The sequence below is a fragment of the Halichoeres trimaculatus genome, unplaced genomic scaffold (assembly GCF_033239565.1).
Source record: "Halichoeres trimaculatus isolate MK-OKI-2021-1 unplaced genomic scaffold, fHalTri1.1 fHalTri1_scaffold_16, whole genome shotgun sequence".
Classification (NCBI taxonomy): Eukaryota; Metazoa; Chordata; class Actinopteri; order Labriformes; family Labridae; genus Halichoeres; species Halichoeres trimaculatus.
The window spans coordinates 29,034,869-29,106,957 of record NW_027437194.1 but is presented as its reverse complement, the minus strand read 5'-3'; positions in this window follow the sequence as shown (position 1 = coordinate 29,106,957).

Below are 72,089 nucleotides of genomic sequence, written 5' to 3'. Positions count from 1 at the left end.
ACGTCCTTTTGTATTGGACCCGAGTCAGACCTGGACGGTTCTGCAGCTCAGGAGGAAGAAAATCCACCTGGACACAGATCATCTCAGGACGCTTCAGTGTGGTGAGTCAAAGCGGTACTGTAACATGTATAGTTTATATGTGGAAATATAGGCAGACTTCACCAATAAACTATTTCTATAACAGGGCTCCATCCTGCTCCTTCACTTTTCTCTGTCCGTTTTATCCATCATGATGAAAGTGTAGTCTAAAGATCACCTCTACCGTCAGTTCCTCACTATGTTATTACCGCAGCATTATTGTGGTCCAGGTTCACAGTGCATGTCAGAACAAGCATGCAAATATCACAGTTTCACAAGTATTACCACGTCTGCTAAAACTACAGTGTTTTAACTGCTAATTCACCATGTAAAGCCGAGCTGCTCAGCAGAGCAGAGTCCCTGCATCCAGCACTCAGTCAGTCAGCTCTTGATGGGTGTATCCCTCGGTGGTGGTTGTGTGACTAACTGACATCACAGAGGAGGAGCTGCTTTATCAGATTACTCCAATAAAAAGAAAGGATCCGCGTGTTGTCACGACGGTCGAGATCTCGAAGCCAAATGTCAATGACCTATTTTCAGAGGCATCAAATCTTGTTCTAGGATATTAGAAAAAATACAACATACAACAACGGATCCTGGGCCCTCCCTGCCCCGGGGGGCCCCGGGGAACAGGGGTGCCTATTGCTGCCAATAGGGCGGCTCACCCTCCAGAGGGGAGCTTTCTCCTCTCTGGTCTTACTTTGCCCCACAGCCCTCACTCCCCCGCTCATCTAGAGCATCCACACACTTAGGACCTTGAGGTGCACGTTCGTCAGGTGCGGTGGTAGAGGTCCTTAGGGACCACTTCTGCTACACCCTGATAAGACTTGCGCCTCAGTTTTACTTACACTTAGACATCCCTACATGATGCCAACTACTCTACACAACACACACAGAGACCCTTGGGGTGGGCCAAGTGGTATATGGTAGGCAGGGCACTTTGAGCTAACCACCTGAAGGGCACTGCCCCATGAGCTACGAGGCCGTCCACTCCCCAATTTTAACTTTTCTTTTTAACTGCATTAGGATCACAAACATCCACACACTACAGAGCGGGGGAGGTAGGGCAGGGGGCTCTTCTCACACCCCTGTTTCTACCATGCCCCCTGGGGCATGGGGTAAAAAGGGGATCCGCTGCCTTGGGTTCTGGGCGAGTGGCACAGCAGGGGTCCTGCAGCGCCCCGGGGGATGCCCATGGCTTTATATCTACTTATTTACTTATTTATTTATTTATTTAATCCTCTTTTTAAAATTATTTATATATGTATGAATATATATATGTATGTGTATGTGTGTGTGTATATATATATGTTTATGTATGTATATATATGTATATATATATATATATATATATATATATATATATATATATATATATATATATATATATATATGTATATGTGTATGTGTATATATGTGTATGTGTATGTATGTGTGTATGTATATGTATGTGTATATTAATATATATATATATATATATATATATATATATATATATATATATATATATATATATATATATATATATATATATATATATAATAATTTTTTTTTTTTTTTGGTGAGTGAGGAGGAAAAGGGGGGGTATTTCCCACCTGAGTGGCTGGAGGTTCTGAGTGTGTAATGATATGGTGCTGCCGTGTTGTGATATTGTTGTGTGGTCGTCTTGTGGTGCTGTGGTGTTGTTGTGCTGTTGTGTGAACGTATGGGTATGGATGGACGGAATGTTTATGTGCAGGTGTCAGGGTCCACGGTGGAGGGCTGGTGAGCTGTGATAAAGATGAGAGGGGGATAGGGGTGGGTTGGGACAGTAGGCTGTGTACGGGGGATACTGGGTTTCTGGGGAGAGGACTTCTGTGGTCTCTGGTGTCTGACCGGGTGCGCTGGGGGCCGGCACCGACTCGTGATAGGTGGTGGCCTGGGCTGGGTCCGTCCTCCCGGGTGCCTGGCCGAACCCCCCATCCTCGGGGGTGAGTGGCCCTTGGGCACAGGTGACCCCTGGTCTTACCCCCTGCACTCGATCGGGGGCCCTGCGTCTAGCGGGGCCTGCAGACCTCAGTCCCTGGCCCCTGGGGTCCTCCCTCTGCAGTGTCGGGGGCCTGCCTCTAGCCTTCCCGGGACGCTCCCCCCTTGCCTCCTCCTGGATTGGCGTGCTGCTGTCTCCATGGTGGTCTGTCTGGGACCTGTGCTCTGTTGTGGCTGCGGGACGCCCGGGGATGAGGGCTATCTCAGTGCATGTCTGGCCTCTGGTAGCAGCGGGGCCACATCTGCATGATCACTCCTTGGCATGATCACCTGACCCAAATCAAACCCAATTTTCTATACTGCCACCTGTAGCCCTATATGTGTAGGTGAGTATATGCGTCTGTGTATAGATCTATATACGTATATGTACCTCTTTGCAATTGTCATTGTTGTGCTCACTGCTACTCATGATTTCTCCAGTTCATCTCTCCAGGTTCTTCTTGTGATTATGACTTCAAAGACCCCAGGATACTGTCTCCTTTCAGGCTCAGTAGCTGGTTATTTGTTTCTCCTGTCTGTAGTCATCTGTTCAGTTGTTGTGGTTGTTCTCTACTGTTGTTTTGTTGTCTCTCTCTCCCCCCCTGTCTAGTCTCTTCTCTACAATCTTTTCCTTTTTCACTGTTTCTTTCCTGATATCACCTTGTTCTGGTTAAGCAGTAATCTTCAAACTTGGCAATATACGGGAGGGAAACTGTATGGATACATGTATGCGTATGTATATATATGTGCATACATACGTATGTGTGTGTGTATGTATATGTATGTATGTGTATTTATGTATAAAATATATATATATATATAATTTAAAAAAAAAAAAAAAAACACTAATAAAGAGTACCATTTTAACACTCAAGGGCAGCTCTATACATTAACGGCTCCCTTTGGAAAAGCAAATGTGTTCTGCACAATACGGCAGCCAGACCATAATTCTGTTGTCGTGACGCTGAACAGGACAAGGGGAAGAAAAAAAGAAAAAAAAAAAAAAAGAAAAAATACAACATCTCATTTTTTGAAAATTCAGGGGGTGAAAGGTCTTGTTTTCAAATGTATTATATTCAGGGCTTGACATAAACACCGGCCAACTGGCCAAATGCTGGTGGATTTCGGCAGTGCCTGGTAACACCACCGCTCCCACTGGCCACTTTGGCGGGTTGAATTTTATCTCAAACATGGAGCAGAGAGACAAGCAAAAAGATGACTGATGATAAAAGCTCTGAGGAAATTAATTTACCTCTCTTCATTGTCGTCCACATGAAAAAAAGAAAAGATTTTCTGATTACAGTCGTTAATAAATATTTAAGCAGACAGTGTCTCTTGCTGAGTTTTTATCAGTTCAATTAATCCCCTTTACCATTTTATTATAAGCAATAACAAACTACTATTTTAATTACTATGTCTTAACAGACTGCATATTTTTATATGAAAGGAGCACAGTGTTACACACAACTTTTTCAGAGCTGAATACCTGATTAAGGACCTGTGGATTTTAACATTGATGTAGTCTTGTTTTGAGTGCATAGGGGTCATTTACATTTAAAGAGGTTGTAAATCTTTTTTAAGTAAACTTTAGCATGTCATCATTGGCTTTAGTCATACTGAACATAATTATCCAACAACAAATTGTGGCCAGTGAAAATACTGAGTGGCTAGTAATTCAGGGATACCACTAGCCACAGTGGCTAGTGAGCAAAAGAGTTAATGTCAAGCCCTGATTATTTTATATGTAAGTATTAAATCAGGGATCAGCATATGTCCCCTTCAAATTGAACAGAAATGCTCCACACAAACACCTCAATAGTAACAAATATCACAATGAAATTAGATTTCATTCATTTCTGATAATACAAAAGAACACTAATTACAGTGGAGGCACAAATAATTATGTCTTATTGTTTTACTTTTACACAATTAGTGAACAATAGGACACTGTAATAACTCCTGTTTGTTCTTTGAAAGTGATCTGTCTCTGTGATTTAATCTTGCTGTTGTTGTTGTTGTTATTTGTGTGTGTGTGTGTGTGTGTGTGTGTGTGTGTGTGTGTGTGTGTGTGTGTGTGTGTGTGTGAGTGGTTGCCTCTTGACTGGAAGTTCAGGGGTTCGATTCCACCTCCTGCAGTCACATGTCAAGGTGTCCTTGAGCAAGACACTGTACCCCAAATTGCTCCCACTGTTTGTCTGTGGTGTGTGGATGGATGCGAACATAGAAGATAAAACTGATGGTTTCCAATAGGAAATCTCCTACCATCAGTGTGTGACTGTGGTGTGTATGGATGAAGTAGACTAGCAGCGTAAAGCGCTTTGAGTGGACTAGAAAAGCGCTATATAAGTACTGGCGCATTTACAGTGGTGCAGTGGTTTAAATCTTACCAAAACATTCACAAGCCAACTTGCTCTGTGGCAGGGTTTACTCCTAACTGGTTGCTTACCCAGAAAACAGCCTGTCTCAGAGCGGATTGGGAGTAGGGATGGGTACTGAATTAGGTACTTTTATAGGTACCAACCCAAATCTGTCAAATGTACTGAGTACCAATTCATGTTAAGTGAAAAGGTATCATGTTTTGATGCCCAAGTGGATCCTTGTCACTGTGAGAGAGTGGGAGAGCAGGTGATTTTCCTACTGGTCGTGAACACAGCAGTACAAGTTTTTATGTTGAGAAATAAATCAATTAATTGAAAAAAACTTGAAGATTTTACTATCAAAAAAATAATGATATTTATTACCACATTAACACACACAAAAGTTCCCAAAATTGGTACAGCTTAGTACTGATACCGATTGCCAGGTACCAGGCATCAGGAGTGTATCGTTTCAGATGTGAAAGGTACCCATCCCTAGTTTGGAGTTATCGATGAAGTTGGCTCCACAACCACAAACCTACTTCTAAGTATGATAAACATATTTGAAACATGCCTTGTTAACACTTGAACTGATGCCTCATTTAGAATGACTTCAATCAACTAAAGTTAAACTGTCAGACTGAACCAAGAACACGACCCATATGTAAGACTCACACACGTACATCAGAGTTAAAGGTCTTTTAGTTTTTGTAATGCGTGTTTCCTTAATAGAGGTGTGGGACGTGCGCGTCTGAACGCAGAGTCAAAGTCTTAAGGTGGGTACACACTACAGGATAATGCGGCTGATTTTTGTCCTAGTCTACAATCATAGCCAGCAAAGACGCCATTGTCTGATGTTCGGAAATGACATGGTGTCTGATTTCCTGTGGTGGGGTGCGTGCTCAGTGATTTTATCTGATCTGATCTGCTCTGAAGGCCTCTGAAGGAGAGATCGTAGATAATGAACATGTTTAACATTTGTGACTAAAATCCTGTAGTGTGCGGGGCACTCTGAGAGGAGCCGAGCAGGTACAGAGTGTAATGTCACGTGTACCGGAGCAAAGCCAATCAAGACAATAGCTGACTCAGCTAACTGACTGAAGAGAAATTAAGAAATCTATTTGTAATACTTGTGACGACTTTACTCACCTCCAACTTGTGCTGTCTCCACAACTACCTCTCTTGTTCAGGTAGAAATTTCCTGTGTGGACCAGAGTGAATCTGTCTCTTCTGAATGAAGTGTTTACATTAAGAGTAAGCCATGTAAATATGTGTGACATGCTCTGTTCATGCACTATCCTGGTGGGACAGATGGACTGAGTCGTAGTACAGGTAAAATGAAGCATTCTTTGAGGTAAATGTAGCAGTCAGTCGTGTCCGGTGTGTATAAATACACTGATTTTCACAGCGCTCGCCCTCAGTTTTGATCTGACATTAACCTCTTTATTGATCACTCTGATCCCAGTAAATAAACACTCTGTAGGGTGAAGCACCAGCTAAACAACAATAGTATAATCCCCTCTCTGATGTGCCTGCTCACATCCAGTCCCTGAGGTCCCACAAACAAACACAGCAACAAGCTTCTCTGACTGTAAAATTACTCTGTGGGTGGCTGCAGACCTGATGATCCATTCCGGGTCCTGGGTAACTTGTAGACAGAGTAATTCAGTTACCAATTTGAATACTTTTGTGGAACCTAACGAGTGACTATAATAAATTATTTTTTTAAAGTAATTTTCCCAACACTGCATACGTTTTATAAAACTACTTCTCTCTCTTTTTTTCTTTTTTCAGTGTCCACTCATTTGGTTTAAGTCTGATGTGCTTAGTAATTTGATTTCAAATCATCACCTTGGCCTGGAGAGGAGAAAGCTTGGTTGGAGGGAGCTGTGGGACATGGAGGCAAATAACATCAGCTTCATCATCAGAGCAGTCTATGATGTGCTACCATCTCCAAAAAATCTCCACGAGTGGTATGGGGAGGACCCAGTCTGTTCACTCTGCCCAACACCAGCGACTCTCAAGCACATCTTAAGTGGGTGTAAGACCAGCCTCACGCAAGGTCGCTACACCTGGAGGCACAACCAGGTCCTCAAGTGTCTGGCAGCAGCCCTAGAGTGTAAGAGGAGTGCCACCAACTCCTTGTCCCTAAGAACTAGCACTTCCACCATGGCACCAACATTCATCAAAGAGGGACTGATAAAGCCCAACCATCCTCGTACCAAACCAGAAGCCGGACAGCTAGCCATGGCCAGGGATTGGAAGATGCTGGTGGATATTGGCCAGCAACTAATCTTTCCACCTGAGATTGCAGCCACCACCCTCAGGCCAGACGTAGTACTCTGGTCCCCTTCACTGAAGTTGGTTTACATCACAGAGCTCACAGTCCCATGGGAGAATTCAGTTGAAGAGGCTTATGAGCGCAGGAAACTCCGCTTCACAGAACTGGCAGCTGACGCTCAAGAACGGAGGTGGAATGCCGAAGTCTATCCGGTGGAAGTGGGGTGCAGAGGTTTTGTGGCATCTTCCACCATCAGGCTGTTGAAAGATCTTGGCATTCATGGACAGACTCTGCGACAGTCAATCAGATCAATCTCTGAAGCAGTGGAAAAAAGCAGCCAGTGGATCTGGATCAAGAAGAAGGACCCTTGCTGGGCTCATAGAACATGAGATCTGCCCCCCACCAAAATCCCCTCTCCACTTGAGAACACAGTGCTGCACCTTCCAAATAACCGAGGGGTTCTCGTGATTGAGCTTGGGACATAAGCTCAGGCATGATCAACCTGTAGCTGGCCGCCTTTGATGAAGGTGTCTGGTGTTTAAAGGGCCGAAACACCTAAGGATTCATTGGTACACTACTGATGATGTGTCCTTGGCCCATTCACGAGAATTTCCAGGTGTCCTGTACTTACGTCTCCCATGTCAGAGTTGCAATTCCCACACCACCAGTAACATCAAGGCAAACCTTGTGTGAATAACACCCTTTGGCACAATGGACATTATAACACCTCGTCCCGTGTTTCATGATTCTTTGTATAACTCCAACTCAAAACAAGCTAAGCTAAATTTCCAGACTTTTCAACTGAATATTCTCTGTAACCAAACTTCAAAAAATTGCTCCTTCAGATTTTAAGACAGTGTTTTCTGCAAAGCCATTTTTGCTGTGTCAGCGTTTAGTAACCGTGTGTGAGGAGGGAACACAGTGGATATGAGACCCTGCTCAATATGAGGACACAGACTGCTTGTCTGCACTCCACGGCACAGGTTGGCTGTCTATGCTCTATGCATCATGGTAGATGTGAAACTGTGCTACACAGGATGCGCCAGTGTCTGTCCTCCACATGGGGCAGATTTTCTGTCTGTGTGCTGCATGACACACATCTTTTCTCCACACTACAGATGGGCTTCCTGAGTTCCACAGCATGTGCCTAACAATGTTTTTGCTTTGCGAGAATGTTTGTAGAGAACGTTATCCAGGATCATTCCGGGAACTTCAAGCAAAATTCCTGCTCGGAATGTGCTGAAGAACATTGGAGCATAATTTTCTTAAAATGTAGTCACTTAACATTTTAACAGGCTTGTTATCAAAAATGTTAAGAAGGATACCACTAATCATTTTAGAATGCTTTGAGAGAAATTCCCACTGAAAACATTACAGCAACATTCTTGGCCTCATTTAGAAATGTTGGTAGCACTTTAGATTACAGCCCACGTCTTACAGTGTAGTTTCCCGTCTCTTACAGTGTAGTTTCCTCAACTGTAGGGGTAACTCTCACACATGTACCTTGACATTTTGCGGTACCTATCGGGTAGTTACGCTCTCGTCTTACAGTGTAGTTTCCCGTGTCTTACCATGAACTTATCAAAACAGTGTAATTTTCCTGGGCATATGCTTTTGCTGTTAATGTGCCACTTCCTCTTAACAATCAGAATGGTGAATAAAGTAGACCAATGATGAACTTAAACACTGTAATGTATTGATGAGTATGTGTTTCACACAATAATGATAAGACTTGCAGATGTAAAAAAAAAAACTTTATTTTTCTAAACACACAGAGACCCCACATAGTAATTCACCTTTTAAGTAACCCGGCCATTAAGTTAACACTTGCATCTGCTTACTGTCTAACTGCCCAGTACTTCCACTGCGACAACCCACTACTTTACCTGTAACTACTGGTCAACAACTGGAACCGGGCTGGATTATAAAGTGCACACTTGTTGGCTTTACTTACTGTGTAACTACCCTCTACTTTACCTGTAACTACTGGTCAACAACTGGAACCGGGCTGGATTATAAAGTGCACACTTGTTGGCTTTACTTACTGTGTAACTACCCACTACTTTACCTGTAACTACTGGTCAACAACTGGAACCGGGCTGGATTATAAAGTGCACACTTGTTGGCTTTACTTACTGTGTAACTACCCACTACTTTACTGTAACTTGGTTGCTGTACTTAATGTTTAACTACCCTCTACTAGTGTGCACTTTATAATCTAGTCCAGTTCCAGGTGTGAACCAGTAGTTACAGGTAAAGTGCTGGGTTGTTGCAGTGGAACTGTTGAAGCTACTGACATCTGTGTTTCTATGATGAATAATGCTTGGACACTTTATCCACACAGATACTCCGGTCAGAGAGTAAAGGAAGATACACAGTTCACAGTTCAGTCTTTTATGTATCCTTTTAGAAACAGCATTACAGCAACGGCCGGATGCATGGAGATTGAATGAATGAAGAGGATGAATACTGTGTGTGACATCAATGTCCAACAGCCACGTATCAGTAGTGCATCTCAACAGGGTTGGCAGTGTATGGTATCTGAAACAATAAATAACAGAAGGTGAATCAAATACAGTGTCTACCAGACGTAAATGATGCGCCCACTAGCTATTTAGCATTAGCAGTGCAACGTAAGGGAAATAAGAGCCAAAATTCCTGCCACATAAACAAACATAAACTAAATGTTCATTCCTCACTCAACACTCCTTAAAGATAACTTGTAAGCTATTGAAGTACTTACTTCCTCAAGAATGCATCACTGATAACTTATAAGATGTTTTGAAGATGCTTTTAAACAATCGCGGAATCTCCGTTCGGGCTATACAACTTTTAGGACCCCAGGCTGCCCGCATAAAGGCATGAACGCAAATACGCAAAATCCTAAGGACCCCGGTCTGCCCTCTAAGTTGCCTGAATAAAATTATATACAAAATGCTTACAACACATTAACGAAGAACATAGGCAATTTATAACAGAAAATACTGGATAGTTAGCCAGTAAGCAAAGACAAGTGTGATCTTAATGGATCAGTAACTTAAAAGGAGAATTACAATGTGGGGTCTCTGTGTGTATAAAAAAATAAAGATATTTTATACGTCTGCATATCATTATTATGTGAAACCCATACTCATCAATACATTACAGCTTTTAACTTTATCATTGGTCTACATAATCTTTATCCATGCTGATTCTTAAGAGGAAGTGATACATCAAGGTTTGCATAGTTAGAGCATATGCCCAGGAAAATTACACTGTTTTGATAAGTTCATGGTAAGACACGGGAAACTAAACTGTAAGACTCCAGGACTTACACTGTAAGACGCGAGCATAACTACCCGATAGATACCGCAAAATGTCATGGTACATGTGTGAGAGTTACACCTACAGTTGAGGAAACTACACTGTAAGACTCCAGGACTTACACTGTAAGACGAGAGCGTAACTACCCCATAGATAACGCAAAATGTCAAGGTACATGTGTGAGAGTTACTCCTACAGTTGAGGAAACTACACTGTAAGACGCGGGCTGTAATCTAAAGTGCTACCGAAATGTTTTTAGAACAAAAAATTCTAGTTGGGGAGGTGTATTTACATTTGTTCCCTCTGAGGTTGAAACACAGTGTTGGAGCCATTTACTCTTCTAAGAATAACTGACGTGTGCTCTTAAGATACAGATGGAGCAGGTGAAATAGAAATAAGAAACCTTTATACATGTAAGACAAAGATGGAATGTACAGCTTTGAGTACAAAGATGATGTTGGTACAAAACAAGGTCACAGTGACAGGAAATGGAAAGTCGCCTTCATGTCGAGGATGACGATTCAATCAGAGCTGAGTGAAAGGATAAAGAGAGGCAGGAAGTTATAAATGATTGAAGGGTGCAGACACACACACATACACACACACACATACACACACACACACACACACACACACACACACACACACACACACACACACACACACACACACACACACACACACACACACACACACCACACACACACACACACACACACACACACACACACAAAGGCACACACTCATGCATGTGGCCTGATGCCAGAAGACAAAGGCTCTGAGCTCCATCTGGTAAAGTGAAAGCTGATCTGGTTTCACTGAGAGTCCAGTGCTACAGGCCTGCTGGGGCCGAAAGCAGACTTTCCATTCACACTCCATTGACCTACATCAGCGGGAGCACTTACACTTTCCAGACTCTGACCCTCTCCAGCCGACTTCTAAATTCAGACTTACTCCAGTACTTGATCCAGTTGCAGTGTTGCTGGATTTCTTTAAAGGAATTTTCTTCTTGATTATCCTGCTATTGCTTAAATCATTGCTTTATAAAAGCTTATCTTCAGTTAATTTGTTTATGAAGCTGGATGAATGAAATGGTCATCTTTAAATTGTTTCAACACTTCTGACACACTGAAAGGTTTAAGAGCAGTTACAGTAGCCGATGTTTCAGCAATGGATCAGGTTGAAAATGTGTGGCTACGTGTTTATAAGAGATGGAAAAACACTGTTTTCTTACTTTTGCCACTTTTATCTAAGGTAGGAACCAAGAGCTCTGAATGAAGAGCTCCAAGACCAAAGCCATCCTTGTCCCTCACCAGACTAAATCATCACCCATAACCAGCATCTCCAGCTCCAACATCCTTCTGTCATCATCAGTCACCAGTCTCAGAGTAAAAATGGACCCCAAGCCCTCATTTGAAACACACATGAACCATCTCTGCAAGACCTTATCCTACCACTTCAGCAACATCTCCAAACTCTGACCCATCTAACCCTCCCAGATGCTGAAAAACTGGTCCATGCCTTTATCTTCTCAAGGCTAGATTACTACAACACACTTCTCATGGGGACCTCCAGCAAGAGCCTGCAGAGGTCCCAATACATCCAATACATAAATACTCCACTGGCCGCCCGTCTCCACTAGGACTGAGGACAAGGTTTCCCTCCTCACACACCAATGCATCCATGGACATCCCCCTTTCTACCTTCAAGAATCCACAGACCACAACATGTTTCCTTCGCTTCACCCACTCAAACCTCCTCCATACACCACCTACCACTTGAGGACTTTGGGTGGCACCTTGAGAGTAGCACAATCTACTGTTTTAAAAAGGGTCTTAAGACATTTCTTTTTTAGCAACGCTTCTTTTTAGCCACTTTTAATGCTTTTTTAAGATTGTCATGTGAAACTTTTTCAAATTGTACATTTTTTAATTCTATTATTATTGTTTCATTGCTCCCTTTTATCTTTTTATTCTTCTTTTGTTTTAACAAGCTGTAGCACTTTGACATCATCTGATGAAAAGGGCTATATAATAATAATAATAATAATGAGGATAATAATAATAATAATAATAATAATGATGATAATAATAATAATAATAATAATGATAATAATAACAACAACAACAACAATAGTAATAATAATAATAATAATAATAATAATAATTATTATTATTATTATTATTATTATTATTATTATTATTATTATTATTATTATTATTATTATTATTATTATTATTATTATTATTATTTCTATCATCTATAATAGTTCATAACAAATAGAAAAAATAGCATCTTAGTATTTCCTTCCATTGACTGATCTGCACAAAGACCCAAACGCATAACTCAAGGAAAAATCAAGGTCTCTCAATTAAGAACAGCTCTCAAAGTAAAAACACAAAATCACAGTAATGCTGGAGCAACTTGAGTGAAAAGGTTACAAAAAATCACAGCAAGGCTGTAAAAACTAGTGAGAACAGAAGACATGGACAAGGAGTTTTCTGGCAAGTCATGACACGACGATCTGGCACAGGACTAAGACACAGACACACTTCTATATGTAGCAGATGATAAAGTTGCAGCTTGTGAATTTCACCAAAACACTTCTGGCCCTATTTTGCAGTTTTTTTTTTCCTAGTTATGGTTTCTCTCCTACCTGTAGAGAGTCAGTGTGTGACGTCGGTGTGCGCTTATTACATGCCCTGATCAGAGCCGACTGAGGCATGATCAGAAGTGGGTAATATTCAGCAATACTCTGCTGATTAACGTTTCTAAAATGTGTTATTTGAGATTGAGACGTCTTTGAACTGCAGTGTTAGATTTAATATATTGTTCAATTTGTTCTGCATCAGTTTTGTAACTTTATAAAGTCTCTAGCCTAAGTTTTAACACATTTTGTTCTGAAAATAAGAGCTAATGCTGTCGGGCTGCAGCAGCATTCAAGCTAGGTCTCCTGTTTTGATGCATGAGTGTATTTTTTTTTTAATCAGGGAAGCATGTGCTGTATGTTGCTGTTTTAATGAGTTTAACGTTGAGGCCGCTGAGCTTTATAATGTGTTTTTTGCATGTATTCTCAAATGTTAGCTTTATTGCATATGAGTTTAAATAATAATAATAATAATAATAATAATAATAATAATAATAATAATAATAATAATAATAATTATTATTATTATTATTATTATTATTATTATTATTATTATTATTATTATTATTATTATTATTATTGTGAAGTGTAGGAAACTTACTGAGAAAAAAAAGAGTCTGAATGAAAGCATTTGAAGATGCTGGATGTTTTTTCGTCTTATTTTATGACAGGTGGTCCAATAATAACAATAACAACAATAATAAAAATACATTTTATTTAGTGCCTTTTCAAAAACTCAAGGCCACATTAAATGGAATAAAAATAATAATAGCACAATGAAAATTAATCAAAAATGACTTGTAAAAGTAACATCAAGCTAAAATGGATCAGTGAAATTGGAGAATGCAGCGTGGAACAGATGGGTTTTGATAAATGAATAAATGTGTTAAGCACTGTAGCTTAATATCTCTTGTGGCAACCCTGGCAAAGGCAACCAGCACCAGAATAATAAAATGATTGCAATAAAATGTCAGTTTCTTTTTTGTCTTCTGTTGAAATCATTCAGGAAAGAAATGAACTTTACTGGACAGCTACACAGCCGCCCCACCAACAGATATTTAATGTAATCACCCATCCATGCAGTGCTGCACCAACTGAGCCAGAAGCAGACCAGATCAGACCGCTGTGCCAGCTCATTTCAACCCCCTGCCAAGTTTACCTGCCCTGAAACACTGACAACAGTCCGGCATTAGAGGAGAGTGATTCTTATTCCTCGCTGAAAAATGCCCCTAACCCTGGTCCAAAAGACATTTTTCAAACCCGGTTGTTAACTTGGGGCTCTCATTATTCTTCAGATAACAAGCTGCACAGATGAGAGCTTGCCTTTCACTGTTCACAGGATCAAAATCAAAATAAGCAGCATTATAACTCTGCAGAGCTTTCATCCAAACAGCTCGTCCTGTGTCTGATTTGTAAAGAAGCTGTCTGACATGATTATGATGATGTTTTAAAATGTGCTTTTTCATTATAGCATTAATATTTAAACTGGTCGTCTTCATGCTGCCATCCCACAGAGGTTGGTTAAAATGTGCTGATTGCTTATTTATGAAGATGATTTATTTTGGATTCAATCATTGACGTTTTGGAACGGATTGAATTTCAGGAATTCTCTTCTATGCCCTGTTCAGTCCATCAAGCTGTATGACTGACAGACAGCTGGAGTCACAGACCTGCTCTTCCCTCTCCATTGATCAGTCTCTCTTCATTCATGTTGGGCTGTAAAACCTCAAACCTGTTGACTCCTGGTCTGACTCTGCTCATTATGCCCATTTGTTGCTGTAGTCAAGCAAAATACCAACTGATTTTAACACAGATTGTTTTATTTTGAAAGTCTCTTGGTGTTTTAAGGTAGGTTCTGTGCACAACTTCCTGTCCTGCCCAGTCTTCCCTATAATGGTTTGATGCATCACATCTCCAGCATCTGGCAAAAACAGGATGGCTGTGTGTTAGCAGTGACCTGCTGGACTATCCACGCAGCGGGACCATAACGGAGTGGATCCAGAGTAAGTTGATAAACTGATTTGATCCAGTGCAGGAGCAGGGACACATCTGGTGTTTTTCAGCCTGAGGATGGATACATTTATCAGTGAATGGATGATAGATGGATAAGTGAATAGACAAATAGGTTCATACACTGCAAAATCTTGAGTGTTAACACAACTCCCAAAGTGTTGAATTTAACACTTTACCTGAGTTTATATAATTCTCACAGACTCAGGGTTAGATTTACACTTTGGAAAGTGTTAATATTTTAATCCTCTCATAGTGTTGAAATTCTAACACCCACCGTGTTATTTTATCACACTAAAAGGTGTATTTTTCACACTAAGCTGTGTTGTTCTGTTACACTAGGGGGTGTTAATTTCTAGCATTTACAGTGTTAATACATCACCCATTCAGTGTACTTATGACACTAAGTTGTGTTATTCTCTTACACCTAAGAAGTAATTTTGTGTTATTCATAGTGGTATTTTATCTCCAAGTCCATGCCATGCAGCACACAGACAGACAATCTGTGCCATGCAGCACACAGACAGCCAGTACATGATGCGTAGAGCATAGACAACCAACCTGTGCCATGGAGTGCAGACAAGCAGTCTGAAGCATTGAGCACACGCAGCTTGAGCCCTCATGTTGAGCAGGGTCTCATATCCACTGTGTTCCCTCCTCACACACGGTTACTAAATGCTGAAACAGCAAAAATGGCTTTGCTAAAAACTATTGTCTTAAAATGTAAAGGAGCAGTTTTTTAAGTTTGGCTACATAGAATGTGTATTTGAAAAAGTCTGGAAATGTAGCTTAGCTTGTTTTGAGTTGGATTTCTACAAGGTGATGATTTGAAATGAATCAAATTACTAAACACATCAGACTTAAACCAATGATGTTAGCCCAACATAAAACAGTTATTTGAAGAAACTGTTTGTGTGTGACCAATTGAAACAGTTTTATTAAGTTGGACCAACAGTTTGTTTTTCCAGTGCAGTGTAGTTTAAGTCAATACTTTTAGCATTGAAGTAGAACCCACTTAAACCTTTTATTTAGTTCATCATGACTCAAATCATTTGAGTGAAATCACTTGCCTCAATTTTAAAACAAAGCAGTTCTTTGCAAAAACTTCAGTTTCATTTCGTTTGAATTAAAACTTATAAACGGCCCACTCATCATTTTTACTGGAACTCTACTGAGAAGGTTTGCTAACAAACAACTTCTGGGTTAACAGAGCAGATCAAGGAACAGGTTATTGTAAAAACACATGATTATTGTAACCATGAGTGAGGAGTGTTTAAAGTAACACTGTGTGGTGTTATTTTTCATCAACACTGCAAAGTAACTCCCACAGTAGTATGGTTTAACACCAGCATAGAGTTAGATACCTCAGAACAACACCAAAAAATTTAACACTTGAAGTACTTGAAGAAGAACACTGGAAGTTTAACACCAGAGGGTTTGCTGTGTAGACACATGGGAATTAGGACAGATGGATGGATGGATGGATGGATGGATGGATGGATGGATGGATGGATGGATGGATAGATGGATGGATGGATGGATGGATGGATGGATGGATGGATTGATAGGTTCATTAAGAGACATGGAAAGAAGAGTAATGAACAGATACATGGATGGACAAATCCAGTAAATGTTCAGATCCAAAGGTTTCTTCCATTTCAGTTTCATTTTTCCAGTAAACAACCTTTATGGGTACTCTGTAAACAAACATGAACAAAAACCTTTTATGCCTTTTTTCCTTTTATGTGAATATTTGAATAAAAACCATGAAGTAAGTAATAGGGCCAATACACTAAACAGTTATTTTGATATTCAGTTTTGTTATTTATGGATTCTATTTCGATGTCCTGCTGCTGCTGCTGGCAGAGCCCATTAGTACCACGGCCCGGGCACCGTGAAATGTGTTGATAGCTGATTTCTGGCAATATCCCGCCAGGGCCAGCAGGGCTGAGCTATCCCATTCCAAATTCTACAAACAAATATGAGTTTTTGGATCATTAATTCATTTAGGGGGTGCCCTACTGCTCCAGCTCATGTCAGTATTTCCACACACACCCACCTGTCACGCTGAGCACACACCAACAGCTCTGCATGGATGCTTCAAATAGACACGGCTTTGTGTCTCCCTGCAGCGCTGTCTCACACAGGGATTAATATCACCAAGGCCCATGGCCAAAACACTGTCATTAGTGCCCAGAGAATAAACAAAACTGGAAATGACTTTCTGTATTCCAAGATTATTCATGCTTCTTCAGCAAAAAAATAAAGAGATGCTTGCAGGAAAATCCAAAATAACATTAGAGACACCATCATCAGATAGATAGAAGAAAGCTTGTGTGTCATCACTGAGAAACTGAAGTCTTTCTGCTCCTTCATCACATTTTTACTGTTTCATATAAACTTTGTCCTGGTTTGGTTCAACAATCTGCAGGTATCTGTGTTTAAGATCAGGCAGATGGTTTTTATTATGTTTGGTTTGTCACCATCAAGCTGCTCGTTTGAAAAGAAAACTGGAGTCAGGCAGAAATAGGACACAGTCGCAAAAAGCTGCAAGGCACTCACCAAGTCGAAGCCTCACAAATTAATTTTCAAACTTTGCATGGAGAACACGCCAGAACACATTACACTCAGCTGATTTACCATGCCACAGCAAGACTCTGTCCTTTTCAGTCCAAGATTCAATCTGTCCGGGCAGATGCAGCTTCTCTGTTTATTCTGGACGGAACGCCACAGTTCAGCCTGTGGCCGTGAGGGTGACAGGGAGGATCAATATGTTTGAGGAGAAATTAGTGATAAGGTAAAACAAATCCTAGAAATAATCTCACTAGATTTCCTCCCACAACAACTTAGATTGAGCCAATAATTTACTTGTAGTTTAAGTCCTTAAACATGATCCTATCAGAAATAAATAATGACAGAGACAGTAATCTGGCAGGGTAGGTGTTAACCAGCTGTCCTTGTTATATTCTAAGATCTAAGATACATGGCTGACTGCAGAGGATTATAAATATCTGTCATGTGACTTTTTCAGTATGGGGTAAATTTTTTTAACCATTAAAATAATTTCAGTAAATACAATTAACTACAGAAGTGTACTGCATTCACTTGAAGAAAAAAAAAATCAGGTTTTTCAGAGTAATTTATTTTTCGGTTTGTTTTTTGTGGTAACTAATTTTGTTTTTCTGATTAATATTTTTTTATTGGTTTGTTTTTTGTTATAATTATTATATTGGTTTGTTTTTTGTTATAATTATTTCTGTTTTTTATGAGTAATTTTTTTCTGTTTTCAGATTACTTTTTTCCTTTTTTTCGGAGTAATTTTTTTCCCTGAAGTATCGAGCTACTTCGAAATCCCGCGGGAACCTCCAACCTGCTGTTTAATTTTTCCTCCTGTTTTTAAGAGTAACTTTTTTTTTTCCTGAAGTATCGAGCTGCATCGAAATCCTGTGAGAACCTCTCAGCACATATATGCACATATGCACATATATGCTCCTCTTCTGTGATGTCAGTTAGTCACACAACCGCCACAGAGGGATACACCCACCAAGAGCCGACTGACTGAGTGCTGGATGCAGGGACTCTGCTCTGCTGAGCAGCTCGGCTTTACATGGTGGATTAGCAGTTAAAACACTGTAGTTTTAGCAGACATGGTAATATTTGTGAGACTGTGATATTTGCATGCTTGTTCTGACATGCACTGTGAACCTGGTGAAGCGTCCTGAGATGATCTGTGTCCAGGTGGATTTTCTTCCTCCTGAGCTGCAGAACCGTCCGGGTCTGACTCGGGGTCCAATACAAAAGGAGGTATCCTACACTCTGCAATTTTATTAGTGCTATTAATGCCTTACGGTGAAGTTTTGGCAAACAGCAAACTCGCTCGGTCTGCACCATCCAATATGGCGATTTTGTAAATACTGCCATGCTGCAAAAACCGCCCCCTGGCTCTACCCCCTCCACCCCTCTGATAGAACTGACCAATCAGAGCACAAAGGGCTGTGATGTTGCGAGGTTACTGGAGGTCATTCTGGAAACAGAGCGTTTCAACGAGATCTTCAGAATGGCCTAAAATGAGGATATTGAGAACGCTATTGTGGGACAATGAAGGAACTAAATGACTTGTAGTGAGGGCAGAAATGCTTTACAGGCATCCTAGTCTGACATAGTGAAAAGGAGAAACAAGCATGATATGTCCCCTTTAACATTAATTTCATATGCATTACCTCTGTAATGGATCTGTTCAAGAGCACCCTGTGAGGGCTCCTGCTAAATAGCAGTTTAGCACTGCATGAGAGGTGCAAAAATGAATCACTTCAAAAGGTATTATAAGTCACATTTTGAATCCAAAAAAAAAAAAAAATCTTTCCTCCTGTGTGGAGCTCTTTCCTAAAGTATAATACCATGAATGAAAAAGAGAGACCTCACATCCTGCTCAAAGCTTGTATGAGGAATTTGTAACTGGTAATAAAATAGACTGGATTTTGTACTGAGTCCTCCCTAAGCCAATCAAAGACTATCAAAAGCAAAAAAGAAAAAAAATTAAGAGGCTTTTTCCTTATGATGATGATCAGTGTCCAAAACCACTGAAACCAATAATGTATAAACTTTTAAAGTAAAAGACTGGAGTTAAACAACATATGGACTGATGATGTCAGACATGGCTGAACACCAGGACCTGTATTAACATCCATCATTACACAAACAGGACCATATGGCATAATGCATCCTTATGGAATAGCCCATTTGGCTGTAACATCAGAGCTATTGCTCTTTCTCCAACTCTGTCCCTGTCTCCATGAATTTCTCCTGCCATGCACAAACTGACAGACGTGGTGGTGGATCTCTCCCAAACTTAGCTCTGTAGTTTTGCTGAGTCAGAGGATCAGATTTTGTTTCACTAAATAATGACACACTTCGAGCCTTTTCTAGAGGAGTAGCCATTTTTCAGGGTTCATTTAACAGTTCTCTTTATCAACAGGATACCTGAAATACACAAAGTCAACATGATTAAACACTTTGAGACCTGCTGAGTAAGAACAATTTGAATGGAGCCAATCATAGACTGTACAATCCATGAAAGTAGTCTTGGTGATGTCACCTTTGCTCTTTTTACTGCGTGTGTAAGTGGTGTCTGGTCTTCTGCAGCTGGCCTCACACTGATACTGGATGACCTGCAGTTCAAACATAGCAAAGCAGGTTATCTATGTATCTGGAGCTCTTTGAGTTATGGATGACCACTAAAGTCTTCTGTGACTGACTCTTGGTGAAAACATCCTGTAGTCACAGACTTCTTATTTTCCGAGGAACTTTTTTATCCAATCCTAAATATTAATCAAATTCTGACAGAAATTTGTTGCACTCACATTTTGACTTATTTTTTTCCCCTGCCAAAATCATCAATCAGGTGATGCTCCACACCACTCCTGGTAATGTACATATGCACATAATGGTTCCCATCATCCCTAATGTTACACTTCATGTTATATGTTTGTTTGAAGTGGTGTGTATGAAGGCCATAACTTCAGCTTCTGTCAACAATTCTTTATTTTCATTCTTCACACTTTTTTAGCCCCCCAGCGCCCAGGTATTTGGCTGGCTCTTCAGAAGCTTCCTCCACTGTTGCAAAGCTGCTGAGTTATCATCACTGAATAAACCTGCATTTCTCTCTGTGAAACAACAAATGATGAAACCCAAAAAGTTGAGAGGGGTCCAGATGCAGACCTCTGCTCTCATGGGTCATTTACATATCAACGGTTTTAGGGTGAAACGCCAAAGTATTGTTGTGTCTCAAGTCTCAAACCAATGAAGCTCCAAGCTGGCAGTCTCATCCTGGGAGTATGAGAGTACTTCAGCTGCATCACTAGCCTCGGTTACATGAGGAGTTTTTAGTCTTTCCGAATGGAATCTCTCTGTCTTTTTCAAAAACAATAGTATACATGGAAAGGAATATTCCAATCTCAGGTCTACATGTGTCACTATGAGTCACTGGGGCATGTGCAAACAAAAATCTCTAGTTGCGTCTTACGTCATATCTGAGCGTGTGCTGAAAGAACGTACCCTGACAACTTTCCATTTGAATGGATACATGATACCTCAATTGGGGGGATATTCCAGCCCTGTGAAACCAATTGAATGTCCATTCGGATTGGCACTCTTCTTTCGGAATGAGGTGTATACAAAGGTTAAATTCTTTCAGTTTGAGCAAATAAACAGAGTGCAAGCGAAATCCTGTAGAAGTAATATTTGTTTATCAACAACAGCGGATGTGTGCGCATTTCAACTGCAGGAGCACAGCTGAGTATAATGCTTTGTCAACCGATGTGAGGGAGTTAACCACCGAAAAACACATTTTTTAACTAAATATCATCACTTTGATGATAGTAAATGGCTCCCAGTTTTGTGAAATAGCAGTGAGTGGAAGGAAGAGATCTGCAAGTGGACAGTTATTAGGTGGACAGATGTTTTTAGAAGAGAAATCCAGCGTGTACCCAAAGAAGAATTTAAACACACAAATGTCACTCGATGCTGATGACTGCATTATCTGTGGACACTTACCAGACTGTGACAGACCAGGATGTAAACATGTGTCAATAAATCAGAAACCCTCCCAGACCAAAAAGAGCACACAGACTGCTGAGTCTGAGACCTGGTTCATGATAAAAGAACCAAAAAACTGTGTTCAGAGAACTGCACCCTGTCCCCAAACCAACCTTTTCAGTAAATAAGCAAAGTCAAATCTGGGTTTTGAATATGGTCAAAATGTTTGTTTGTGGTCAAACCTGTTTAACTGAGGTTGGGTAAAGACGAAACATTTAATCACACACCCGCGGACGTCGCTGGTGTTTTAGCGTAAAGTGTGACCCTGTTAACTGGTGACTCTCAGCCGTTAATCACTGATACCTTCAGCTGAGAGTCACCAGTTAGCACGGTCGCTATTAACCCCAAAACACCGGTTGCTCTGTAACCGTCTAAACTTGATTGACGTTGCCTCCGTTGTATAGTATCATTTCTGACAACTGGACACAGAACAACTGTACATTTTGATGCTGCTAATAGGTTGAATTTGTGTTCAAAAATGCTGACTTGTCTGAATGAATGGAGCTAAACGCTGCTTGCACATCTTTTGACTGATAATCCCTCTATTCCTGTTTATTTAAACAGTACAAAGTAAGATAAATGGGAACCAGCAATAAGAAACGGCTTCATTTGTTTTACTTAACTTGTGAGGTCTGGTAAACCTTGGTGTATGAAAGAACATGTCTCAGGATTGTGATGTTATCAAATAGTTTGCTTGAATCTTATTCGCTTTTATATTTAAATTAAACTTTTTATCCTCCTGTATTTTTTCAATGAACTCACTCAAAATTGGGAGTTGAAGCTTAAAAAAAAAAATTCCCAACCTGGTTCTCAAATATCTGATATCTTTGATTGTGTTTTCACAGTACTGTGCAGGAGTCCTTTTCTAACTAATCCATTTTTATTAAATATTTATGCCGTCCTTATCCCTGTCTTTGTGTGGGTATCTGTGAAAAATGAGACAAAGAGCTTCAGCCAAGACAGAACAGGGCATCTCATCTGTTCTTGATGTTGTCTCTTTATCATGACAAAGAAAGTCTCATGATCACCTTGAGACTCCAGTGATGAATCTATCCGACTCACCTTGATCCATTTTTCCAGCAATAATAAGCAGTGGCACCTCTTAGAATAACACGACTGATAAGCATAACCTGAAGCACAGCCACATGTTCTAATCCTGAAGGGTAAGAGGTTTGAAGTACAGGTTATGATGGGGCCTTTGACACTTCCACAAATCAGCCTCTTACCTCTCAGGAGTGTTTGTGAGGATGATGATGATGAGAGTTGTTGAATCCCTAATTCACATGGATCAAGTGGGTTTAATTTCAGGCTGTCTCAGCTCACGTATTAAATGTCAAGAGATGTTTCAATTAGCTTCATGTGCCTGCAGAGTTGGTCCTGGTCCAGAGGTTCTCACAGTGCCAGGTCTCTGAGGGCCTACCCAGTGGCACTGGAAACAGAAGAGATTGCATGCTGTGATGTGATCATTTAATTCCTTATGGGTCATCATTTTTTTTCTTTCAATAGCCCCAGTCTTACGTGAATGGTGAAAAAAATACCAAGACAACTTGTAATGTGCTGCTACCATCCTATCATTGTTACTGCATAGCCCCTTGGCTGACAGTAAATGTTTCACAAACATGTGAGCCCTGGACTATCTTTCCCTGTTCCAGCCTTTATTTTCAAGATATCACAACTTTGGTTTCAATTATTTCATGGACACTTGGGTGATACAAGGTTTCTCTTCAAACCAAGAAAGAAAAACAAATCATGAAAGAGAGCTGATCCTTTCACTATTTCTGTTGTAGATAGAATTTCTTGTCCCCAAACACCTCAAAACTACAATCTACAGACTGACCCATGCCCTGCTAAATGTGCACAAAAGATTTAAGCTCTTTGGGAAAAAAAAAAAAGATTCATGTTGGCCAAACCACAGCAGATAATTGAGTTGCCAATGCTGCCCAACTGTCCGGTCCTGCCTGAGAGTCTGGCAGCCCCCTTTGGCATCTGTGTCTGAATCAAGAATTCCCCCAGCATCTTGTGGTGAGGATTATCTCAACGAGAAAGCTCTTTTTGTTTTAGAAAATGCTAAATCTTAATAGAAAAGACTGCATTATCAGTCTTTTTGGGTGTCCTGGCTCTGAACTGAGGACTCATTAAATTTTTACATTACATTCACTAAACATGAGGATAAGCAGGAAATTATACCTTCCCCCTTTGGCATTAATTCTTACATTAGGATAAATTAGCTTATTTAGAGGGGCTTTGTGTGCCATAGAAGGTGCAGGTCATTTACACTGACGTCATGCCAAGGCTTGTGTTATGGGACAGCCGATCCTTCACATGTTGGAGACAACATTGGATCGCTGTCATTCAGGGCTTTTAAGGTTGACGTCTTATCCCTTAAGTGGTCAATTTCTTTGCAGCACAGCACAACATCTAGGTAACTATATAGACCTCTTTAAAGCTGTCATCATCAAAAATGTGTACATTTAGTTTCAACAGCAGTGGTATTTATCTGGTTAACTTTGGTTTAATTGCTGAATTTTGTTTCCACATGTCTTGTTGCTGCTCCTTGTTGGATTCTGGAAATGATATTTAAACTGTGGACACAGGGCTACAGAGTTCAGACAGTATCAAAACCAGGCCGAGACATCATGATTTAGGTCACATCTATGTAGGGCTGAGTATCAAACTAAAACAAATTTTTTATACCCATTCCAACGCTGATACCTTCACTTCAACACCAGTTCCTGAATGGTACTTTTCAGATGCCATTATAATAGCAACAAAAAGAAAATTACATTACACATTACAGCATAAATCTTGAGTTTTATATTTAAACTTTATTGTTTTTTCACCCCAAGCATTTCTTACTTTAAAAACAAACAAACAAACAAATCAATCAACGAATTTACAGTTGATGTCGTCAAAAATACGCACGTACGTTTTGGCAGCAGAAGCTGCATTTAGTTACATTCATTCAGCTGGTTATCGTTCTTTACGCACAAAATTTAAACTGTAAGTAGCAATGAAATGTCTGGTTGTTGTGCGGTCAGAGGCAAAGAGACAACTTCTATCAATGTCTGAGGGCTCTAATTTCTTGGCGCAGCGCAGGGGGCGCAAGCCTGGCGCAAGCCTGGCGCAGCCTGCGCAGTGCTAATTTTGTGTGGCGCACCGCCGTGCGCTGCCAATTTGACAATTTGGTAGACTGTCTGCGCAGAGATGGGTGTGACTGCTTGCCAGGGGGAGGTGTCAGCAGATTCATGTTGGCGCAGTGACAATTTTGTGCCAAAAAAGTGCGCTGAAAGCTCGCTAGCTCCAACCTGGTCTATCCTCGGCGCAAGGTGGAGCGCAGCCCCCGCAGCTGTAATTTGGTGACAGGCACACATGTGCGCACATGTCAACAAAGCCTCAGAGGCAGGTTTCCAGAGTGTCAGGCACATTTTAATGCAGTAAACAATCACAGTAATCACTATTTAATGTAACCGTCTGAACCAGCATATACATTTGTATCTATATTAAAAGGGAGGCGTGGACGCGCAGCTCTGTGGTCCTCTGCGCCTGGACTGCGCCTCTCTTGGCACTGCAGGAAACTTGCAAAGTACGTCAAAGTACGGTCACGCCCTGTGCGCACGGCGAAGGCCAGCGCAGGGAAGGTGCGCCTGCGCCTGCGCCTGGTCTACGAAATTAGAGCTCTGAGTGTTAAAGAGCAACTGATATTTTGGAGTAAAGAATGACAGTGCTAACTGGTGACTCTCAATGGAACATGTCAGTGACTGTCAGCTGAGATCCACCAATTAACAGGGTCACACTACACACTGAAACACCAGCGACTTGTTATTCAATGTGTCTTCTTTATACAACCTCAGGTACCCAGGTTTGCCCACAAAGAAATAAAACAACAGTTCAGGGTTAGGTTATATAGAGGTGGAAAGAGTACTCAAAATGTGTACTCAAGTACAAGTACTGTTACATTGCCTGAATTGTACTCAATTACAAGTAAAAGTACTGGTGTTAAAGTAATACTTAAGTAAAAGTACAAAGTACTCTTCTCAAAATCTACTCAGAGTATGAATTACTTTTTATCGAGTATTGTTTTATTGCGTGTGTTTCATGTCCTCTCTAGGGTAAACGTTGGATTTCTCTACTAAAAACATCTGTCCACTGAACGTCTGTCTACTCGTTGATTCACTCACTGATTTCTCACCAACCTGTGCATCATTTACCATCCGTCAAGTTGGTTTTATCTAGGTAAAAAAAAAGTTTTTGGTGGTTAACACTCTCACGTTGCATAATCAACCACTGTACTCCACAGCACTTCTGTCGCTAAGATGCACACGCAGCTGTAACTGTTTACAAACAGTAAATGTGTCTGTTGCCAGTGCAAAAGAACGGCTGCAAACAACTTCATTACTTTATATCAACTTTCTTCTGTCGATTCTTGTTGTTAAGGCAAAAACTGTGAACCCTCCTCCTTTACCTGGGTTTGGGATGGGGAAAAGTGACCCAAAAGAGACAAACACAAGCATGACTCATTTGTATGCAGCAGTAACCAGCTCTGACTGCAGCTTGGAGGGACTGTCTGTGAGTGTTTTAGATGGGGGAGGGGCTCAGTGCTGGAGATAAGCACATGCTTTCAATGCTTTCACGCCAGTCTCCAAACTCCTGTAGAGTCACAATGCCATGCTCCTTGTGCCAAAATATGCATGCACTCTTACCTACACATCATTGTTCACAGTCAGTAGATCTCAAACCCAACCTGAGGAAAACCTGTTTCAAATGTTCCACTGTGTGAAATGTCCTCTACTAATAACTGAAGAAATGAATATGATGTTGTGATGTTTCTAATGAGATGCTCTTATCTTTGATGTGAGTGATACTCTGTTGTTGGATGAGCTGGATATTGCAAAACAAATTTCAGAATAACTGGACATTAAAGTATAATTTTAAATGTGCTGCCCTACACAACATGCAGTCATAAAGTTCAAATAGGATGTAATTTAATAGTTACAACACATCCTCCTTTATTCATGGTTAACCTTAAAAAAGGTTTGTACAGCCAAAGTAACAAATTATTTTCCAATCAAAGGGGGCTTTTTTTTGTTGTGTGATTATCTATACCAGTAAAAACCCTGGGCGCTAAACTGTAGGACGCTTTGTTGACAATGGTGAAATGTAATTATTTTCTTTTTTAAGTTTGGAGACAAACATCATTTTTGAAACGCAATAAATGGTAAACTTTAAAAACTAATATAGAAATGCCAACTGTACCTCTCTCCTATCAGCTCCTCTGGCGCATCCTTAAATTACTGTGTCAAATTGGAACCTTGTGACCTTTAGCTTTCCTCCGTCTGCCTCATCCTTCAGTAAATCCATCAGAGCCCTGCTGATGCTTCACTTTCTTTTTGTTTGGGGGGACAGGCAGCGGTAAATTGAGGCAGAGGAAGGGGTAAATGGCTCATGCCAGGATGTGCAGTCAGTCTCCTGTCCCCTCTTGTGTGTCTTAAAAGATGTACCAGCTGGATCTGAAGGGCTTTAGTCATCACGGCTGAAGTCTGGAGCAGCCACAGGCTCATAGCTTTCCACTGCAGGGGTCCGGTTGGATTGGTAGCTCAATAAAAGGCAACCTGTTGATGGCTTTGCTCTGTGGCTTACCCCCCTCTGGATCTGTCCCTGAAAGCTAATTTTTGAGCTCTTTGGGGAAAAATGGATTGACTACTGGGCTGTAGACGCACTGAAACAAGCAGTCAAAGATGAGCCATGATAAAGCTTATTCCAAAATCAGTGAATAATCACTTCCTTTTTATTTTCCATCAACATGATACAGCCTGAGGCTGACTGAACATAACACACGTCAAAGCAACACTTTGGTTCTTAATGCAGATACAGAGACTACTCCATACTACAGTGACGGCCAGTAACCAGTCAGGCTTGCTGTGCAAGCTGGTTAATTTGTGCATCATTCATCCAGTTGATATTGAATCATGAATAGGAAAAAAAAAAAAAAGACTAAAAAAAGACTTTTTCTTTTTTACCTTTTGGAATGAAAACAAATACATCAAAATCTTTCCGTTATTCAATATTCTGTTTGATAATTTAGATCAAATAAAGAGAAGTTAAATTATGGGTCACAGACTAATTTTGATTTCATGATTTTATTTCTCTGATCATTGTGACCAAGAAGTTGTAGCTTCTCTGTCAAGACAGCGTAGATGAGGCTGGCTTGATGATAGCTGCACTAGCGATGATGGACAACTTGGTTTGATTCAAAGGAGCGACTCTGAAGGGTGACGAAATGACAAGTGAAAAAGTAAGCAGGAACTTTCAGGTATGTTCGTTTTCTGCTAAAATAGGCCACCTGTTTCTCAGTAAGTTGTAATACATGGGGTATGTATAAGAAATGAACACATCCAAGGCCAGAGTAGGGGTGCTGAGGGTGCTGCAGCGCCCCCTGGCAGCTGTGGGTGGACTGTTTGTTTTGTCAACATTTCGATCACACTGTCCTGCCACAACAGTTCTGTGCCTTATGTTGAGTTTTCTTCCTTCAGTTTATAACTTGATTGCTGCTTTTGACTCAGTAGCAGTGTGTAACAGCTGCAGTTTTAACTCTCTGGTTCGTTCAACAGGGAATAAGTTCTATTCAGAAAGTACCGGAGTGCACCTTTGACGTATGCACATGGCACACATGAAGCTCCTTTCTAACATTTTGTAACTACTTTGAAGTTTATTCATACATTTTTCAACAGTAAAACACGATGGAACACTTCATGGACAGTTTGATCAAGGCATGCCTCTCAGCATGATGATGATGATGATAATGATGATGAATACTAAATAATAATCTGTGGTGGCTCTCCTGTCAAAACATTCAAATAGTGACTGATAGAGTATGTACACAAAGAATATTATAGTTTGAGCAGTCCATGTTTGGACAACACCTTAAAATTATCTGTTATATGCAGATTTTACAGGAGTGTTGGCCACACTTGCCAATGCTCCTGTTTTGGCCAGGAGATTCCCGTTTTTCATCATCCTTTCCCGATTTTCTCCCGGTGTCATATTTCTCCCGGATTTCTACCGATTTTTACCAATACCTCATCTTGCCTTATTATCATTATTTTCTGCTGCCCGTTTCATTCGACTCCTATTGTTTCCACTCGGACTTCATTGGAGTTACACACCAGTGATGTAATTTCCCTATTATTGGTTTGCACGCGCACACAGCTATGTTTACAGCTGCCGCGCCCACATACCCCGCCAAGTACTCGTGTAAATTCCAAATGAGTGGAAAAAAGAATTCCTGTTTATTCCAGGACAGCGCGAAGGGGACGGGATATGCATAGATTGGTGGTTAATCTATGCAATGTATGCCTTTTTTGTTTGTATTTTTATTTATTAGGCATACATTGCAAAGATTAACCACCAATCTATGCAATGTTTGCCTTTTTTTAGTTTTATCTATTTATTTAATTAAGACATTTTTTTATTTACCATCTTTTGCATGGGTACTGTGGACAGCTATCAAATTTGCTATGTGACTTTACCTTGTTACTGTGGACTGTTATTTTCTTTGTCCAATAAATGAACTCTGTGAAATTCAAGTATCATTGTTCTTGTTTTGTTTGTATATGACCCCCCCCTGAAAATCTTCAGAATTCTGAGGTCTCAAGGTTGGCAAGTATGGCGTTGGCTGCGCCAAACGGCAAACACACTGTGCACGTGTTCTAAATGGACCGGAAGAAGACCAGACTCCAGCACCCTCAGCACCCCTACTTCCCATGGCCTAATGTTCATTTCCTTTCTGAAATATGCCGCATGTATAACAACTTAACAAGAAACATGTGTATTTTAGAAGAAAATGAACCTACATGAGAGATCCTGCTGATTTTTTTTTTTTTTTTTGGTTTTCATGTCATCATCCTTTAGGGTCACTCCTTTGGCTCCTGAATTAAACATCCCTGTCCATCATTGCGTGTGCATCTACCATGAAACCGACTTCATCTATGCTATCTTGACAGAGAAGCTACAACTTCTGGGTCACAATAATTGGAGAAATGAAATAATAAAATCAAAATCAGCCCTTAGCCCGTAATTTAACTTCCCTTTATTTGATCGACACTCACCAGCCTCTTTATTAGGCACAATTGTCCAACTGCTCGTTAACTCGAATATCTAATCAGCCACTCACATGGCAGCAGCTCAATGCATTTAGGCAAGTAGACATGGTCAAGAGGATCAGCTGCAGTTCAAACCAAGCATCAGAATGAGGAAGAAAGGTGATTCAAGGGACTTTGAACATAGCATAGTTGTTGGTGCCAGACGGGCTGGTCTGAATATTTCAGAAACTGCTGATCTACTGGGATTTTAACCCACAACCATCTCTAGGGTTTACAGAGAATGGTCCCAAAAAGAGAAAGTATCCAGTGAGCAGCAGTTCTGTGGGACAAAATGCCTTGTTGATGCCAGAGGTCAGAGGAGAATGGACAGACTGGTTGGAGCTGATAGAAAGGCAACAGTAACTCAAATAACCACTGGTTACAACCGAGGTCTGCAGAAGAGCATCTCTGAACACACAACACGTCCAACCTTGAGGCAGATGGTCTACAGCAGCAGAAGACCACACCGGGTGACCCTCCTGTCAGCTAAGAACAGGAAACTGAGGCTACAATTCACACAGCAACACCAAAACTGGACAATAGAAGATTGGAAAAACGTTGCCTGGTCTGATGAGTCTGGATTTCTGCTCCACATTCAGATGGTAGGGTCAGAATTTGGCGTCAACAACATGAAAGCATGGATCCATCCTGCCTTGTATCAACGGTTCAGGCTGCTGCTGCTGGTGTAATGGTGTGGGGGATATTTTCTTGGCTCACTTTGGGCCCCTTAGTACCAACTGAGCATGGTTTAAAGTCCACAGCCTACCTGAGTATTGTTGCTGACCATGTCCATCCCTTTATGAGCACAGTGTACCCATCTTCTGATGGCTACTTCCAGCAGGATAACGCTCCATGTCATAAAGCTGGAATCATCTCAGACTGCTTTCTTCAACATGACAATGAGTTCCCTGTACTCAAATGTCCTCCACAGTCCCCAGATCTCAATCCAATAGAGCACCTTTGGGATGTGGTGGAACGGGAGATTCTCATCAAGGATGTTCATCCACAAATCTGCAGCAACTGTTTGATGCTATCATGTCAATATGGACCAAACTCTCTGAGGAATTTTTCCAGTACTTTGTTGAATCTATGCCACCAAGGATTAAGGCAGTTCTGAAGGCAAAAGGGAGTCCAACCCAGAACTAGCAAGGAGTCCCTAATAAAGTGGCTGGTGAGTGTGTACCTGTAGTCTGTATTTACCACAAACTTTAAGTCTGAACACAAAACAATGTGCCATAGAGACTTTGTAAAACTGTGACACCCAGACCACTTTGGCGCTAAGTTCTGAATAGAAAGTGGACCCAAATGCAAACCACAGGATGCCCAGTAATGACCATGGCCCCCCTGAAAATGTGGTTCTCTGTTTATAATGATAGCACATGTTTTCAATACTTTCAAGGCAGTGATTAATGCTACAAATACAAATGTATATCCAGCCCTGCAGAAGTCACTGCTAAGCCTAGATCTGCTCCTGATGAGGAAGATCCTGACAAACAGATGTAGATCAGTGCTCAGAGTTACAGTTTGAGGCAGCTGGAAAGCAGAAGTGCAGAAAACAAGCATTTAATTTAAGAACCCTCTAATGTAAACTGGTAGGACTGTGATCATGGAAAGGTTTCCAGCTTAGAAATGCTGGTTTCATGTAGTTAAAGCAGAGGAAGAATGGAGGTCCTTTCCTGGCTTCACATTTATTCAGCCATCTGCGGGTTATCTCACATACTGCATTCACAGTCTTCTCTCACGCCCATGTGCTCTTGGAGATTGAAGCCAATTTGTCGTTTTCAGCTGGCATGAATTGTGCCGTCTTTATGGTGCCATTCAGTGGATCCTTTGGGAAAACTCTACAGATGGAATCATTTTAAGTACCGGGGTTTAAAACACTTACAGTATGAGAACTCACCAGGAACGAAGATTGAAGGGTGAGGCTGTCTGCTTCTTTATTGTCACAGCTCATTTTTCCTCTAGCTTTCCGGGCTGTCCTTAATTAAGTTTTTTTTTTCCTCTGTTCTGGTGCATCCGTCTCTCTGTCTCTCTCTGTCCTTTATTTTTCTATCTTTCTGGCGCCATTCTCTATTCATTGTTCATCCTCTCTGTCTGTCCGCCCTGTCAATTTTTCACCCTCCTTATTAGTAAAGGTTAAATGAGAGTGGCCTTTACTTTCACTCTTCTGGGAAAATTTTGAGAGATTTTAATTCCAGCTCAGATCAGTATGCTTCTTGTTCACTCCCCGTCTCCACTCTCACTCTTTCAGTATCACAAGAAATCTGATATAAATGGAAGAGGAGGCTGCTGCATTAAAAAATGGCCCTCAAAGAGACCCTACACCTCCAGTGTTTTACTGCTCCTTTGACTGCAGTATCCTTAAATAAGGTTGTTAGAGTTAAAGCAAAAACAAAACGTGATTTATCTACAAATGTTGAACTTTTGGAAACATCTCTGTCTCTCAGTTCTTATAGAGGTTTTTACATTTCAATGACACTGCCATCCTCAGCCTGTTATACTGGGACACAGATCCCTCACTCCACTCGATGGAGGTTCATGCATTTGTTCAGTGGTGTGATGACCACTTTCAGATCATCAATACTAAAAAGGAGGAGGAGATGGAGCTGGATGCCATACTCCTCTATTGATACACAGTGAGAAAATCAAGCAGGTTACATATAACAGGTATTTGGGTTTTTACCTAGATGACCTCTTTAGTTGGACTGACCACGTTGACTATGTGTGTTCTCGTTTATATCACAGGCTGTACTTCTTACACAGGCTAAGACTGTTTGGTGTCAGTCACAACATAATGTTGTAATTGTATCAGGCAGCCCTGTAGAGCATTATCAGGTACAGGATGTAGGTGTGGTTTGGTAGTCTCTCTGTGCAGTCAAAATCTAAACTTCAGAGTCTGGTGCAGTCAGCCATTTAGGTGAGGTAAAGGATGGTAAACTCTTCTCCAGACCATCTATGAGCAGACTGTACTCAGACATGCACAGTGAACTCTGCTGGACCTGTTACACATCCTTTACTCTGAGTATGAGCTCATGTCTTCTGCCAAGAGGTACATAGAGGTACAAGAGGTACCCAACTGTAAATTGAACCATTTTAGAATCTATTTTTTACCTACCTCTATTAAGTTATTTTGATGGTTCTCTGTTTTTTTTTCTGTCAATGAGAAAGCCATGATTGTTTTTTGTTTTTTTTAATATCTGGATTAGAAAATAAATAAAAATAAAGTTTACCATCACCATTCACAATACCCGCTGGAGATCCCAGCCCTGGCTGAAATTCTTGAGATCTGTCTTCCCTGTTCCTTCCACAGGAGCAGGAAACAAGAGGTGAGGGACCCAAATGCAACCGAAAAGATGTCTTTATTAAAATAAACTCAAAATCCACAGTTTAAAGTATGTACAAAACAAAACAATTAAAAAAATGGAAAACTCACTGGGGAGGCGTGGATAAAAACAAGAGACAGGCGACATCAGGGCCCTGTTCTACGAAGCAAGTTCAGTCTAGCGAGATAGCCTTGGAGCTACCTCGCTGAACTGAGCGGTCTTGCTACACGGTTTCACGACGCTGGTTATCAAACTTATAAGTGGATCCAGCTAGGCAATGAGCGCGTGCACGCATACAGGGCGGGGCCCGCTGCATCTGACCAATCATGAACATGGAGCACTCTGGAGCGTCAGAGCAGGCCGGAGAGAGAAGGAGCGCATACTTCACACAGGAGGAGCAGGAGGTGATCATGAGGAAGTATGACGAGCTGAAACATGTAATTAACATTAAAAACAACACCGTCGCCGCTGCTAAAGCACGGAAGGAGTGCTGGCAGAAAATTGCTGACAGTCTAAATGCGTAAGTATAGTGCAAAAAAAAATCTTTTGTGCCATTATCATCCTGAAATAGCACTGTTCACCATGCACTTTTACTGTAACATGCACCATACCTAATTTATTTCTTAGATGAATTTATTCATTTGTTCATTCCTATCGTGTTTACATTTTTTGTGTGATATGTAGCCCACATGAGCCCTACATGAATTCCTGTCACGATTTTAAGACAGGCAATAAAATATTGTCATGGAACAGAAGTGCTGGCATTGAAGATCTTATTATGGCAAAGAGAGTTCTTCATTCCCTTTAACTGCCTGTAGAAAGTGTTATGTACTGTGTGTGACGCGCCACACACCGTAGCTTTGCTGAGGTTCTCAGCGTCACCAACAGTATCTAGATATGTACCCAACATAAAAGCGAAGGGCGATACGCACACTCTGCGGGACCGTTAATGAACAGCTTGTACGAGTGTCGCGAGCAAGGCAGTTGTATACCAACCCCTCCCTGGGAAACCGGCACCTTTCATAAAGGTGGTCATCCGAAAAAGAGAGTGGGTCGGTGCAGTCCCTCAAAAAACTCTTGCATGCCGGAGTTCTCCTCTGACGATGCGAGCTCCGGACGGACAAGCCATTTTTTTTGTGAGGGCCCATTGGTCAGTGGGCGGGGTTTTTATAGTCTGCGAGTTCAATCTGGAACCTAACCTGCCCCAGAGCAGGGCCCTGTTCTACGAAGCAGGATTACTGCCTAGCGAGGTAGCTTTGAGGATAGGTTCCGGATTCCCTGTTCTACGACACGGGATCACTCCTCAGCGAGGCGAGTCTCCATGGCAACGTACACTGAACGGCTAACCTGCTCCAGGGCAGGTTAGGTTCCAGATTGAACTCGAGGACTATTAAAACCCAGCCCACTGACCAATGAGCCCTCACGAAAAAATGGCTTGTCCGTTCTTAGAGGATCCCATGGACATCGGAGCCCGACCCACTCTCTTTTTGGGATGACCACCTTTATGAAAGTTACCGGTTTTCCAGGGAGGGGTTGGTAGTACATGACACTTTCTAACGGTAGTTAAAGGGAATGAAGAACTCTCATTGCCTAATAAGATCTTCAATGCCAACACTTCTGTTCCATGACAATATTTTATCGCCCGTATTAAAATTGTGACAGGAATTCATGTAGGGCTCATGTGGGCTACATGTCTCACAAAAAATGTAAACACGATAGGAATGAAAAAATGAATAAATTCACGTAAGAACTAAATCAGATATGTTGCATGTTCCAGTAAAAGTGCATGGTGAACAGTGCTATTTCAGGATGAGAATGGCACAAAATATTTTATTTGCACTACACCACTACACTTACGCATTTAGACTGTCAGCAATTTTCTGCCAGCACTCCTTCCGTGCTTTAGCAGCGGCGACGGTGCTGCTTTTAACGTTAATTACATGTTTCACCTCATCATACTTCCTCATGATCACCTCCTGCTCCTCCTGAGTGAAGTATGCGCTCCTTCTCTCTCCACCTGCTCTGACACTCCAGACTGCTCCAAGTTCGCGATTGGTCAGATGCAGCGGGCTCCGCCTTATATCTGTGCACGCGCTCATTGCCGAGCTGGATCCACTTATGAGGTTGATAACCAGCGTTGTAAAACCGTGTAGCGAGATTGCCGGCTACCGCGCTCAGTTCAGCGAGGTAGCTCCAAGGCTATCTCGCTAGACTGAACTTGCTTCGTAGAACAGGGCCCAGGTTAGCCGTTCAGCGTATGTTGCCATGGAGACTCGCCTCGCTGAGGAGTGATCCCGTGTCGTAGAACAGGGAATCTGGAACCTATCCTCAAAGCTACCTCGCTAGGCAGTAATCCTGCTTTGTAGAACAGGGACCTGGCAGGATACCCACACATTGAACTGGCAGAGAAACTCAAGCAACACAGAGACTATACAGACAAGGGAGCAATCAAACACAGGTGTGGAACCAGACACAGGTGAAACACATGAGGGGCAATCAGACAGGTGGGAAACACAAGGCCAGGAGGGAAAACTAAACCAATAGCACAGGAACACTACAAACAGTGACAAGATGAATCCTAAACACAGCAACACTAAGCACAAACACAAGACTCACATATGACAAGAAACAAATCAAAACTACAAGGAACAAGAACTATGGACAAAAACAGGGAACACAGAACAAGAAAAACTCAAACATTAGACACTCAAGACAAGAATCACTAAGAATATCCAAGAAACCCAGGTTACACAAGAAAATACAAAACACAGAAATACACAAAACACAGACCCAAAGCAAACCATCACACCCTGCTGCTGTGCCTTTAGGTCCTGCTTATCAAGACCCAGAACTGAATCTGTGACGAGGTACAACCCTGGTGGAGGCCAAATACACCTGGAGCATGTCTGACTCTGTGCCAACAGGAAACAGGGATCAGACGGCTTAAATAACTGAAATCAAAGTAATACTGATCAAAGTCTAAGTGTTTTTTTTTTTTTCCTGAGAATTGTGGTTCTGACTATTCAGAGCTGTAAAAATGTACACAGTGTTGTCAAGGACAGCGCCTTCACCTGAAGCAGCACCTACAGCTCTCTGAGCACCAGATCAGTGGAGAGGAGGAGGAGGTCATGGACACAAGTGTCACGAAGAGTTTTTCACTTCACCAGTCTTTGTGTCCCTCACTTCTTTTGATTCCTTGTGTCTTACGTCCTCTTGATGAAGAATCGAAAGAGAAACACAAGCGCAGAGAGGAGGCACATTAGTCTAATGAGAAACTCCTTTGATCCACGGAGTCAGTCTAAAACCAGGGCTGATGAGTTAGAGCTCCACAGCTCAGGTAACCCTCTTGATGACCACCTTTTCTTTTCTTTTCTTTTCTTTCACATACACTTAAAAAAGGAACATTGGTGTTTGTTCAATCAGCATAAATAAAACATGTAGCTTCTACTAGATTATTTCATGTTCAGTGGTTAAACATGATTAAATCATGTTGTTTCAGCATGATGTGCAAAATTGTTAAAACAACAAGATCACTTTATGTTAACTCAACCCAATTGGTTTAGGTAGGAATCCCATCTGCAACACCTCTCCAGAGCAGGAGGTGGCAGTAATGTGCAATAGGCCCTACACTCAAAAAACAGCACTTGGTGGGTCTTTGACTTGACTTAAATAAAATGAGTTAATGTAACACAATAAGATTACATTTCTCATGCGAACATGATTTAATTGAGTAGATGTAACATTTAAGGTGTGTGCCTTTCAAATCAGATTGAAGCATCTGAGTTCACAACATGATTTATTTAAAGTGGTTTGTTAAATCACATCATTAATGCAGCAGATATAAATAACTCCTGCGGTCAGATGCTTTGTTTAAACTGGAGAGTGTGTACGCTTCATAAAGACCAATGTAAGCTCTGAATCATCTGTACACTCAAAAAAGGAACATTGGTGTTTGTTCAATCAGCACAAATAAAACATGTAGCTTCTACTAGATTATTTCATGTTCAGTGGTTAAACATGATCAAAACATGTTGTTTCAGCATGATGTGCAAAATTGTTAAAATAACAAGATCACTTTAAGTTAACTCAACCTAATTGGTTTAGGTAGGAATCCCATCTGCAACACCTCTCCAGAGCAGGAGGTGGCAGTAATGTGCAATAGGCCCTATTCATCAGAGAGCAGAGCCAGAGGATAACCTGCACTGTAAAAAGTCAGTCAATCAGTTGAAGTGATGTGATTTTTTTAATCAATCCATCTCAATATTTAAGTTAAGGTTTCCAATGTATTTTTGTGGATCATATCAACTTGAAATTCTGTATTGCTACAACTAATAATAGAAGTAGTTGGACCAACTAAAATTATTTAACATTGGTTTAGTTGTGATCTCTTAAGAAATTTGAGTAAAATCTACTATGTGTATTTGAGTTACAACAACGAATGTTATTAATTTGAAATAACTTAAAGATAACATGTACATTAAGATTAAATAAATTATCTAGATCTAGATAAAAATGTTGCATGCAACTGTTAAAATTAATAAAATTGGGTTAATTCAACAAAACATTTTTTTCAGTGTAGCAATAGCAGCATTACCCATAGTCCACTGTTTTAATGTTAATTTTCAAACACTGGGGGATCTGCAATGTAATGTTATTGTCGCGTGTTGCAATTCAATAAAAAAAGTAAATACAATGTTCTGTATAATGTTATTTCAGTTGGGGGGGGGGGTCAAATGAAAAAATTGATAAGTTATAATAGATTTCATCTTAATTTGGATGAATTAAAATAAATTCAATTGAATTAAAGTAATTATTTTGTTCTAGTTATGATTAATTGAATCTAGTAAAACTTACTCAATTTAATTAAGTTAGATGAATGTAAACCAATTTCACTAAATTTATGTATAGAATTTATGTTGGCTTTTACAAATAAAAATGAGTTGGACTAACTTGATTAAATTACATTTAACTAATGTTTATAATTTGAGTTTGGGCTAAATAAATATATTGGATGGAAAACCTGCCCACAATTTAATTGAGTTAGCCCAATGAGTTATTTTTTTGAATGTAGTGGTGTTACTTTGGTCATTTATTTGAGTGTATTATCTTAAACGTAAACAGGCTCTTTCATCCCTGTTTCTCATCTTCTCTGGGTGCATTAAAGAAAGACGATGAGGGAATGATGTCCCAGTTGCAAAGGTGCATTTCTTTTCTTCACTGACATGATGAGAAGCATTCACTGAACTGCCCATTGCCCTTGGTGTCAGAACTAACACATTCATATCACACTGTAGACTTTCTGACCCAAAGGATCTTGGGGGTTTTATCAGAAGGCTATGTGTTTTGGTTAGCAAACGGTGGGCTGGTCAAAGTCGCCTCTTCATCAGCTGAGCCGTGCAGACCCTGGCACAAAATTACATCCTTAACTCAAGATGCCAGCACCAGAAGAGCAGGTCAAGACATCATATTTGCACAGAGTCAAGCTGAACCAATTAGAAAATCCATCCAAGCACCTGCTTCAGATTCTGTAATTATGGGATTTCAGCGCTGCCCAAACTGTGAGCACAGACAGGCAGAAGAAACCAGCCAGTCCACAGCACAGTCACAGTACAGAGTGTAGAGTTGATGTACATCTCTGTGGTGTTTTGCTCATTCATTAAAGTGTTTGGGTTAGTAGTGGGCTGTTTTCACCACAGGGTTTTTTTTGGCTCTTTGTTGCAGGAAATGCACAGGTGTTAAAAAAAGTTTCTTTTTTACAAGTATCCAATCAACAACATCTGACTCAGTGATCTGGAATCCTTGTGTCATTCCCTAGGTTAGTATTTAATTGTGAATCGAAAAACAATTCATTTTTCACTTTTTCCCTTTTTGAAAGAAATCAGATTATGAAAAATCTGTTTGTTTTTTCAATATTTCATTTGTTAAAGATGCTATGAGGAGGATCTGTTTTAACTGGACTGCCTCGCCACCTTCTGGCCCAGAGCCTCCTCACACTGTCATAAATGACTTTTAGTGAGGCGTGTGTTGGTTTTGGAATTAAATGGAGATCGGATCGAAATTGTTCAAAACAACTTTTTACTGAATACAACGCGCTGAGGTAAGGTATTCATCAGTACAGTTACGTAGTGCTACAGTGTGAAACATGACATTCAGCTAATGTCATAGTACCTAGCTATATGTTGCGCTATCGGCAGCCCGGTGCTCCAACATATCTTTAGGCTAACTTAACAACAAGTAAACGCTGTCAGTTTGTTTGTAGTTTAGTAGCTGTTTATATTTAGCTCAGCTTGCAGCCCGGTGCTCTAAGACATGTCTGTAATGTGTAACGTTAGTGAATCCTGGTTATGTCCTGCCAGTCATCTACCAATCAGAGCTAACGTAACCTCACTCTTCATTTTATTGATAGACTCTCAAGTTTGAACAGACCACTGCAGAATAACTGCTGACTGTGGGTTGGAGTCAACATTAGCACAAACAGTTTAGCTCCTGAGTTATAGAAAAACAGAGAAAGCAGAGAAAAATACTCTCTACTAAATCTCATCAGCTGGCGTGCTGTAAATCAATCCGGTCCTAGTCTAAAACAAGGATATCTTTGAGCCAAAAATCATATTTAGCTACCACAGGGATACTATAAATCCTTCGAAAAAAGACACAATGCTTCCTCTTTTAATTAAGGCTTTATTTCACTTTTATGGTACATATGAACCAATTTCAGTAAGATCACTTACGGAACCAAGGTTCAGGAGCTTTGACAGCTGGAGGGGGCTTGTGGTAGGGTCAAGCAGGTACTTTAGATGGTTTGGGCTTTTGACAAAGATGCCTCTTGAACACTTTCTTTCGAAAGGTGTTTCTGGCACATCTAATAGGAGGAGACTCGAAAAACTGCCACCTCCATGACCTGACCCTTAGTAAGCAGAAGTAAATGGATGGTGGTATGACTCCAACCCTTAAAGTGGCATCACTTGAGTCAAAACGCCCCCCTCTGGAGGCAGGAAGGGCTTTGTACAACTTGTTTCACATTTGACCTGGTGATATAAAAACACCCTCTGATGTAAGAAACACCCTGATCTTTCAGAAATATGAGCAGGATGAATCATCTGAATGGATGTGCTACTACCCGGGGTAAAAGCTTATTTATATTTGGAGGAGTCTCCACATTGTTGTGTTGTTCCACTGTTTTTACTCACATGTAACAATGAGCCATGATTCACGATCAGTAGAGGGCTCGTTCAGTAATGCTTTTTCTCTTTGCTGGGACAATTTATTAATTCTATTTAATGCCCTCACAATAAATACATAAATTAAAAAATTAAAAAATTATTATGATAATAATCGAAAAATAATATACCAAAAACCTACAAAGCACAATCAGTAACATTTGGCAGCATATCCTGCTTTGACGTGTGAGTTCCACTGTGTTAATCCAACACCCAGAGAAAGCGGCACATGAAACACAATGAACACTCTCCAAGAAATGAGTTTGTATCTGAAGGAAGTGTGACTGGGCGACTATGTGATATAAATCACAAAAGCTTCACTTAATTTGCTGTAACTGCCCCTTTAAAGCCATGAATATCAGGTCAGACGAAAGCCCCCCCTGGGTTATGATCCATTTAAGGAGCATTATATGATCTGATTGATGTCACTGCATAACGACTGAGAGCCACAAACCAAAGCTTAAACAGCCCAGTTATTACCTCTCTTCATTCTCAGACTTTGTTGTAGTAAGAAAATCTTTGTTTGGTGGAAACTGTAGATATACAGTATGATGTCATGAACAGCTGGATCACACACACACACACACACACACACACACACACAAACACACACACACACACACACACACACACACACACACACACACACACACACACACACACACACACACACACACACACACAGTGATGATCTATGTGAGACCCCTTCAGCCTATTATTACAGCACATATTAAAAGGCTCAGGCCATTTGACTTTCTGCCCATTAGCCGCTAACACTCTTCTGGCCATGCTCCAAAAAGATAAACCACAGTGTGAGGAGTCTGTGAGCCTTTCCTTTATCTATCTCCAGTTTAGAAAAAAAAAAAAAGAAAGAAAGAAAGAAAAAAAAAGATACACCAATGTCATGTGATCTGGGTTTTCTCACCAATAACAATATTAAAAAAAAAGATTTGAGTGGGTTTTTTCAAACTGTTTTTCTAAAGTAAACAAATATTTACAGCTTATCTAAAAAAAATAAAAAAAAATTTTTCTCATTTCATTTCATTACAGTTCAATTTAAGGGAGTATGCACAACATTAATTAAGGCTGTTTTGTGAATAAACTAGTTATCCAAGTTATGTAGTCCTTGAAAAAGTATTCACCGACTATGTAATTTTAAGATATAGATTTATTTCAATGGTTTTTTTTAACATTTTTCAAACTTAATGGGCAACATATCTGCTATGATAACATTATACGTATACAGAGCTTGACATTAACAAGATGAAACTTTTACTGTCCGATTATTCAGATATTTGTCTTCCATCATCTGCTCATCCATCAGCTCAGAATCACATTACGCTTAAAAAGGAGCATATCGTTAAAAACATCATGTAAGATTGAAAAGTCCATCTATCTACTAACAGGAGACAATACCACTTATAGTACTAAGGGCCTGATCTACTAAGATCCTGAATGAGGAGCGCTAAATTGCATGTACCGCTAAAAAATTGCACGTTATTAGTGGGAGTGTTGCAGGTGATCCAATAAAGCCAGGCAATCACTGTGCGATATTTTAAATCATTAGACTCAACTCTGTTTCAAACTGCATGACAAGATGGCTAAATTCAAAAGTTCCCAGCCCATTAATCATATTCTCACACTATATGAACCAAAGCTCTGATGTCAATTCACTGCTCACACTATACGTCCACGCGTCAGATTCTGCATCCTTCTTCTTCTATGGTGTTTGGGACCTGGACTCTTGGATCCAGCTCTGCAACGTCAAAAGGAGGAGAAAAACAATCCAGAAGCGGAAGACGCACACCAAAGATGCTCAACAAAAACAAACGTAATGCCTGGGTAATTTGTGCCACTCTGTGTGAAGAGCCAACAAAAAAGTAAATAAATAAAGACGACATGTGTAAACAAGGAATTGTCTGGGTAGACATGGACAATACAGTCTCTCAATTCTTCAGGAACAGGAGGTTCTCCTGAGAACAGGAGGCAGGCAGCGACAGCTAAATTGAACTTTAGACCAACTTCTTCCAACTTCAGACATCACTTCAGAGATCACACATACTCAATGCAAAAAGTTGAGGAGAGACGGCTCGTGGTACTGCTTTCTACTGTGTGATACCTTCATGAGGAGCGATCAGGATTACAAACATGTTTGATTTTCTTGCAATCAGCAGATTTGTGATCACGTGTCAATCTCTACTCATTACCCCACATCATAGTCCTGCAGGGGTCCAATTTTCAAGATCCGCCCCGCCCCGACCCGGGCACGTACAAACCCGCACCCGAACCGCAAACCTGTGCATCAGCCCCATTAGTACCACAACCTGATCCGACCCATTGAAACACGACCCGCAGCCCGACCCCAAACCTTATTTAAAGTAATCATTTTGGGTCATACTGTCTGAAAATTGAACGGTATATCGCCATAGTTCAGATGCCAGTGAGTAAACAACACCTGAGTGAAGCAACTCTTCCAATAAAAGCCTGACTTCAGCTCCATCAACAACCCTCTGTGATCTTCTCACATACAACTGTAAAATCACTGTTTTTTACGTTTAATGCGTTTAAACTTTTAATCTCTTAAAGGACCTTTACATGTGTAATAGTAGACTTACTTTCTGTCCAGACTTAAGCGACGCTCAGCAGGTACGAGCCGTGATCATGTCACAACCATGGATGTATTATAAGAACTGGATAGCGTGGCTATATGGTCACAGCCTTACAACCAGCTTACAACTTACGTTTTTATTTTATTGTATGTATTATTATTATATATTAATTTTGATGTGTCAAACTAAAACCCGCGACCCGACCTGCATGTAATTTTTTCCACCCAGATCCGAACCCGGGAAAAAAAAGTTTTTAAAAACCACCTGCAAATCAGCTGTTTTTGCGGGTACCCGTCGGGTACCTGACCCAATGCAGGACTCTGCCCCACATATACTACACAAGGCATGACACACGAGTGAGGTGTAATTGAGCCCAAGTAGCAAATTGGCTCAAAATGAGCTGACAATGGCACAGTGTACTCCCAGTTTAAGACTGCTTGCTCAGTTGATAACAGGAGAAAACAGCCCAGTTTAAACAAGGATTTATCCATCAGAAAAGGACCAACCATCTGAATGGATCTCACCTTTCTGCTCTGAATTCATATCAACATGAAGCCCCAACACTATAATAAGTGGCTTTCAGTGACTTCTGGGACATCCAATAGGGACTTTCCTTTCTGAGGAGTTGGCATGTTGAAACTAGCAATGTTTCACACAGATTTAATGATGTATCAAAAGGAAAACTGCCTCATTCTTTCAGGTTTAACAAGAATAAACATGAGATGAATGATTAAAAAACTGTTAATGGTGGATTAATGGAATATATGCCAATATGAGATGTTAAAAACCACAACAACAATGTACACCAAACCGAACTGAAAGCCATGACCACAAAACCACGATAAGAGCCAAACTGTGGATTTTGCAAACTGGTCCATCCCTGTACCAAAGCCTAAACTTTATTTTCAACTTTTAAGATGAGATATAAAAGACTTAATCATCTTGTTAGTGTAGTCTACAGCAAAAAGTTATGTGTAATAGAAAAGGATGTGAAAGAATCTAACTTTAGAAAAATGCCTTTTTATTAATTATACCTTCTCCTTCCTGAAGAGAGCACATAACTTACTCAGCTTTTTACTGAACACAGAGAAGAAACAGAGCAGGTTTATCCATGAATGCAGCCTCCAGGCACCACACTTAGTTTAAAATGCCTATCCCTAAATGACTTAAATTACCAAATTTTACCTCTGCTTGCTCCTATTAAACTAACATAACCTAAATTAGTTTTCCACAGGATACATGAGAAACTGAAGTGCTGAAAAGCGAAAGAGACTGTGGTCAGATTTGATTCTGATTCAATTTCTCACAAAGATCAAAAGACAAATAGTTTGAGGAAGATAAACCAACTCACATACTAAACATATATGTGATAATGTTTGTGGTTGAATGATGGTTTTCATGCATATTTACATCCTGGTATCAATCAGTAAGAACACCATGTTTCCTCAGGGCCCATAAAGAAATGGACTTTAGTCCTTTACTGATATAACTCTGATGAAACTCTGGGTCCACTCCTCATGGTGCTTGTGTGTATCCATACATTAGAGATGAGTTTGTTGCCCCGTCCCCCCCGCCACTCCTCATACCACCAATATTATATTATATTATATTATATTATTATATTATATTATATTATATTATATTATATTATATTATATTATATTATATTATATTATAATATAGTTTTTGTTGTTCATGGTTATTATTATTAGGATTACTATTATATTATTATTATCACTATAATTATTATTATTATTATTATTATTATTATTATTATTTTTTTTTTTTTTTATTTTATTTTTTTTTAATTCATTTATTTATTTATTTATTTATTTTTTCTTCTCTCTCTTCTTCTTAACTATTGTTATTATTATCCATGTCACAGTAACAATGCAACTTTTTCTAATCATTCAATTAATATTTTCCTCTGTAATAACAAAAAAAAAAAGAGATGAGTTTGTTGTGTGTTATTGTGGTTACCTACACATTGTGGCTGTCATTTCTCTGACTGTGAAGTTTGGACTCTTTATTGAGCTCTGCGTCGTTGATGACAGCATACACAAAGTTGTGACTGTACACAAGTGGGAAGTATTTGAGACCCAGGATCCAGAAGCTGATATGCAGTTCCACCACAGAGACCAGTGCATTTGGGAAAAAATGACCTTTAAATAGCCACCAACTGCAGTGACCACTATGCGCCAGGGGGTTAATTGAAGCAGCTTTGTGATTTAATGTTCCTGCTGGACCTCATGGGAATTGGGTGCATGCATATATCTTTTTTATGAGACTTATCTGATCACGTTACTGTGCACACGCTTATTTAACACGGCACTGTGCAAAGGCACTTTAAGCCTGATGAAGAGCAAGTGTGTGCTTCAAACGTCACTGCCCTGGTGAAAACCTGTGAACCGCCTTCTTTTCTTTTCTATCTGTCAGTAAAACCTTTATTCTGAACTCATCTTTGGGAAACAGTAACAACTTCATTTCAGTGCCCCTGTGGTTTTATGATTTCAAGAGTGCTGAAAGAGCTGACATCAAAAATGTTCCTGCTGAACCTTCCCACAGCCAAGACAAGCAGCAGCTTCTCTATTCTGTTTCAGATAGCAAAATGGGGTGCCACACGGGTTTATCCTGACTCTGCTTCATGATTCAACCACTCCTCATCCATGTCAACATGATGAGGGGAAAAAGTGACAGTGACATCTAGATTATTTCCTCACTCTGCATTTGTGGGCTCCAGTTGAAAACAATGCCATTAAAAAGATTTCACAGATGGCTTTTAATAGATGCAGTTCTGACACAAGTTTATACTTCATGGAGTTTAATAAACTGGCATTTAACAAACAGGCATGGATTGATTTACATGTCAAAAGTACATTTCATTTACAAAGCTTTTTATTTGTTGTGTAGTTAAGTCACAGGCAGGTCAGGGGTCTGTGCGATGAAACGGGACTAACACCCAGGATCTCTTTATGTTACTTGGATTGATTTAACGAGACACTCTCAGTCCTGATAAGTAGTATGAAGCTAGATATCAACTCAGTAAGTGAAATGAAGGAATACATAGCCTATGTAGACATGTTTTTATGAACAGTATTATACAAATGTGCTTTTACTAACTTTGATGTACTTATGTGCTCACTGTGTCGGTATGCATCGCAAAAAACTTGAGGGGGGCTGGGGGCTCCTGGGGTTTTATGGAGCACCCAGAGTAGGGAGTGACCACAAGTGAAGTTAATGTTGTCTATGTTGTCTCAACTGTCTAACTCTAATAACGCAAGTCAGTAATTACTTTACTAAAACTACTTTACTAAACGTAGATTCTACCCTTCATTCCTTTTCAAGAAAATGATCTGTGACCCTGTCGTACCAACCAGGTGTTTTTTCCAGGGATTTTACCAGTGTTCTCTCAAAGCTCGTCGTTTGAAGAAAGGTAAATTCGCTGGGGATCAACAAAGCCTCCGGGCTCAGTCCAGAACAACTGAGAAGATGCTCCGGTGGAGGGTTATACTTCAAGATTGCTGACTGGCTCATTTCACTGTCAATCAAAAAGGGATTCGGACTCAGACAGATCATCCAATCATCATGCAGAAGCCGAGTGTCCAGGCCAGCCCACTGCCTCATAGACCCCCAGAGACGCTGAGCGTCCGATGGGCGGGACAAAGCCCAGCGTTTATCCAATGACTGTCCAGTTTCCACAGTGGAACAACCCACTCTATGCTTCCCCGCTGAAGTCAGAGCTCAGCGTCCGACTGTGTTAAAGCGCTCAGACACTGCGGGGACAAATGAGAAGGAGGTGGAGCCAGTTACCTGTGATAGGTAGCTGATTCTGAACAAAAGATGAAGGAATTCTAGCTCAGATTTTTTAGGGAAGGCTGTGCTTCCCTTGTAGTCTTAGAGCAATCGCCACTGCTGTAAATGCATATTTTTGATCTTTTGTGAATAAATTTATGTTCAACTGAGAACCAGAACGCCTCCTCATCCTTCCTCATCAACTGTGCGGAAAGAGGTGAGAGGAGATAACTGCAAAAACTGAAATCTTATCAAGTGTTTTTGTCTTATTTTCAGTAGAAAAGTCCTTTTTAGACCCAATATGAGCCAAATTCACATGACCAATCCAGAAAAATGTCTTGTTTAAAGTTATTTAAAGACAAAAACTAAGTCTGAATTGCTCGTAACCAGTAAAAAAATCTGCCAATGGAACAGGAGAAAAGTTACGTGTATTAAGACATTGTTCTAGTCTCAAGGAAATTTTCAAGCAATTTTTTCTTGTTCCATTGGCAGATTTGTTTTTACTGGTTACAGCGATTTCAACCTCATTTTTGTACTCTGATAACTTGAAACAAGACATTTTTCTGGACTGATAAGTTGAAAGTGGCTCATATCGAGTATAAGAAGACAATTTTTACTTAAAAAAAGACAAAAACACTTGATAAGATTTCAGTTTTTTGCAGTGAATGGAGTCAGATTAATCATTTTAAGGTATTTTGGTCAGATAGACCTTATTTCCAACAGAACTCAGAAATCCACCCTTGGTTGAAGTGTTCTCACATTAAAGGGGTGGAGTTTTCAGCCTCTGACCAATCACAAACATGGAGAAACAGAAGAAACCCTGCAAAGCTGTCCCTGCCCCATGGAGGAGCAGACAGTTATTCTTTAGAAATACGAAGATCTTATACACATCATCCAGGACAAAAAGCAACACTGTACCTGCATTCGATTCCAGTATGCAGTATTAAATCACTGAAAAGTACAAATGGGCAGCGCTCTGATCACTCAGTATCACTTCATTGTGCACAGACGTTTGAGGCAGAGCTCTTCCTCAGTGTCCTTCCTTTGTTTGACTGCTCTGCAGCAGGATGGATCCACCAGTTGCTTGATGGTACCAACCACTGACTCAAAGGGACTAATTGCCTATAAGCCTTAAAAATGAACTGTTTTCAGTCATTTGAATCAACAAACAATCAATACACTTTTGTCTATGTTCAGTCTGTAGAAGGGCAGTGATCAAGATTGTAGTCATGGGCAACAGAATTCCCATCGTGTTTGGAAAAAATGGACACGCTGTCCTGGAAAATGACTAAAACGTTCTCAGGTTGTGAGTAATGTGTCTTTATGCTGAGTTTTAGGTTGTTCTTAAATTAGATTTTTGCCTGGATACATTTTTTTTTTCACAACTTACATCGTTTTTCTCATCGGCTTCATCAATTTCTGAGACAAAGGATCAAACTAGGGCACAGACAAAGTAGGGTAAGACAGAAGGGTGGAGATAGAAGAGAAATGACACACAGAAGAGGAAAAACACAACAAAGGCAAGGATGCAAGGGTGTAGAAATTAAAAAAAGCTACAAGATTAAATGTCAAAAAAGAATGCATCGCTGCAAAGGAGATAAGGAATGCTACAACCTTTCCATTTTTTGTACTCTCTGGTGTCTGGGCTCAGGGAGAGATAACGACACAATTGAGAGGGAGAGCCAGGGTTGAAACTGGGACTCACATTTGAACGTTTGTCTCCAAATCAGACCGAGGTGTAGCCTAGTTTTCCGACCTGCTGTGTCAAAAGAAAGACTCTGAGAGTTCCAAAGAGGAACGCACAGGCACACAGGGAAGAAGGAGAGGGCAGGAGTTCACACAAGATGAGCTGAGAAGAGTTCATGTGAGATGAAAAGCACAGACAAGGTGTTCTATGAGAGAGGGGTGAGAAGAGACAGGTGCACCATTCATAGAAGGATAAATGAAGCAGAAAGCAATTCAGCAGCCGAGTGGTGGTAGATCATCAGCCAGTCAGCGTGTCAGGCAGGGCTATGGAGGAGAGATAAGGACACATGGCGGCAGAGGGTCGGTCATGACAGATAGAAAAGGAAGGAAAGGCACCAAGAGGTAAAGCTGCCAGGAGCCACAACTCATTGTCTATAAATACTCTGCTTTGGGTCACTTCATGCTGCATGGCCATGGCTGAGTCCCAGAGGAACTACTGGCTGCTGTTGCTTGGAATTCATAATTTCTGTCCAATAGAGAAAAGTCTTTGGCAATAAATAAATAAAAAGGGGCTAGGGTTCCTAAAAAAAAAATAAAATTATGATAATAAATAAATAAATAAATAAATAAAAATACATAAGCTTGATAACTGAATTTCCCTTTGGGATAAATAAAGTATTTTTCATTTCGTAACCTGTATGAAATTATTTCCCAAGAGTCCTTTAGTCAAAATGTCATTCTTATCGACATAGAAGATTATTTTATACAGGTTTTTTTCTTTACTTGAAAATAACATTCTGAAGAGGAGAAGGGCATTTGAGGATCTGGTTTTACAGAGATAAGAGCATATATATATTTTAATTATTTATTTATTTTTTTGTGCAAATTCAACATTGATCATCTTTAAGGTCCTTAACATCTTTTAACATCTTTTAAAATCATTCTTACAGCTAAAATATATTGATGTACACTCCTCAGGCAAATGGTTGATTTCCTTATCTTCATTGGTTCATCAATAACTCAGATGCAATGCCAGGTTCAATTCAAATTTTGGGATCATTCTTATTTCTTTTCTTTTTTAAATTTCTACATTTTTCAATTGATTCTTTTTTTTATTATTATTTGTATTTAATTATTTATCATTTTTTTGAGGAGAGAGTGATAGAGCATGGGCTAAAGGCTAAATAAAGGGTTAATATGTTTTTGATAATGTCCAAGCCACAGTCAGCAGTTATTCTGCAGTGGTCTGTTCAAACTTGAGAGTCTATCAATAAAATGAAGAGTGAGGTTACGTTAGCTCTGATTGGTAGATGACTGGCAGGACAGAACCAGGATTCACTAACGTTACACATTACAGAAGTGTCTCAGAGCACCAGACTGTGAGGAACACTAGAGAGAGTCTGCTCACCTTCCGGACGCCAAACTGACTTAAAACTGAGTTTACATAGTTTGGTTGTTGTCCCGCTTCCAATGACGATACTACATGACTACAAATGAATACATCACTTTGTCGCTTTGCATCCTGGGAGAAGTTGGCATTATTTGCTTCGGAAACAAATGCACACCTTTACAAGGACAACAGATATTGAAATACATTGGTTCTAGCCAGAGGTGTCACTGCAATCAATGCCAACAGAGAGTCCTCACAGCGCCTTTCAGAAGGTTTATTGTTCCATTGCAGTAACTGTTTTAGCAAAGCCACAAATTAGTGTTTTATCTCATCACCCAGCATTCTGCAAAAAAAAAAATGTATTTAATGAAAAAAAAAAAAAAAAAAAAAAAAAAAAAAAGATCTGTACTACATCCATGGGCTTTCACATCTAACACACAGTTGATAATGCTGTCAATGCAGTCTTATCCTGGAAGAGGGGTGATCAGTTTCATCCACTCCTGTCAGCACCATGAAAGGAACACAAAATGTATAAGAAAAAATCATGAATGCCATTGTTTCCTTTGAGAGTCAGTATGGCAGGACCACTGTTTGTTTGCTAGTCAAGCTGGCAGGCCAAGCTCCAGAAGGGAAATGAGGAGCAGAATTACCAAACTGGAGCCTGAAAGTGTGGCTGCTGAGTCATTGGCAGCTAATAAGATTGAGACTTTGTTGAACTGTCCCCTCATGGGTGATCAGATTGGAAAGTCATCTCAGGAAGCCAACACGGGGGCCAAGAACTGTCCGGATGACTTTGTGTGAATGACAAAAATAGAAAAAATTGGCTTTTAGTATTAGACAATAAATATACAAACATCAATACTGAATAAAAAACTGTTGTCTCTCAACTTTGGTTTGGTTTTAATTAAACTACTCCGCTATTTGTGATCTATTTGCAGCCTGGAATGTTGTATTAAGCAGCCATGTATTCAAAACAAATACATATAAAGCATATACAAAGAGAACATTGAGAAAATGAAAATAATAAAGAATATTTGTTAAAGGTTGGATCTGCAGGAATTTTGTCACTTGCTAGTAAACACAACATTCAAACTGGGCTCCTCCTCCTGGGATCAGTGCCAGCAGCAGCACACACCCACTGCTTCCATCTGAAGCTATGTGAACACACTCACTAGCCTAGCAACCACCTGTAGCATCGTGTTCCTACTTGGGAGAGACTTGAGGGGCTGTGCACCTGACTTGGCATGTTAGCACAAGCTAATCATGGGTATTTGACACATAAATGGTTAGCAGAAAGCTTGCTGGCGTTGCTCTTCATCCCATCCCGTGCCTGAAAGTGAGTGAAAGTTGAGCCAAGCTTCACCTCATATAAGATAAAGCTTTATCTGTTTGGAGTTTTGTTTTACATTGGTTGTTTTTTTTTCCCTCCCTCCGTGCTACATCCGCTACCATGGAGGCTCAGTATAGCGTCTTCCACTGACTATCAACACGCAAAGTCACTTTTGAACTAGGCGGGCTGTGATTGGCTTTTGTAACCACATCTACTTTCTACCCAGAAAGGTCTTGGAACATCCAAAATATCATCATACTGGGAGAGGAGGGGGTTGAGGCGGACACAGACACTGATACACATGTACAGAGGCCTAGAAGTAACAACTTAGCAGGATTATCCTTGTAAATGTTAGCAGTTTATTGTTTTTAGGAAAAACCTGCTGAGTCTTCCTTTGATGTAAAAACACTCAAATGAAATCTATCAACATCAAGTTATTAGGTGCTGTATGCTGTAGTTCTCTAACTGGAATATAATCCCTGCCAGCAACAGACAAATGAACACAGACCAGAAATGGTGATGATGTTAATAGTGATGATGTCCTGCCAAGCACCGCCGTCTCTGTTTGAATACTTCTTAATTAGCTGGATCTGATGAGCTCCGTTAACACGCAGCAGCTAAATGACTCACTCTGAGAAACTCTGACCCTCGAATCAATCAAAAAATATAATGACAGCCAAGTCTGGTTTATCATGGAGCGAATGAGTGAAAGCAGTAATTATTGTTATTTGGGCAGTGTCACATGGAACATTTGTCTGAGCATGCAGAGAAACACTGAAAGGATTGGACATGTAGCAGTCATTACAGACAGTCATCTTTAGTCTCAAACTTGCTCAAGCTCTTCTTTTTTAAAATTTATTATTTTTGTCTATTTATTAAAAAAATAAACAAAAAAATACTGCAGTTCATTAGAATATTCCAAATGAAATTTATTCAAACATGAGCAACAGGGTGAACAAGACTCTGATGAGATGGGGTCCTGTGTGACCTTGTAAAGGTTGTTCTCTGCTAATGGCCTGTTCACTATGAATGATCCATTTTTAACGATTCAACACTCTCAGTCTGAGCAGCAGCATTTCCACTGACAGTGTAAAATGTGTTGGTCTTTTCTGGTTTGATGTTTTCTTACTGGTTCTTGGGTTTTCCTGGTGTTTCTGGTTTTGTTTGGTGGTTGTTACTTCCTGTGTTTTCTCATGCCCTTGTGATTTACGTCCCTGTGTGTTTCTAGGAGTGTATTCACACCTGGCTTGTTTGGGGCAGTTGTTCCCTCCTGCCCTTAAGTCTGGTTCTAACAGAGGGGAACTCCCTGGGCCTTCAAGGTATTCAGTGAAGGCCTAATAAAAAATATTGAAAGACCTTTTGTACTCCTAAATAATTATAATAATTTTATTTTGTTTTATTTTGTTTTAATTTATTTATTTTTCTCACTGAAATCATAGCAATGAATTTTATATTATTTTTATAAACTTGTCCTGGCAAACAGTGGGTTTATATAACTAAATGGAAAATGGACCAATCACAATTTTCCTTTTGATGGTATCTGGGTAAATCAGCGACACATTCTGGCAGGCAGAGCCTTCAGTAACTGCAACGAATGCCCGTGTAACTCACGCAAATGTGGACACAATTTGACAATGACAGCTGTCTTAGCCAATCATATTTTGTTAAGTTGTGGGCGGGATCATTTCCTGTCATCTTCCGGGGATTCCTGGATACTTAATGGGTAAGCGCTTAACTGTAGCTGTGAGTGAGTGAGGAGAAAAGAGAAGATCTAGTTGGCAGAACGTGAAGAGAAATGTAGTAAAGTAATTGAGAAGACTGTGTGGTTGCTGGATTACTTGAAACTCCATTTTCAAGGCTGTCTTTTCAAGAAAAGCTTGAAATTGTGCTGAAAGCACGCCAGCTACAACCTGGTCTAACCTCTGCACAGGGTGGAGCGCACCCTCCGCAGCTGTAATTTGGTGTCATGCGCATATGTGCACACGCCTCAGAGGCAGGTTTCCAGAGTGTCAGGCACATTTTAATGCAATAAACAATCACAGCAATCACTATTTAATGTAACTGTCTGAACCAGCATATACATTTGTATCTGTATTAACTGTCCCGTCACATCTGAAGTCAGATTGAAAAGTTAACCTGACGGCAGCTGGAAGTTTGATGCACATCTTACAATTAAACAATAAACAGCCTTAACATCTGATACTGAGTATATAGAGAAAAGATGAAGAAAAAAGAGACAAAATAAATGTATGTTACTCAGGATTTACCTGCGATTTTCCATATTTCTCTGTTTTAGTCTTTATTTTTAACATGATGGAGGAGACACCGGGAGAGTTTACAGTATATCACTAAAGGTACGCATGATTTGAGCACAAATTTGTGTGTACGCACTCTTCATGAATGAGGTCCATTGTGAGCATAGTGATTGATTTTAAGTTGATTTTTTTATTTTATTTTACATCTTAATTTTTTAATTGTTTGAAGTTGTGTTAGGTATTGCAGTGTTCAGGCACATGATAAATTTGTAATCCCGCAAAACTATCAATATACTGAACTTCCATGTCACATGATTCTGGCTATTGTTTTTATTTCTTTGTTTGATTGTTTATTGCCACGTGTGGTCCCATGGTCCTACTGAAGGCCCAGTGGCTGGGGCCATGGTTCGCCACTGGGTTCTTAACACAGCAATAGCGCTCAGAGACAAAACAAGCGGGTTAGGATCACTAAAACAGGGTTTCTGACCAATGGGAGAAAAATGTGATCACCCGTGGCCTTTGTTTACAACTTTGGACCTCAAGAGATTTTTGCCATGTGAACACAAACAAACAAAGTGACAAATGGAACAATTGGATCACTGTCATCCCTGAATCAGAACAAAATAAATGAGACACAGGTGTGAATAAACCCTAAGAGTTTTGGATTTGGACTTTTTGAGTTTTGTTAAACATTCGCTGCCATTGACGTCCATAGATGTCAATTCGATAACAGCCATTTACTGCATTCATATAAGTATATTGTGTTTTTCAGCGAGGTCTAGCAGAGCTTGTCAATCAAAATCATGCACATAAACTACTGTGGGTGAGAGAAGTGTGCTCTTTGGATGAGAGGTCAGCATGGTTATGAGGACAAGATGTGAGATGACGGAGGCACAGCGAGACACTGCAGGTTAGAAAAGTTCAGGCAGCTCACGCTCCAACAAAGGATGTGTTGTGGTAGTTCAGACAGGAAGAGCAGCGCAATCGTAAGAAAAGAAGTTGGAGTTCATGGAGAGGATCAAAGAATGGGGCGCCCGAGATGGACAGGATCTAAAAAGGTACAATTTGTCTGTGTTTTAGATTAAAAACAGGAGGAGTGACATAAAAGTATAGAGAGTCCACTCTTCTTGTGTAGTTTTGGTGTTTACAGAGTCATAGAAAAGATTATTTGGGTCTTGAAATATTGTTCAAGATGCTCTGAAAATGGTTGGCTGCCAGAACACGTCAAACAGGACTTGTTGAATCAGGTCCTGCTGACCCTCTATGTAAGAGTAATTTACAGTGAATGATGTGAAGAGTTAAGTAGTGTCAGTCCCTGAGGTGATCCTCATGCTTGTCACATGATCTTCATCAGGTTCATGGATCCAAACATCTTTGTTGCTCATGCAGCTCCAAATAATCAATCAATAATAATCAAATCTGTCAGACTCTACAGGACACAAACAGCAGTAAATAACATTTTGCTGCATTTTAGTGACACAAGGTCTCTGCTTTGGTACTGACTGTCTGCTATGTGGACAAATGCACACTTTGCAATGTGTCCATTAAGTTATCAAACAACCCCTAAGTTTTTATTTTTCCACATGAGATGACAGGCAGAGAGCTTTGTGTGTGTTTGGGTCTATAATAGTTTTCATCTTACCCAGAGTACAGCAAGGGGAGGTTTAGTTGACAGTAAACAAGTGTTAGCAGTGTTGGTGCAGGGTTGTGTTTATTCCTCGCTTGTTACCGACGGCCACATTCTGCCGTTAACAGAGTGTGTGGAGCAGAAGAAGCAGCTCGGTGCTCTCAGCAGATGACCCTTTATTCAAATGAGAAGGTTGTCAAATTTATACAGCAGAAACATGGATTGCTCACGAGTAGCTCTCTTAAGTGTCAGTGCTTTGAGGAAATGGTGGAATTAACGTCAGGAGCAAACAGGGGGGTGATAATGGACCACTTAAAACCCAGAGACAGATCCGTCATTGTCAGCTGGAGGCACACTGAAGGGTTTTGGTTTGCTCATTATGAGAACAAAGAAGTTACAGGAACAACATCTGTCGTTTCAGACCTTTGTCCTGAAGAAACCGACGGATCACTGTCTCTGGATGAGAGAGATTTATGGCACAGCCTGCCTTAAGAAGAAATACAATTTGAGTACTCATGCATGGAGCTGAATAATAGCCGAGCTGACCTTGGTGAAATCCTAATGGTGAGTTGAAGAAGCAAATGAGGAGAGACGAGAAGAGAAGGAGCAAGAAATCAATACTCCAGAATTAATTCAATGAGATTTCCAGCACTGATGAAAAGGAATCAGATTTAGTCTTTTTCTGCTTGATAAATCTGTTAAAAAACTCCCGGGTCTATCATGCTCTATTAGATGTGTACAACTTGAAACAAGGGAAAAATAAAAAGTGCAAAGAAAAGACCAAAGCACCCTGTGATCATTCAGAGAACATGCTCATCCAGCTGAAGTTTTGCAGGCTGCAAACAGAGAAGCAAAACTTTTCTCGGGTATGTTTCTGTTGTCCATGAGTTTTTCTCGATGTGTTGGCCCATGGGTCTCTAATGCTGTTCATTAACTGGCAGAGTTGTGTCAAGATGTTAAAGCAAGCTGCCAAAGCCTTGAGCCCTTGGTGTAAGCTGCCTGCGTGGAGATGACATCCCCCCCCAAAGGACTGGGCCCCGCTGTCTGTAACAGAGCATGGCGAGACGGGGAGCCCAGTCAATTAAACAGTAACAGTGTTCACATCAGAGCCGCACCACAGGAAATGCTAGGAAACAAGGCGCCATACACCAACATGAATCTGAGAAGTAGGCTTACACGCCAAGAGAGGCATACACAGAGTGAAAAGACACACACTGAGGCCTAGAATTACACCCATACAAACAGACCACAGATCACATGCATCTCTTGGTATGTCTCCTCTTTTCATCATCAGTATAACATTATCACCAAAGGAGGGTTTCTATACCTCAATGTACCTGTGACAGCATGAAACAATCACCCTTCCATGACAAACATAATGAATAAATTTAGTTTTGTTAGAGTCACGATGGAGAAGATTGGGATCTATCAAATGCATGCCTGTTATCCTTTGAGCATCATTTGCTGCCTCAGATTATTACAGCACACATGAAGAAAAGAGAGCTAGTATTGAAATTGTGGTTTTTACAAGTGATGTGGTAGAGTCGTGGTTTCCTTGCATCGAGAAATGAGAAAAGCGAATAGAGAAACAAAGAAAAAAAATAAAAAATGAAAAATAAATCAGACCCTGCCAGACTGTAGAGACAAACACAACAGGTAACACCATCAACAGGAGAAGCAACTAGTTCCATCGTCAACCAGGAAAGTTTAGAGGAGACACAAGGAAAAAAATATCCAGTCAACTAGAAATATTCCAAAGGTAAACTCTGTAGCCTCACACCTCCCTGCAGTAAAGACATCATTAAATTTATGGCTGAACATTACAGTCTACAATGAGGGATTCAGGCTCACCAGCTCTCCAGGAAGAGACAGCAGCTGAAGTTTGCTCCAGAAACACTAACCCCTTATTCACACATACAACATGAGCACAGCGCCCATAGCAGCTGGATACCAGAGATCACAGGAGAACCACATGTTCCTGCAGGAATCCCACCCATGACAACGTACTTAAATGCTTAAATGGTGATTGATTATTAAGTTAAATGCACATGGTCCTCCCAAAACTTCAGCACCTTCAGTCCTTCTCCTTTCTGTTGGTGTCCTTACAGAAAGTAAGTGTAAGTGTGTTATTTGGAATTATGAAGTTTTCCACCGGCAAGATTAACTTTTCCTCATCCAAAATGTCAGATTTCCTCTGGATGTGACCTGCTGATGACTTCTGACCATGTGTCAGTGACGTAGTTTTGATAAACAAGAATGAGATTTACGATCAGGAGCCAAGAATGGAGCTTTATTTTGAAATGACTGGGTGCTCTGATCGTTTCTGTATCTGATTTTCTGTTTGTTATGATCTGTTCTGTAGAGATTGATGTGTTTCTGCTGTGCACCCCGGCAAAAAATGACTCGCAGCTTAACAGCCACGCACAACCATTGGTGATCGCAGCGCCAGTGGACCACAGCGGGTGCTGTGTAAGTCCAATGATTGACTACAGTGGTTTCTAAAGCCGTGTTCCCACCAAGCAGACTGGTTTGGTTCGGCTCAGTACGGCGCACATTTTGTGGCGTTTTCACTGACTTAACCCCAGGATAAATCCCCAATTAACCGAGATGAGCCGTCCCACTTTTTGGGACCCTTTTGAATGGGTGCCAGACTGAACCAATCCACTCTCAGATCTCTCTCAGTCGTCCTCAGTCAAGCTTCCATCGGAGTCTCCAATCCTTCCGGTTCTCCATACACCCAGCCAGCTCCGAGGAGCTTCCAGCTCCTGCATCCCTCTTCAGGACGTCCACATACGTTAGCATGGGACGTCCTCGGGATGGATGCCCACATGTTGGTTCCCATAGGGGCAGCCTGTCTGTGGCAGTGGCCGATCAGATGGTGGAGCTACAACACTGCAGACCATTAAATGGTCTGAAGAATCATCACTTACCGTGCGACAGTAGCTGTATTTCTCCTGGCTGCACACAGTCTTCTCTGAAACAAAGCCTAATTGCACTTTGTATCAAAGAGCTACATGCCAGTCACAGAGAGGACGAAATGCTGCATGTGTTCCATCTATGCTCTTTGTTTATTATGTCCCGTTTTTCTTCTTCGTTGGATTTATTAGCGGGGTAAACTGTGTCGTGCTGCTAAGGCATCACTGCACTGAACCGAACCGGACTGCTTGGTGAAAACACGGCTTAAGTATGGCGTGGTGCGCTGTGCTTTATGTGCTAATGAGGGGTTACGCCATGCCCACACGTAGCCCATATAATTTTATACAATTAGGCCTGTCTTCCACACCAAACTGCAGTTTTATGTGTAAAGGATTTCCCAGCTGCAAACATACATATACAATGACGAGACGACAGAATCAACTTGGCAGCCTTTGCAGGTTTTATTGAAGTCACAAAGCTCGAAACACAGCAATCATGGTAGATGGACGGACAGACTCCGCTCCTCAGCTTCGAACATGTATCTTTATGGAGGGTTTCAGTGATGTCATCGTGTGTCCGTTTTTGCCAACTCGCCACAATGGGGATAGTTTGGCTCCAGCCAAACTACCACTGGTCATGGCATGAGATTTCCTGTACTCTCCTATCAGGGTGGAACGTTTTTGGCAAAGGTTTCGAGTATTGTTTTTTTGTTTTGCTGAGAAACTCACCTCTGATGTCTCTCACAAGCACCTTTTCCGAGAACAAGCCTGCTGCAGGTCTGGCTGAAATTACCTCAACTAAAATCTCACAAATATCATGTGAAATGGATGTCTGTACGTTTAGCCTTTAAATTCGCCCTAACATATGTCACTGGAAACAGTGTTTTCTGAAAACTCTGGCCAAAGTGAAGACTTTGGAAAACACTTGTTTTGTGATTTTGTGTATAAGCTGGGGGGAAACAGAGTTTTTGGTTCTTTAAACATCACAGCTGAATGACAGGGCTTCATTCTGGGGGGGAATTTGTTCCTGAAAATACCTGGCTACGTGTGGATACGGTCGCAGACTGCTTCAGTTACTCATTTGGTCCAGCTATGTAGGTGCGGCATGCTTGGATTGCCATCATTTACAGAAAGTGTTGTCTGCATGACCGGTGGCAAGTTGAGAGGCAGCAAAGAAGGAAGAGAGGGCATCATGGACAGCAACAAGGACCTGCCTGTGATCCAGTCTAACCAGGAATTGGACTTGAGTTGGACTCTTGCAGAAGTTCTATGACAGATCATTATTGATTGGTGTTAGTGCTTTGGTACTCGGGGTGCTGAATGGGGGCCAGGTAGAGTTTAGGTTTGGTCACATTTCATCACATGTAGTACATGATATGTAACATAGACAAGGCACAGAGAGATTGTTTTCTGTTTTTTGCTTTTAGTAGTTAAAGTAGACAAAAAAGTTTTCTTTTCCTTGTTTTGAACAATTTAAAAAATAAAATGTGTAAACCTCTAAGTTAGAGCCCTACTGTATTCCTTATTTGATGATTTAAGCAGAAGTCATTGGCTCTCTTTAGTTCAACACTTTGTTTGTGTCACAATCTTTAATTTCTTTGTGATGAACATTCATTCATTCATTTTCTCAACTGCTTATCCTGTTCAGTGTCGTGGGTGGAGCCTATCCCAGCTGTCCAGTCAATCACAGGGCTGACACACAGACTGACAACCATTCTCACACACACACACACACACACACACACACGCACACACACGCACACACACACACGCACACACACACACCTATGGGCAATTTAGAGTGCTCAATTAACCTGATAAGGATGTTTTTGGACTGTGGGAGGAAGCCAGAGAACCCACACATGCGCAGGGAGAACATGCAAACTCCACACAGAAAGGCCCACCAGCCAAGCTGGGAATCGAACTAGTGACCTTCTTGCTGTGAGCAGTGGCGGCCCGTGATAAAAATTACAGAGGAAGCCAGCTTGGACAACGAATTTAATTCAGTGTTCAGAGCAGACCTTTTCATCGGCTCTACCCTTCGTTAAAGGATAAGTTTGGTTTATACAGCTTTTACATTGTTTATACAATGAAGCAGAACAAAATACTCACCCAGAAAGCTTTCCTGATCCAAGCAGTGCTTTGGGAGATATTTAGATCCAAAATCGTGCAGCGGACGTCCATATAATGGGATCCATCCGGGCATAGACAGCGCCGCTCCTAAAACTGCATTAATCGTCCAAAAACTCATGTTTTTCACCAATATTCCACCATGGTCCGCTCCGAGATAGTCCTCTGCGTCAGTCTGTGTCACTCCAGACAGCGCTGTTTGGCTGTACTGACCTGTGAACTCACGAAGACTTTGTTTACGTTTGTCCCTCAAAGGAGTCAGCGCTTCAGAAAGTACTAGTGCGCAGTACTCTCCAGAGAGTACTGTGCATGGGCAGTCGGCTCTTGACTCCTTTCTTTCTTTCTTGTGGCTGGAAGCCAGATTCGATCTGGCCTCCCTCATTTTTCTTTTAAATGATGCATCAACCAGTAAGCGATGAGCCTTGCTTCAACCTGATTGGCTGATACGGGCTGTTTGTTTTTCTAAGGGAGGCAAAGTGAAGCAGGCCTCCGAGCTGACTGACAGGGCAGAGGGCATGAGACACGTAGTGTAATACACAATGAGAGCTTGACAGGAGGGCGCTGTTTTGCTTCTCACGCTCAGCCAAAGCAGAAGTGCGCCAGTGTAGTGTTTTGACAAGGAAATGACAATATAAAATACATTGTGGTTAAGCTTGTTTATAGGCTTTTTTTTTTTTTTCTTACAATATTTTTTGGGGAAGCCAGGCTTCCCTTGGCCTCCGTGAAAAACCGCCACTGGCTGTGAGGCTGCAGCACTAAATGTTGCGACACCATGCAGTGTAATGGGCATGTTCTAATTCCAGCTGGTTTATGTTGCTCCCCATCTTCCATGAGCTGAGTTGTGAACATACATAGTTGTAATGACTTCTTTATGGTGGTAATAATGACTTGTTTGAGTCTTTTTATCATTTTTTTAAGAAGTAACATTTTCATCATCTTGTGATATGAGATTTTGATGGAGAACAGGCTCTCGGTCAGATCTGTCCACCAGAGGAGAAGTTAACTTCAGACATGCTTGTATTGTCAACGGATTGAATATTTTGAATATATTCCAGACCCCAGAAAAACTCAACACTTTTGGAGCTTTTGAGTTTTAAGTCAGGCGGATTGGTCACTCAAGTTGAAACGTTTAATCTAGTATGACTGAAGCCGTTCTTTCATGCAAATATCCGTCTAAAGAGATAAACCCAGTGTCTTCAGATTGCTGCAGATGGGAACCAGACTGTTCAGCCTGCTCTTGTTTTCCACATGGACACTTTGTCCTGCATGTACCAGAGTCTGCTGGGAGATCCAGCTTAGTAAAAGGTGCAGCTATGGCTCAGTGGTAGAGCCAGTCATCATTCAATTGGAAAGTCTGTGGTTGATTCTAGCTGTAACATTTGCATTTGCTCCAATCAGGAACTAGTCAGGAATCACCTGATTCACTCTGAGCATGCTCAGTTTAATCCTTAGTTCAAAGGTGGAGAAGCAGCGCCCTGAAGCAGACACAGTTCAATTTGTGAGGAAAATTTCAATTCATTTATGGAATTTTTTTTTTCCCCTCTCTCGTTATTTTTGTGATTACCCAGCATGCTTTGTAGTTGAACTCACCCAAGGTGCATCATCAGGACCTCCATTTCAAGAGGCTATCCTTCTAAATAAATGAAAAAAAAAATCATGTTGATCATGTGTCTGTTTACTACTTATTCTTTCAGATTGTTTGTGTAAATGTTTTAGCTGTTAGCAGTAAGCCAAGCTAGCTCAACGCTAATGCACTCAGGGACAGTTGTAACAAACTTGTATGGGGGAAGTTGTAACATTTAAAAAAAAATGGTATAAATGCATGTCATGACATGAAGCCAGTGTATGTTATTACATTTTTTGATTTATATTTTTCTAAATGTTAGTGTCAGACAAACACATAGATACTAATGTTTTATTGCTGAAGCTAATTCACAGTTGAACATTTTGTACAGTTTTGTCAGTACAAATGTTCAGATATTAGTGTAGTTTATCCCTCTGAAGCCTGGCCCATCAAAAAAGTTACCCGAAAATTCTCATTTTTGGGGGACTGATGTTTGTTAACCCTTTAAACAAAATCCCCCAAATTAAAAATAATAGTACATTTTTTAGCAGTTTTTGAAGGAAAATATTTATCATGTTGATAAGATAGAGTTCTTTGAAGCTCATATATAAAATATGATAAGTTTGGCATTATAGAGTTCTCTTTTCTGCTCTCAACAAAGGCTGACACGTTTCTTCCAGCTCCCTCCTCCCTATCTGCCCTGCTTGCTCTTCGTCTGTCTCTGTCTGAACTATTAGAGCCTCTCTTTGTATCCTATCCAAAACCTGCAATAGTGGATTTGATTGGCTGGTCTCTCAACGCAAATGATCAAATTTTCTTAACAAGGAAATTGGGCAAAAGGGAGCCTGCCTGGGCAGCCGGAGGACTGTATACCTGATAATTCCTACCGTTGAGGATGTTGAAGATTTCTACATATTTGGATTCATGATATCAGGCTTTCTGTTGTTTGGAGCTTGTGGTTTCCTGATTTATTGCAAACTTTAGAAGATGCAGGCTACTGTTTTGGGAATTGACAAGCTGCCTGTCATTGAGGGATTGTGCAGGGCTGTCAACACTCAAGCTGTGTCCCAATTCAAGGGCTGCAGCCTACGGAGGCTGTAGCCTTCGGAGGACCCGGCCTTTGTAGCCTGCGTTGACCGCAAAGGCCGAACTGAATTGAGATGGTCTGGCCTACGAAGCATTTCCTGTTTGTCACCCTCGATGTCACACAGCACCACCCTCACCTGTCAGGCTTACATTACTTTTGAACACGTAAACCAAGACCTAACATTTAAAACACGATAATTTTTACTATCTTTTTATTACTTTGAGATGTTGTTATTATTATTATTATTATTATTATTATTATTATTATTATTATTGTTATTATTATTTTTTTATTATTCTTATTATTTTTATTATTATTATTATTATTATTATTATTATTATCATCATCATCATCATCATAATTATTATTATTATCCCTATTGATATAGTATAGAACCACCATTTACATGAGAGTAAGGCAACAATGTACATTTTCAACATTTGATCAAGTGCTGGGAGGATGATAAATAAATAAGTATAAAATAAAAGCTGCTGAAATGAATTAATGTCTTTTTTGAATTCCCAGTAAAAAAAATAAACTAAAAAAATAAAAAAACACCAAGTAAGTTTTTTTCCCAAGTGAATTTACATTTATGAACATATTTTTATATAACAATGAGAAGATTTCTAAAGAACTGTTTTTCATCAGTATATTACTTGAAAAGAGCCCAAACAGCACATTTTCACACAGAAAAACAAAATATTCTTTAACGTTTTAGAAACACAATCACATAGTTGTTGCCAGAAATCCTTTATATCTGGATAAACAGGACTCCTTTTGGAGCTCGGCCATGTCCATCATGTTCGGCATTCATGCGCAATGAATCTTGGGATATGTGGGGCTATGAAGGATTCACCGAACCCGTCCTTCGCGGCCCCCGAAACGGAGGACGGATTCGTCGGCCGCATTTGGAGGAGCCTCCGTATTGGGACAGCCTCCGACCCACCGCTGTGATGTAATCGGTCTTCAAATCCAGCCTCTGTAGGCTGCAGCCCCTGAATTGGGACACAGCTTTTGACTCAAGTGTTATGCAAACTTAATCGCAGGCTGGATAGGATGGATAACAACTTGGAGAAGTTGTCAGCTCGGCTCGGCTGTAATGGGCCACCAAATCAGGTCATTTGGATTCAAACTTCAATCTCTCTTTTGGCTCCTCCGTGGCGGCCTTGGTAGGCTGATACTCTCCTGAATGGTATGCAGACAGATGCTCTACCCCTCTCATCCCACACCTTCCTCCTGTGAACTTGTCTCTGGTTCAGAACTCTTCGAGGTTGTCTCCACAGTTGAGTCTGGGTGGGGATAAGGTCCATGGGCTTACACATAGACACACATGAAGTCACACGGCACACACAAAACCTTGGACTCAGCGCCTTCTTTGGCTCCGTTACAGCTCAGCTGCAGAGGGTCAATGCGTGCATGCCCAAGTTAGGCTGTAAACGCGCCCCTCTGTGGCTGAGCAGTGACATTTGTGCAAACCTTCGAGTTTTAGTTCGTTGTTATCATGTGCTTATATACTAAGGTGTTTTTTTTATGTCAAACTACGCCCTCTGTTGGGGAATAGTCTGTAATTGGTTCTGATTCAGATTATAGGGTAGTGTTCTGGACTTTGCAAAACCACAGCAATTTTGTTTAAAAGTAAAAAAAAAATGTCATCATGTTACATTTAACCCTTAGGTATGTTACAACTGACCCAGGCTAAGGTGTCAATTTTAACATCTCACTCCTTGTTTTTTAGATGAAGCCATGCATTTTCAGTTTGTGTTGCATAGACTTTTTCCAGGCCATTTACTAGCACCCACTTGAAGCTAGTTTCAAAAAAGCCCAAAGCTAGAGAAAGAAATGTCAAAAATGCTACATACGCCCCTGTTCTCCACTATAACCAATGTTTGGACTGCTGTGTCATTGCAGGGCATGTTTGAGGATTGTAAATGTTGTAACTTTGTTTAACGTATTTTTCACTTTGTATAATCTACATTGACAATAAAAGTAGTCATCACCTGTCAGAAAGCAGGTAAAGGTGCATGGCTAAGAAACAAGGACAAGCAGAGCTTTTCACAGTTAATTCAGTATAGAGCTGATATAAAGCCTGCCTGGCCACGGGATTTAAAGACATCATTTCAGATACAAACCTACCTGTCCTCTGAAATATTTAATCTGATCATAAAGTTTGAGAGAACTTTGCCAGGAGGCAGCAGCGTCCAGCGTGACCTGTTCTCTTGTCATTCAAACTGTATTAGAAGAAACATACAACGTGCAAAACTCGCTGCTGCTCTCGCAGTCTTAGTGAAGTGGACATTAAAAATGTATGATCCTGTCTAAAGTCTCCTTTGTCCACTTTTTTCCTGCTTCTTTCCCTGACAATCTTTTTTTTTTAATCATAAATTCTTTGTTTTCTGTTTTAAGCCTCGAAAAAGTCTTCCAGATTCTGTAAAGGCACTTGTTTGCTGCTGCTCTATCTGCACTGAGCTTTTGATTTGAGCTAATGAAAGCTTAAAGAGGTGTGTTCCCCCTTTCCGATGCTTTTGATACAGTATGCATGTGGAGGGGCAGGTAGGTCCCAGAATAAAGCCAGACAGCAACTCGGAACAGAATTAACTGCTCTAAGATCAGGTTCTTATTGAGGATGTGTTTGTTTTATTTAGTGCTGTTTTATCATTTTTCAGTTCTTAAGCCTTGATTAGAAAGAAAATCTATTGTTCAGGAATTTTCACTTTTCACTTTCAAGCTGTAGGCACTGCCCATAAATAATTTGATACAGATAAGAATGAAGTCAGATGATTAGCTTGGAAGCTCCTGTACACACTGCTGTTCAACTATCTTTTTATATACCAGATTCATGAATGAAGGTCAGGTTGGGGCCAGACTGTGTTTTCTTAACTCTTCTCTATTTCAGTCTCGATTGGAATATTACTGAATGAATATTTTAATAATAGCAGGTTATTTGCTCAAAAGATCAACAAACAGAAGGTAAAAAATCAACACAATGTTGAATATATAGTTAGTATTGACTTAACAGACTAGAGCTGGGGTTGCAGTGGAGCACAGGCAGCAGGAGTGAGTCAGGCAGTCAGGCTGAAATTTAAGGTAAATGATGATCTTGAGAGACAGTTCAACCAAGACTCAGCTGTGAGTCAAAAGCACCAAAGCTTCACAAAAAAGAGTCCTGGTTGCCCTCTCTGCCATAAAAATAAAACTGAACTCTCTGGTGAAGACTAGCCAGGCTGGAGCATGAAGAGTTGATGGGTCCAATGGGGTTGTACTACAAAGGAAGGAAAAAACTCTGCCCACTAGGTGGCCAGTTCCCTTTTGGACACTGTAGGCCATACTTGTCTTAACCAAAATGGAAAGCAATCAAAACATCATTTTGAGTGTGACGCATCCATAACAATTCCATATGGCTGATTGACCTATGGCTAAGCCACCTCCCCACTTATTCAGTCAAACAGTGAACATTCAGATTTTTGGAGAAAGAAAAATCACGTCATTTAGAAGTCCCCAAAAGGCTCTAAAGTCCACATTGGAGGGAGATATGAATCATTTTATTTTTGAGAGGGTTGATAAAAAGCTTCAGTTACAGACTAAATTTACAGCTCCCAGAGCAAACCTGATAAACAGCATCTGGTTAGCATCAGCATCTTAGACAGCAAGACAGAGGATCAGCATTAGTCAGGACAAAAATATAACCTCCTTTTTACCATCTTTACCAAGAGTGTGTCTCTGTTAGTTTGGAGCTACAGGATTTACACTGAATCATTCAGCACAACGTTTGACAACCTTTGTTGTTTTGCTATTACAGATAAGCTAATGAAGCTAAACTCCAGAAGCTAACATTAGCTTAACTAGAGCCCTTTGGACAACAGCTGACAATGGCATACGATCACCAAAGAACAAAAACTAGAACCAGACAGGCCAGTGAACTCCCAACAAACAAAGAGACATGATGAACAACACAGCTAGGAGCTAACGCTAGGCTAACTGTAGCTAACATTAGAGAAAATCCCAAAGCGTGTGTCATTCTGCAAGGGTGGTTCTAGTGTCAAAGATGACTTATTTTTCTTAACAGCAAAGTCACAATCTGTTGCCTCAAATACGATGTCAGTTTTCAGTTATCTTTTTTTTTTTTTTTTTTTTTTAAATCATATACAGCTGAGGCTTACTGTAGAAGTGCCAGGTGGAGATGAGACAAGCTAACAGTGTAAGTTCAGGACTTGAGATATGAAACACATAACACAACGTATAATTTGGGAAATTGCTAAAAAAAAAAAAAAAAATGAATAAATAAATCAATAAAAAATGTTGTTGTCTTTCATCTTGGCCAATAGGTGTGAAAAGAGTATCTAAATATGGAAAACTGCCATGCCACCCTCAATCAATCAGTGATAGTGGTGAACTTGCACCCATTGGATATTATCCTATTGGATATGACTAATGATAAAATACACTGTGAGTTATAAAAACTGAGAAAAGTGAGCAAGTGAGAAAAGTGCTCTGTCTTTTATTAGTTGTATATTTGTAAGACTTAACTATCGCTGGTTAACCACAGCTGGTTGGTCTGAACGATGACACCACCAGAGAAAAATATCAGTCTAGCTCCAGCCTCAGTCCAGAAAGTTCCCTTTTTAAATAACTGATGCAGAATGTTGAGCTTTAGAGCAACATTCTAGTTTATTTGAAATTGTACCAATACGCTGCAGGGGGTAAAAGTATGGAGAGGTTCCCAGGTGTGGTAGATTCTTAGCAGGTGTGAAATTGAAAGATACACACACATAGAAACATGGGGAAGATTTCCAAGGTGAATTGGCAAGACCATGACATTAAAAAAAGTAGAATAAAACCTCACTGCTTAGGCGACCAAGGCCCTATATGAGCTGGTGTCTTGGATAAACATAAATAAAATGTCTTATGTATCTAAATGGGACTGTGCCCTGTCACCCTGTGCTTTTTTTATTTGTCTTTTTTCTTTTCCAAAATCTGGTTTTGTTGTCTGACTGCTTCTGCCAAAACCCCTATCAATCAGCATTTATTATTATTATTATTATTATTATTATTATTATTATTATTATTATTATTATTATTATTATTATTATTGTTATTGTTATTATTATTATTATGATTATGATTATGCTTGTGACTATTTCTGGGGCAGGAACCAAAAACATAATTTTGAAGCTGTCCCAGAAATGTGGGACATCAGGCTGTGGCCCTCAAGTTCTGGACTAAACATTTTGTGAGTTTACCATGAGTTAAAATGTCATCTGATAAATGTAATAAAATTTTAATAACACAAGTGGATTTAGACCTGTTAATATTTTTGTTAAGTGTCTTGATATAATGTTTGTTATGAGTTTACAAATATTAAAAAAAGGCTTCTCAGTACACTGATTCAGAGTTTTAAATCAAAGAAAACACAAATGAACTAAAAGTATGTTCCTACTCGGGTGTTGTGAAGCAGACATACATTATGCAGTAGTTGAGAAGGAAAAGTAACACAATTTGTCAAATTACTGCTCATTCTAATCAAGCACATTCAGTGCAGCCTATTGGCATACAATGAGCTCACACAGAGAGAAGAAACAAACAGCCATGCATGCAAACACCCCGTTTCAAACCTTCTTTAATGTGTCCTCTGATCATCTTTTTTGAGCTCATCTAAATGTATTTGCATTTCTATTTGCATTTGAATTACATCCCATAGCTTTGATGACTGACTTGAGATGGGAGCCAAAGCCAGCTTGTGCACAGAGAAACAGGCTTACAGAATACCTGGATGTAGGTCCTTCTTTCTCCAGCACCATAGCAACAGGGGTCCGGTAAATCTCATCTGCTGGTATGCAGCCTTGTGCAGTATGAACAAAAATAAATCAACACCTGTGGAGGAGGACATGGCTTATAATTATATTCTACACGAGAGGTGTTTCATCTGAATAAATAATGAGGACAAGAATGAGTATGTGACAGTGGTAGAGCATCTATCATCACACTCAAAGTATGACAGCAACCTGAAGTTATTTAGAACAAATAAAAGTTACTGTCTTGTGATGGCTACTTGGGACTTTTTTTCCATCCTGGATTCAACAGCATCCTGTGGGAGGATTCTTTTTTTTTTTTTTTTTTTTTTTTTTTTTTTTTATACCAACCACATGCAGAGTGTTGTGCCGAGAACAAATCCCAGTCCAATTATTTCATTTAGGTCAGAGCAGCAAGTAAAGGGAGCACCCTTAAATCTTCTGTCCGCATTTAGAAACGAATAAACTAATTAAAAGGCTGCAGAGGCGGTGGCCAGAGAGTAGTGCACTGAAAAGCCTCCCCTAACCTTGTTTCTGGCAGGCCCATCGATTCCTCATGTCATTTATGAGCTTTACTCTGTTTTATTTCCCTAAAAAAGGCAACAGAACGCAAAGAATGACAAAGAGAGCCGGAGTCATAAAGCTACCATATAAAACAGGCACAAGCGCTCTCTTTTTCTGCACTCTGGCAGACTTTTATTAGCTTTTGATACAGTCATAAAAGCATATTCTTAAAGTGGTAGGCATTAAAGCATACAAATAATAAAAACAGATGAGGAAAAAGGAGAGAAAAACTTGTAATCTATCACTAAAATCCTCCTATTGCTCAGCTGTGAAGCCACTTTATCCTTCTTATGCCAGCTATCCACAAAACTGCCAATGTTATTTATTTATTTTTCTTCTTTTCGGTTGGTTGAGACTGTTTTCTGGGTTATAAACATTGTAGAAGGAAAAGGAACCACAGCGTCTGGTAAAGCCGTTGAAAGGGATTCTGCTTTTTAACTTTAATCTGCAAGTGTCTGCACAGCAACACCCTCACAGACCGTATCTAATCTAAGAGCAGAAATTGGGTCCTCGCCCTTCATTGTGCAATTCTTCATGGATGTGAATGATTGTGCACAGGTGTGGGAAACCAGTGTCACTACTCCTGTTGGAGGACACTGAGCAGGTGATGGAGATGAAAGAGGTAATGCAGAGGCAGGAAACAAAAAAAAAAGTGGATGATAAAACTTTAAAGTAGGAGGAAAGGATGATACAGCAAAACTAGGTCACAGAGGAGGAGAGAGAATGAATGTTAAATGACATCTGCTTCTTAGGTCATTCACACAAAGTGAGTGTTAGCAAAAAGCATGCTGGGAAAGACAAATTAGTTCCTGCTCTCTGCAGCCCTGAGCAATCTCCTCAGGCTGCCAGATATGGGGATATTAAAGAAAGGAAATATAGTTCTCCAGTGAATATTTGTCCAAGTGTAAGCTGTTTCCTATCTGCCAGCTGGGGAAATAGTCAAAATATCATCACATTTCTGGGATAATTTAGCTGTTTTTGCAACAGAGCAACTTTTGTAAAATGGATTACAAACTGGTTGCCCTTTCAGATGACATATAGACATGTAGCAGGTCAACAAAATGAGGGCGGCTGTGGCCATGAGGGGCAGATGATCTGATACAGCTCAGTCAGGCTTCATCAGGAGAAACATGTAGTAAAACCAATACATCTTTAAAAATGAAAGCAAACGCAGCAGACCCGACAGATGAAACAGAGCACATGAGAAAACATGCTCCAAGAAGCCAAACAGCTGCACCATTGATGGAAAGCATGAAATATCCAAGATAATAAAAACAAATGCAACATATGAAGCAACTCTTAGATTTGAGTCTTCAACACAAAGGTACTTTAGGCCTTTAAAGGGGGCGAAGTAACACAGCTTTACCGTGGACTGGCATGAAAAACAAACTTTGAATTGTTGATAAGTGAAAGCAGCATAGTTTGACACCAGGGAGGATGACAGGCCATCCTTTCTTCTTTATCTCAGGAGGCCTCAGCAAGGGTTTTGTGAGACTACCTGGGATGCTAAAGGCTAATGAATAACATGACTTTGTAGGATACATGTCTTAGCTAAGTGCTGCTTGAGTGGCAGCTTGTTGCAGCAGCAGTCCTCTCTCTGCTTCCCCTTTCCTCTTTTTTTCTTCTTCTTTATTTTGTTCTCTTAAAATTTTGAGTTTCTCATTACTTTTTATGGCTCATTTGTTGGTCACTGACACCAAACTGGTTGCATCCGCAATGGCGTTTTCCCTTTTTCTATTCATTATGTTTGTTTTTAAATGTTTAAATGGTCTTACCCCATCTTACCTCTCCAAGCTTCTTCATCCCTACTCACCCTCTCGGTCCCTCAGGTCGGCCGACCAGCTGCTGCTGCAGGTACTGAGGTCCAAGAAGAAGCTCAGAGGGGACAGGGCTTTCTCTAGTGCTGCTTCTCGATTGTGGAAAAGTGTTCCCCTGCACATTAGAGAGGCCCCTCTAATGTCCACTTTTAAAGATCATCTTAAAACCCATTTTTATTCCTTGGCTTTTAACCTCAGCGAGACTTAGTTTATTTGCCTGGTCTTAATCTTTTCTATTTTCTTTTATTCCTTTTTATTTGTTTTTATTTGCTTTTAGTTGTTTTTACATTTTTTTCTTTTATTTGTCTGTTTTTACTTATCTGTTTATATCATTTTATTTTTGATCTACCTGTACAGCACTTTGTTTACAGCCGTGATTGTTTTTTAAAGTGCTCTATAAATAAAGTTGGTATGGGTATGGTATGGTATAAGTAACCATAGTTGCATTGTTCACACACGAAGGTTTGTCCATGTCCAAAGTTCCCTGCAAGCTGAGGAGAAAAAGTTAAGTAAAACATGCTGTGGTGTGAGCTGAGAAGGAACGACATGGACCAGTCCTACCATCCACAGTTATGGGGAATGTAGGATCCACCTTCACCAAGATAAAAGAGCTACCCATGCTAACCCAGCAACAGAGGGAATACTAGAAGGCAGAGTAGCATCATGCTATTCACAGATATGGCTAATGGAGCTAACACTGGACATGTACACCTCATTGGAAGAGCTTCACCTGCTGTGAGCAGACAGGATCCAGGAGACAGAGATGGAGCATGACTGAAGAAGCTCAGTCCTGGACCCTGTGGAGGTGGAGGCTGATGATGAATGATGGACAAGCTGCCGTCTCTGATTCAGTCTAAGTTGTGCAGCTTTTGTTCAAACCTAAATTTGAAGCACTGTTGTCTTTAACATTTCTTTTATGGCTTCCTTGTTTCTTACTTTGCATTATTTGTGTTTATTTGAAGCGCATGCAGTTGTTCCAGTTTTTTAAGCACATTTTCTTATTTGCAGTTAGTTTCCATTTTCTGCTTTGGACTTTTGCTTGTCTTTGCAAGACACTGTGTTTCCACTCCTGCAGCTTGTTTCTCCTGTAGAAGATCATTTGAGCTGTTGTAGAAGATATGCCCTTACCAGCTACCGTTGAGAGCTCTGAGGAAACATTACTCAACCTAGAAGCAAGATTTGAAACCAACAGGATAAATGCATCATTTTATCTTTACTCAGGGTCTTTAACAGTGATGAATTTAAACATTTAGCAAAAAAAAAGCAGATGGTTGTATCCATAGAAGACCAAGGGGAGAGGGGCAAGGATGCATGTGTGAAGGGTGTGCAGGATCTGAAAGAGGAGGCCATGTGGCCAAAACAGCATGTTCAATCTTAACTGAGAAGGGAATTTATCTGTTCTATTTCTTGGTCTATTGTATAATTGTCTGCCCAAATATCTGTTAACAGTGAAAGACCTAGGTTAAAACATCCACCTATCCTTTTCCACTTTATATCAGGGTCTGGGTCACAGTGATGTCATCAGCCCCTGTCCCTGGCCACCTCTGCCAGCTCCCCAGGCCAGTTGAGCGAGATCGGTCTCTAT